This window comes from Olea europaea, chromosome 13 (assembly GCF_002742605.1).
Source record: "Olea europaea var. sylvestris chromosome 13, O_europaea_v1, whole genome shotgun sequence".
NCBI lineage: Eukaryota > Viridiplantae > Streptophyta > Magnoliopsida > Lamiales > Oleaceae > Olea > Olea europaea.
Window position 1 is genome coordinate 2,901,738 of NC_036249.1, and position 72,089 is coordinate 2,973,826.

Genomic DNA, 72,089 nt, shown 5'->3' on the forward strand with positions numbered 1-72,089 from the left:
GGTCAATTTGGAGGTGGTGGGGTGATTATTGCAGTAGGATGCGACGGTGATGTATGTGGTGGTGGAGCTGTTAGCAATGATGGTGGTGACAATGTGGATCAAGCAATGATTTTTGTGTAGCAGTGTAGGTGGAGGTGTTGATGGTAGTGGTGGCGATCGATAGTGGTGGAGACAGTTGATGATTGTGATGGCGGTGGTGTAGTGGTGGTGGTATTGTTGTGCTAGTGACGGAAGCAGGATGAGGTTGGTGGCAAGTGGCAATTGTTGTATTGGCAATGGTGGATAAACCGTGACATCAAAATTTGATAACTTGTAATTGAAATATAGGTCTTGTTTGATTCTCATTCTTTCCAAATTACATTTTTTTTCTCTTATTTTTAATTATACATTGTTCATTAAAAAAATATTACAGAATAAATCAAAAACTTTTCCTTATTTTTTAACCACACATTTTTTTATCAATCTACTATTCTAAAATACATTTTTCATAAAAATGGGGCTCAAACACCCTCATAATTTGTGACCAATAAATTTGAAAATTTGTGACCGATAGATAAAATGTGATTTGTAATTTTTTTGATTTATGACCAATAAAATAAACTGTAATCTATAAAATTTTTGATTTGTGACCTCAAAATAATTTGTGATAAATTAATTTGATAATATGTGATCAATAAAAAAGTTGTGACCTATAATTATATATATATATATATATATGTGACCATTGATTGTATAATTGTGACTTTATTAAATTTAATTAATAAATATTTTAAACTTTAGTTTTGAAACTTGCCAGCTAAAAATTAAATTTGTGATACTTAATCCCTGCCTTTTGAATTTTTCCCATATCATGAACCTTGAGCTTGTCCCAACTAAATAATTATATTGGTTCAATATTTCGGCCCATTAATTGGACCGGCCTTATAAAATGAATTAGGACTTGAATATTTCATGGTTGCGACCTTTAACATTCATTTTTGACGGTTTATTTTTGGCAAGGAGCTTGCTACAACAATAGAAGTCATGACAAATGCTTTGACAGAACACACACATGCTGAGAAGTTCGACATTTTTATTATTGACATGAGACCCATATCAATGTGAGAGGCGATCATCTCATAGGTCAGATTTTTTTGGCAGTTGAACGAAATTCTTTTGGCTATGTACAATCTTCCTGCAATCATCTGCCTGCAATGAAGTCCACGATGTTTAAATTAATTTGCCATTTCGAAAATAAAAAAATGTTAAGAACTAAGATGCGATTTTGAAAAATAAAGAAAGAAATTGTCCCCAAATTCAAGTGGGCGACGGTGCCCTCACTAGCCAGGGCCCTCCACCTTCGTTCACTGTGTACCCTAATTTTGTTTTTTTTATATGTTAATTTGTATTTAATTGTCTCTAGTGAAAGTCGTGAAAATACATTTATAAATTATAATTCTTTCTTTCTTTTTTCAGCTTTCTTTTATTTTATTTATTTAACTAGAGGGGCAAATATATCATTTAATGGTCAATATAAAGGAAAAATGATGATTTTTCACATAATTAAAAAGTTGGGATGAATTATCTGAAAAAAGTGTCAATGATAGACTATTTCATTTTGCAAAAGTTGAAGACGGAAAAACGCATCTTTTCTGGAAAATGTTTTAATTAACATCTTTACGTTGAGGTAAAAAAAAGCAATCCACAGGCAGAATTTGAGAAAAATCTATCTTGTACGCTTTCTTTTGATATTAACCTTAAATTTGTTTGTAGTCTAAAAACTTTGTTTTTTCCATTTTCTTCCCCAATTTTTGGGGGATTCATTTAATAGGCCCAGTCAAACAAAAAATTTATTTAAAAAGGCTATGGACTATCTTTTTTATTTAGATAGCTTTAGGATACAAAAAAAAGGAAAATACAAATTTTAAATTACTAAAATATCCTTATATGTAAAAGACATAAAGCCCCAATTCCCCTTTCAATTTTCATTTAACCCTAATTCAATTTTGGCTTCATTTCTTCCACAGTTGGATCAACCATTCTCTGCTATTCTTCTTCTTTTTTATCATCATCTTCTTCTTCATGAAACCCCAAAATATATTATTATCATTCTCTTAAATATTCACTTGGTTGAAGTAAGTAATCAAACCTTATAGTATTCTTCATGGGTATTTGAAGAAGAAGAGAAGGTAATATTAAATTTCAGTATTTTGGCTACTTTCTTGTTTAATTTTTCTGAATCACGTGTTGTGATTCGTGTTTATGGTGTTCATTTGTTAGTAATGATTTTTTTTTATTTTATCATCGAATTATAGATTTGATATGGATTGCTTTCCCATTTTCTCATCAACTCTATTTTTTAAGTAAATATGCTGGAAAACACATGTTTGGCTATTCTATTTGTTGTTTTACTATAAAACATATATTTCATTTTTTCCGTCCAAAACGACTTACATATCGTTTTCTAAAAACCATAACGACATACATCTCGTTATCAATAATGTACGAAGTTTGATATTTGATAAAAAAAATTTACAATTCTTATGTTAATTGTAATTATGGCAATCATGGATATGTTATGGATTCAATTTGTTTTCTAATTGAATATGAGCAGTCAGTTGAAAGCGCTTGAAAATGAAAAATGCAATAAATGGCAAAGGGAAAACATCGATCATTCTTGTTTGAAAAATAATTTCTTGTGTAAGCTTGTATAAAGTTAGAGAAATGTTGAAGGTCGATACAATGCTATACCAAATAGAGATGTCAACTTTTGTTCCTACAATGTCTAAGGCTCCAACTGTAAGAAAACTAGTCATGTTCACTCTACTTGTAAATGTCAAACAGCTAGTAGTGAAACTTAAAGTTGTATAATTGTCGTGACGTGTAATTTTATTATTTTGTATTTATTGGAAGCACAAAATGATTTATTAGATTTTGTAGTCATTGTGCTATTCTCGCTTTTATGCTATTAGAACAAAGTTAAAGTCTTTTTACGTTGTTATATTTTTTTCACATTACAGATAAACGACTTTTATATCATTGTAGTTGACGCGTATGTCGTTACAATATGAAAAATGCATAGATTCATATAACGACGTTGAAATTGTTCCTGAAACATAAAATGATATTGATGTCGTTTCAATACGAAAATTGCACTAATTTACATAAAAATATTGAAATCGTTCCTGAAACACAAAACGAAATTAATGATGTTCTAGTATAAAAATATGTCACTTTATTGATTTTTATAATAGCATTGAAGTCATTATAGACCAATAATATGACATGGATGTCGTTATATAAAAAACTTACATAGCACACACGACATAGGGAACTGTTGCGCTCGCTTCCAAGGGACCATTTGCTCTCGAGTGATAATGATATTGATATCATTATATATCTATATTGTTGTAGTTATTATTCAAATTTGAAAGATTTCAAACACGTCAAATTTGTACTAAAACAATATGGACATTGTTATGTTATTTCGTGGTTTGCTACATAACGATATAATTATCGTTTCAATATAATTTTGACAACATCAATATCGTTTCAGTTTAAATCATAAATAAAACAACATATATATCATTTAAGTTTATATAAAAAATATATAAATATATCGTTTTTGCTAAAAATAACGATTCAACGATCCACGACCACCCGACATGTATTCGACATAAATGGGACGATTGAAATAGGTCAACAAGTGGATTTGATCTCACTCAAAAGAAACTATGGGAACATTTCTGTCCCCACGATTGTATACAACATCCGAACTATTTCTATAAAAACAAGTATCTTCGATCGTTATTTCTAAGTCATTTGAATGTCATCAATCCACTTGATGACTTCTTTCGACTGTCTTAGGTATGTTGAAGACGTGTTGAGCGGTTGTGGACGGTCGAATCGTTATTTTTAGTCAAAACGTTATAATTAACATTTTATATGAAAAGAAACGATATCTATGTCGTTATAGTTATTATTTGAATTGGAACGATTTCAAACTCGTCAAATTTGTATTAAAACAATATGAATGTCTTTATTTTATTTGTAAGTCTGATACATAACGACGTCATTATCGTTTCAATACAAGTTTGACGACGTTGATATCGTTTTAGCTTAAATCATAACTAAAACTACATACATATCGTTGCTATTAAAATAAAACGACAATTATATCATTTTTGTTAAAAACAATGATTCGACCATCCACAACCATCATACATGAATCTGACATATGTAGGATACTCAAAATAGATAATCAAGTGGGTTTGATCTCACTCAAAAGAAACTATGGAAATATTTCCATTCTCACGATTGTATACAACATTCGAAATATTTCGACAGAAAGAAGTATCTTCGTTCGTTCTTTCTAAACCATTTGAATGTCATCAACCCATTTGATGACTTCTTTCGATTGTCCTAGGTATGTTAAAGACGTGTTGAGTGGTTGTGGACGGTCAAATCGTTATTTTCAGTCAAAATGATATAATTAACATTTTATATGAAAAGAAACGATATCTATATCGTTATAGTCATTATTTAAACTGGAATGATTTCAAACTTGTCAAATTTGTACTAAAACGATATGAATGTTGTTACTTTATTTGCGAGTTTGATACATAGCGACATCATTATCGTTTCAATATAAGTTTGACGACGTTTATATCGTTTTAGTTTAAATCATAACTAAAATTACATACATATCGTTGTACTTAAAATAAAACGATAATTATATCATTTATGCTAAAAACAACGATTTGACCGTCCACCACAACCAGACATGCATCTGACATACGTAGGATGCTCAAAATTGATAATCAAGTGAGTTTGATCTCACTCAGAAGAAACTATGGGAATATTTCTGTTTCCACAATTGTATACAACATTCGAATTATTTCGACAAAAAGAAGTATCTTCGTTCGCTCTTTTTAAGTCATTCGAGTGGTATCAACCCACTTGATGAATTCTTTCGATCGTACTTGGTATGTTAAAGACGTGTTGAGTGGTTGTGGACGATTGAATCATTATTTTCAGTCAAAACGATATAATTAACGTTTTATATGAAAAGAAACGATATCTATGTCGTTATAGTCATTATTTGAATTGGAATGATTTCAAACTCGTCAAATTTGTACTAAAACGATATGAATGTCGTTACTTTATTTGTGATTTTGATAATAACGAAATCATTATCGTTTCAATACAAATTTGACTACGTTGATATCGTTTTAACTTAAATCATAACTAAAACTACATACATATCGTTTCAATTAAAATAAAACGACAATTATATTGTTTATGTTAAAAATAACAATTCAACCGTTCACGACCACCAGACGTGTATTTGACATATTTAAAATGATCAAAATAGATAATTAAATGGGTTCGATCTCCCTCAAAAGAAACTATGAGAACATACTTGTTCTCATGATTATATACTACATTCGAACTGTTCCAATAGAAAGTATCTTCGTTTGCTTTTTCTAAGTCATTCAAACGGTATCAACCTACTCGATGACCTCTTTCGATCGTCTTACATATGTTGAAGGCATGACGGGTGGTTGTGGACGGTCGAATCGTTATTTTTAGATAGAACGATATAATTATCGTTTTATATGAAAAGAAACAATATCTACGTCGTTATACTTGTGATTTGAATTGGAACGATTTCAAACTCGTCAAATTTGTACTAAAACGATATGAATGTCGTTACTTTATTTGTGATTTTAATACATAACGATATCATTATCGTTCCAATACAAGTTTGACGACGTTGATATCGTTCTAGCTTAAATTATAACTAAAACTACACACATATCGTTACAGTTAAAATAAAACGACAATTATATCGTTTTTGCTAAAAATAGCGATTCGACCGTCCACGACCACAGACATGCATCTAACATATGTTGGATGATCAAAATAGGTAATCAAGTGGGTTCGATCTCACTCAAATGAAATTATGAGAATATTTTTGTTCTCATGATTGTATACCATTTTCAAACAATTCTAACAGAAAGCATCTTCGTTCACTCTTTTTAAATCATTTGAGTGGTATCAACCCACTTGATGACCTCTTTCGATCGTCTTATGTATGTTGAAGCATGACATGTGGTTGTGGACGGTCGAATCGTTATTTTTAGCTAGAACGACATAATTATCGTTTTATATGAAAAGAAACGATATCTACATCGTTATACTTGTGATTTGAATTGAAACGATTTCAAACTCATCAAATTTGTGCTTAAACGATATGAATGTCGTTACTTTATTTGTGATTTTGATATATAACGATATCATTATCATTTCAATACAAATTTGATGACGTTGATATCGTTTTAACTTAAATCATAACTAAAACTAAATACATATCGTTTCAGTTAAAATAAAACGATACTTATATCGTTTCTGCTAAAAATAATTATTCGAACGACTACCAAGCATGCATCTGACATATGTAGGATGATCAAAATAGGTAATTAAGTAGGTTCGATCTCCCTTGAAAGAAATTATGAGAACATTTTTGCTCTCATAATTGTATACCACTTTCGAACTATTTCGACAAAAAAGTATTTTCGTTCGCTCTTTTTAAGTCATTCGAGTGATATCAATCCACTTAATGACCTTTTTCGATCGGTCTACATATGCTGAAAGCATAACAGGTGGTTGTGAACGATCGAATCTTTATATTTAGCTAAAACGATATAAATATCGTTTTATATAAAAATAAACGGTATCTATGTCGTTATCATTGTGATTTGAATTGGAATGATTTCAAACTCATTAAATTTGTACTATAACGATTTGGAAGTCATTGTCTTATTTTGTGGGTTTGATACATAATGATACTATTATCGCTTTAGTACAATTCTGATAATTTTGATATCGCTTTAGTTTAAATCTTAACTAAAAGGATAATTTTAAAAATGACGATTTGATTGTCCACGGTCACCAGACATATATTTATCGTATGTAGGATGATAAAATAAGTCACTAAGTGAGTTCGATATCATTCAATAGAAAGAAAGACAGTATCTCCATTCGCTTTTTCTAAGCTATTCGAGTGCTATCAATCCACTTGATGCCTTCTTTCGGTCATCATATGTCGTTCTAATTATTATTTAAACTGTAATGATTTCAAACTCGTTAAATTTGAAAAGAAACGATGCATATGTCGTTCTAGTTATTATTTTGTGCCTAGGGGGAAGTTTCAAAATCGTTATTAGAATAAGAGCATTTTATACTAAAACGACATCAATTACTTTATATGTCATCGGAACGAAGTGTATATCGTTACATGAATATGCACAATGTTCACATTCTAAATATGTACAATACGTAAACTTGAAAATTATAAAAAGTCACGAAAATATGTAAATTATAATTACATTTAATATCGTAGTTATAACGTTCTAGTGTAACCACTCCTAAAACGATATGTATGACATTATAGTTACGATTGAATATGAACGATATCATTCTCGTTGAAAATTGAATTGAAACGACATAACGTTGTTTACTTATTTCATAGCGTGCACCTATGTGTGTTTGATATCGAAACGACATATACATTATTTTTTGTATTTCAGGAACGAGTTCAATGTCGTTATACAAATCAGTCAAGTAGATGCTTTTTATTAAAATCTAATTATCGGATTCTAAATAAGATAGAAATTTAAAAAATATTTTTTGTCCATTTTTTTTTTCAAAATATAACGATAAAATTTATTTTAAAAAATTTCACGTGTTATAATAGGTGTCTAATGAATAAATGACTCAATAATTGTTTTCAATTAGTTGCTAAGTTATGGACAATGTTAAAACTTTGGGTGCATCGGAGATCTATTACGAAGAAGAGATGACCTTAAACTTAAAAAGAAGAGTTCAAATTCTAACGAGAAGATAATTTTGAAGGGGAAGATTTTTTGAATTCGAAGGAAGAGAATGTTGTGTGTGTTAGAACATGAATGTATAGATATTAGAGCCAACCCGATAATCTACTCGAAAAAAATCACCGGGTCAATGGTTCAACCGGTGGGTTATTGTTAAAATTTAATTTTAATTAAATTTTATATTTGAAGTGAAAATGAAACAATTTTTTTAAATGTAATATATATACTTTGCTCACAAAAAATAAAGGACCATCACTTGCCATAATGGTTGTGAAGTTAAAATATTTTCTTTCCATCCAAGGTTCAAGTCACGAGTTCAGCAAATTTAGGAAAAAACTCTAATTTCTTCTTCATTTTTGTTTTACAAGTTAAGGGTAAAAAAGTCTTTTGACACTTTTAAATAATTAAATTTTTTTTTTTATTTTTATAATTTTGGTCAAAGGCCAATTGGACAAAATGTCTATTAGGTGTGGCCTTTCCAACTCATTTCCCCCCAATTTTTGCTCCTCCCTCGCACCCGCCAGCCCTATTCCGCCACCGCCATTCTTCAATTGAAATTCCTCTTTCTTTTTCTTGTTCCCTTGCCATTGACGATCAAAGGTTAAACATCAGACACCGTTAAACGAATACTTGGAACTGCAAGAGGTTTGATTTTTATTTATTTATTTAAATAACGTGTTAAATATTCTACTATTGCTACTTTACTTATAAGATATGTTCTTATGTAATGTTGTAATTAGAGGATTTCATCTATCTGATGTTCCCAGTTCTATTTTTTGTATTGGCATTTGTTTTTCTCAATCACTATTGCCAGCAAGAAATCTTTGTTAATATACAGGGTTCATGTTTTTGGTAATGTTATTTCTTTTGTGAAAAGTAATATGAAATTTATGCTCGAATTGAGTGTTTTTGTTAACTAACATACTTGTCTTTTATTTAGTCTGGAAATTGTTCATCTGAAGTATTGAGAATTCCAGTGATGACTCTAATCATAACTTGGCTCAGGTGCAACACTACCTTCACTCCACACCAACCGGCACCATGCCTTCCCCACCCCTCAATGCGTGTCCGTGAGTTGATTTGGTAAACAGAGGAAAACATGGTAGTCTATTTCAACTTGATCGAGTCTATTTTCACCATATTGGCGTGGGTTTTGACTTCTATATACCGTTCTGGTCTTTGGATTACCTTCTATATATTTTTGCTACAAAATTGATGAGCAATTGTTTCCTTCCTTAGGGTAAAAAGTTATCTCGTCAAATTGTTTATTGCTTTGTTCATCCCTCAAATTGTTTATTTCAGGTGTTAATTGCAGTTTTCAGAACATAACTGCCCAACTCAGTTTATCAATTTGTAATTTCAAATTTCAGATTCTGGAATTTGGTTTCTCTTGGGGGACAAGGAAAACTCTACAGGACATATTGAGATAAATGCTTCAACAGTTTCCAGCAGCAGCTTTTGCTCCATGGAGTCCTTCAATTAAGGGTAGGAACCATAAATGTCCTTCTATTAACTTTATGCTACCAACTACCTATGGTCATATGCTATAATGGAATGACTTTTTCCTGCCAATACATGCATCTATCGTATTCCTTGAATATCTTAACAGCAAATATAAAAGCACGTATATATTGGGAACAATACTTTGTTTGTTTGTGTTGAATACATTATGGTGCTTGAGAGATGATAGCAACACTATAACTCAGTATCAGCATGTGTGTCCATTTAATTTCTAGTGAAATTAAATATAAAGTGACATTCTACTCCAGGTTGCTTGATGCTTTTTTATCTTTCTTTTCAGGTGCTTTTCTTGGCACCACAGAGCGTAAGATGCACCAACTACCGGTTTCAATGTTGTATTTTTATGGGTCAAAGGTATCTTTCACTATTTTCCAGAGTTCTTTTGCCCACATCATCATATTTATGTTTCTTCATTTTTATATATCTTCTTTGGTGAAAACAAGCTACATAGCAGATATTGAGTGTAGTAGAATCATGTTATAATCCTCCCTCATATAGATTTCCAGATGGGGAGAAAGTTGTTGTCAAATAGAACGTTGAGTTCGTAGGAGGCTCTCAAAATTACTACTTCTAAATCAAAGGGTATCTATAGTTTTATTGCTTTCATATTTAAGTCCATGAAGCCATAGATTAGGATCTTTTTGATGCATTCTCTATTCATCATGTTTCTAGCACCAGCACCAGCACCAGCACCATGAACCTCTAGGTTTGATGGGCATGAATGAGTCTTTTGCAAGTGAACAAGGAAAATGACGATAGGTTCTTCCATCGACAAAATCCCTTATCATTTGTTTTGTAGGAGAATTTGTCCCTACTTGTTTGAGGGTGCCCTTTTATACCCTTTCTTGAATCTTAATTAGATACTTGCATGCAGTTTCTTGTATCTGAATTAAATACTTACATGCTGTTTGCATATATAATCAAATTTATTCTTTGTCTAACTTTGAACCGGGAGTTAAGTTTACACGCTCTGAAGTCTTGGCCATGATTTGACTTAAATGCCTAGAAATATACTTTTTGATGCCATCTTTATTTTTTAAGGGTATTTGATCTGGAGGTTGACAATTTGGATTTCAATTGCAGTTTGGCCATTTATATGAGGATGCCTGTGCCACAGGTAGACCTAGTATCTTCTTTTGCGCTGAAAGGAGACAGGCTAGAGTAGGTTACAACAAAAAGAAACATGATGCAGTACCTCAAAATATGGATCTTCCTCCAATACTGCCCAAGAAAAAGAAGAAACCCTATCCCATACCTCTAAAGAAGATTCAGGAGGCTGCCAGAGCTGATAAGAAGCTTGCCGAAAAGGGAATAGAGAAGCCTCTTGAGCCTCCTAAAAATGGACTTCTTGTACCTGATCTTATTCCGGTTGCTTATGAAGTACTTGATGCTTGGAAAATATTAATTAGAGGACTTGCACAGCTCTTGCACGTTATTCCCATCCACGCTTGTAGGTAACTTGTAAAGTAGAGGAGGAATTTTTTTTTACTTATACTGCTTTTTCTCATTTTGTGGTCATATATTGATCAATAATAGATGTATTGGGCAACGGGAAGTAATTATCCAGTGCTCCTTCCTTTATTTTTTTGGCAGTGAGTGCTCTGAAATCCACATTGCCGAAAGTGGACATGACATTCAAGATTGTTGTGGCCAAACCAGTGGAAGCCGCAGAAGTTTTCACTCATGGGTGAAGGGTTCTATTAATGATGTACTTATCCCCATTGAGTCATATCATATGTACGATCCATTTGGTCGGCGCATTAAACACGACACTCGATTTAACTACGAGAGAATTCCTGCAATTGTTGAACTCGGCATCCAAGCTGGTGTTGAGTTACCAGAATATCCATCAAGGAGGAGGACAGAACCCATTCGAATGATTGGGAAGAAAATAATCGATATTGGTGGAATTGTTGAGGAACCACCTGGACCTCACAGCTTTGGTTATTCAGGCTCATCAATTGTGGACCTCGACACTCATCGAGCTCTAGAGCGCGTTCCTCCTCCGGTAGAGTCAGAGGTTCCTACAATTGCACAAGAGACTATGAACGCATACGAGAAAGTAAAATGGGGCTTGCGGAAGTTAATGAAGAAGTACACAGTGAAGGCATGTGGATACTGCTCGGAGGTTCATGTGGGTCCCAGGGGCCACAATGCTAAACTTTGTGGTGAATTTAAGCACCAATGGAGAGATGGAAAGCATGGCTGGCAAGATGCCACAGTCGATGAAGTGTTCCCCCCAAATTACGTATGGCATGTTGAAGATCCGAAAGGGCCTCCACTGACAAGTGCACTCAAGAGGTTCTATGGAAAGGCTCCAGCCGTGGTTGAACTGTGTATGCAGGCGGGTGCTCGAATACCTTATAAGTACAGGCCAATGATGAGACTTGACATTGTGGTGCCGGAAAGTGAGGAGGCTCGCTTAATTGCGTAACAAGGTTTCTCAAGAACCCCCGTCCTTTAAGATTCTGAGTGAAGTGCGGGCGGATCGTTGGTTGCCAAGTTTTTCTGTCGAATTATCTTTTTAGCCTTTTTAGCTTGATCTCAGTCCCGGTGATGAATCTTGTCGAGCATTGCACAGGACTAGTTGGATTCTACATAATTATAAATTAGAGGTGGAGGAGTTTGTACATTTTGATTAGAAGTAGTGATTTTTCTCTTAATTGTTAGTGACTGTGTTTTTCTAGAGTTAATTGTAGTGATTGTAATTGAAGTTCATATAAAGTTTCAAGTTGATTACTTACATATTATAATCAACATAGCCTTTGTTTGATCCATATTATTTTCAAAATGCATTTTTCCCTCTTCATTTTAATTACACAATCTTTAGAAAAATAATATTATTTGCAAATCTAAAAAAAAATTTCTTCATTCTTAACAATATATTTCCATCAATTTATTATTTTAAAATGCATTCTTTGAGTTAAAAAATTAGGCTCAAACGGGTCCTAGTCGCTAAAGTTTATAATGATTTCACCCTTAGTCGTATGATTATTAACAACTGTCGCGTTCAATTTTTCAAACCTAGTGACCGCTAGTGAGATTATTATAAACGTCAGTGACCAACTTGAAATCATACCCAAACTTCAGTAACTATTGGTGAAAATAACTCTTTCGTATCATATGAATTTGATCGGTACATAAACATATATATATAAGAATGTCCATAATGTCACATGTCATTCCATCATTCGCATGTTTAAAACACAATTAACTTTTTCAATCAATTTTTTCTCACCATATCATATTATGTAATCCTTTACGTACATTTATTATGGACACTTAGCAAAATCCTATGAATTTCTGCATGACTTGTAGCAGATTAAAGCCCAAGAAAATTGCGTGGATTGGTGCAGAGAGCGTTATTCTTTTATTATTACCCAAAAGAAAAGCCCAAAACTTCACACAGTGACAGACTACCAGCAAAAACTCTCTAGGAAGTTAGGAGAAGAAAATGAAGGGAGTGAGCATGATACTGCGTCGTTTAACACGCAGCGGTAGAACCCCGTTGCTGGCTTCTGGGTCATCTTCGATTGGCGAAAACCTAATTCTATCCTCCGCGGCCACCGTTTCGTACCTCACTCTCGCCGATGTTCAGCCCACCCCGCTATTCACTTCCCAAATCGCCCTTACTCCCAATTCGAATTTACAATCGTTCCATGTTTATAGTCATTCCCGAAGCTTCTCCTCTTCAGCTTCCTCAGGTCTCTTCCTTTCTCTATGTGTGCGTGCGTGTGTGTGTGTAATTTGGGTTATTTAATACATTAAAGGATTGACAAATTAATAGTATTTATATGTATAAGTATGATGAATATTTGGGCAAATGATGCATTACTGAATTTGGTGAAACTCTGTAAAGAAAATCTGATTTGTTTTTAAAAGTTTTAGTTCTTCATTTGTGAGCATTAGTTTGTGAAACTAGAAAATAAATGTGATTTAAGTTCAATAAATCCGTGCTAAATGCCCTCCACAACCCAACAATAAAAGAAAGAAACAGAGAAACTGCTGCTGAAATGTCTGGAAAGGAATTACAAAACGAATTTATGTAATCATGCCAACTTATTGTATCTTGGTAAAATATGTAAATGAATTGACACGTCATTGATCTAAATCAGTACTAACAATCAGTTTTGTGGAAAAGTTTGAAATAAATCCATTGGTTCTACTCATTTAGCGAAAGGGAGGCCCTAATGATGAGTGAACTCTTTGTGGGTGAAGCTCAGTTAAAATGATAAGTTACAGTTGGGATGTTAACTATCTACATTTAGTGCAAAAGTAAGGTTCATAAATGTTCTTTTGTACGCTGTGTCATTCTAGGGCCAATTTTTTGGGAAGAGTAGTTGGTGACTGTTTCATATATTTATGTTGAAATGAAGAAAGTAATGTGCTGACTGGTGAGGACTTGGAAATAGATTGGTTGATGAGAAATGAGAAATTGGTGTTGGTTTGCGGAAGTTCATTTCTTAACTTATGCATTGCCAAGCATCATGAAAAGGTATATGAAATCGTCAATAAATAATGGGATGAAAATATCCGAATTCTCACATTTGATCATGATCTTAGTCGTTTTGAAGCGAAAATTAAATGATTGAGAATAGTGATTAAATTGCTTTGGTTAGTCACTCACAAGTGCAATAGATACACGATTTTAGATACGTCCTGGATGATATTGATTTTACTACTAAAACTAGATGAGTAATCATTTATTGTTGAGCACCAATCCTCTATTGGCATGTAACTTTGATATTCTGAAAGATTAGCACTTTTTGCACTTTCAACTACAGATCCGAGCAATATCGTGTTGATTGAGTCTGAAGAGCAGTTTACTAATTCACTTCAGAAAGTTCAAGGTATAAATGTATAATACATGTACTGTTTACTTTTATTAACTGGTATTAGCCTATACTTTACTCGTAGATTTTGCATAATTTCACTGCTGACTGTAATTGAAATTTTGGTGTCAGATGAATCACTGCCAGCAATATTTTACTTTACAGCAGTTTGGTGTGGACCCTGTAAGTTCAGTATCACGTCTTCTGGCGTGTATCCTAATCTCATTTGAGTCATGAAGAGGAGTTGATTAATAAACTATTTTTCCTTGAATTCACAATATGCTTGATCATTTTCAGGCAGGTTGTTATCACCTATCATTGGGCAATTGAGTGAGAAATACCCTCATGTCACCACATATAAAATTGATATAGATAAGGTAAGATAATCTTTCGGACTCGATTGGTTCCTTTCTAAGTCTTTGAGTAGTGTTTCTGAGAATTGGCCTACTTCCCTTGGTAACTATAAACTGCTGAAAATATGCAGGAAGAGCTTGGAAATACTTTAAGCAAGTTGAATATCCATTCGGTGGTAAAGCTACTTTCTAGTTATTATGTTTGAGTATTATTCATGCATGTTGACACTCACCTCCGTCACCTTGTGTAAGGCCAAAAACCCGTTTTCTTTTCTTCTCCCTGCCCACCTGTGGATATAAAACCATTATTGTAACTCTAACACGTCAATAATGAAGGTAGAACCGGATGAAGAATAAATTAAAAGAACGGTGATATAGGCTGTCGAGATGTGACCTAAGAAAACCTTTATTTACTTGGAAATGGGAGAGTTAGATCAAGGTTAATTTAGCTGCAACAGATTTGATTTCGTTGAATCTTTCTCTAGACTCTAGGTGTAGTGATGTATCAAATATTGAAGGATCTTTCTCTAGATTTAGCGATGTATCAGAAATAGTGGCAACATAATGGTTTAGATAGCCTGCCACAAGTTTATTACATATAAGAAACTTGGTTCATTTTTTAAAAATAAAACTTCTGTAGAACTAATTTGAAGTATAAATCATCATCAGATAAATTTCAAGAAGTGAAATCGAGGGGATTTCTTATGGTTTTGTTTTGTTTGGTGTGGGGGGCGGGGGGGAAGAGTCATCTGTAATTTGAATGCAAGAGTTAAGGCTGTAATTTACGAAATACTACGTGGCAAAATTAAGAGCAAGAGCAAGAGTTCTTGATGCATGTCTCCCATGATTAACGATGTTTCACTTTTATGTTCTCCTTGGAATCACTCCATTGCTAACGATATTTGCATGATGCAGCCTACCCTGCACTTCTTTCAGAATGGTAAAAAGGCATCGGAAGTTATTGGTGCCGATGTTGAACGTTTGAGGGATACCATGGAAGCACTCTACAAATGAATCTAGCTTTAGTACATGTTTTATGCCTTGGCTTCAAACAAAATGTGTTATTTTAATTCCTATAATTTCAGTGACTTGGTGTTCTAATTCAGTCATCAGATTAATTTTATTAACAGAAAAATCTTATTTTTTGTATTTGCTGCAGAATTAAATACATACCTATATGGCACGTGCCGGCTGCACCTATATCTTTTTGGTTTTTCCATTTAATTCAAATTTGTATTTACTGAAAAATAGCTGTATAAATATTTCACACTCAATATCAAGTTCATTCAATTTGCATAGTACTTACCTAACTAATCATCACCTAATCAAGTTACTCATGGTAGCACGCGATACTTTGTCCGTATTTGATTTAGTTAAAGATAGGATTTTTAGTAAATTTTGATAGAAAGTTGATCAATTGAGTGAAAAGTTGATTAAAGTTGCGGATTCATAAAATATATGATTAAAAATGAGTTTTTAAAAAGAATCATGCTTGTTGTACAATAATTTTTGGAATAAGTTTGACAACATGTTACGTGGTAGATTATCATTGGACAGTTTGAAAAATACTTTATCTTTTTCATCAATACTTTTTTGACACCTACATCATTGTCAAACATGTTGTACAAATCCATTGTACAAATAACTTATTTCTTTTGAAAATGGGACTAAACGTAAGTTTATTACACGAACATTGCATTGAGAAATTTAAGAACTTGATTATAGTTTATTTGATGAGTGCACATGGAAATAGTTAATATCATCTTAGCCTTTTCGGTTTAGGATCTTATGTAAAGGTTACGCCTTTTATATATTAACATGGGACAAATTGATAAGGTTTGGCAATTATAGGAAGGAAGGACGCATCAATAATTCTGTAATAATTCAACCACCATTTTTAAATATTTAAAGCAAGTAAAATAATCATAACCACATTATAAAAAGGCCCGATTAGGTGTGCGGCGATCGCCAAACACCAAAGTAATTATTTTTTAATTACTTCATCTACAATATTAATGATTGAAGAAGATAACATTTTAATTGCATGGCTATGCCAACAATTTATTATTTATTAGAAATTTCCGCGACATGCAAAATATCGAATATAATATTTAAATAAACATGTATATTATTTTTCCTTTATAGTTTCAATTTTTAAATAAGATGAATTCACATAATGTCAAACACAAATTAAAAACTTTAGTTTAAATCTTGACGCATTTATTTAACATAAAAAAATTATATATACCATGTATTTTTTTTTTTATTGAAACTCTATAGAAATTGAATTGTCTTAAGCACATTCTTGATTTGTAAATATTAGTGCTTCTATGACTTGACATCACTTAGAATGAAGTTGAAGAGTCAATTTCACAATTAGGAATCAACAATTAAAAATCATAATTTATTTGGAGAATTAGGTGCAGGGCATATTTCCTACCATATTAGTACCTTTTATAAATTTTAAACAAAATTACGAGATATTTCGTTTTTCATAAATCATCGTTCATGTACGGTGTATACAACTTCATAGCTTAAAATTAAAGATGCTTCGACTTCTCTCATTCAAAAATGATGTCCCTTCCCCTTAGAGGCTAGGAATATATAATAGAGGACTCATTTGTTGTTTTCTTACAAGAAATTTGGAGGTCGATAGAGGGTTGGTAAACATTGAATTGAAAATTTTGATAAAGAAATTCGTTTGCTCTTATTTAAAGGTTGAACCCCAACCTTAAGGGTCCCCCACCGCCCCTGTCATGGAGTATCGTAAGGGAGGTAAATTGCAGGTTATGCCTCCAAGGGTACAGGGTGGAAGGCTACTTGTACACTTGCACTTACCCAAGAGTCAAATCCATATTTCAGGATTCGAACCCTTGATGCGGCAGCCTCAAACAAAGTTGGATTTCTTCACCCTCCCCTTTTACCACTTGGAGATGTGCCCTGGGGGCAATTCGTTTGCTCTTATTTTCTAAGATATTTGGAGTTCGAAGAAGAGTTGGTAACTATTCTTTTGAGGAATTTTATGTTTGAAAGCTGTCGACGGAAATGGGAATATTAAGAAGTTTATCTACCAAAATAGAAATAAAAATGAAAATATTCAGAAGGCAGTACCTTGACTAGTTTTGGTCCAAAATGAAATTCCCTAAATTATCCCCGAATACGAAGCCGATGTCGGTGAATCATCACGGTTATATTCGTCATTTCCCTCAAACAGCGGCTCAATTTATTCTTGTCTTCTTTGCCACTGTTTCTCCGTATAGCCACCAACTGACCGCTCCCTCTCTCTCACACCAGAACTCACTATCTCGCTCTGTATATACAATAGATCTAGAGAAGATCTGGAGACGGAAGATTACAGAGTGATGGAGCCTGTGATGGATAACAATGCGACGTCGTCTCCACCACAGACGCTGCTCGAGAGGCTTAAAGATTATGGACAAGAAGACGCTTTTGCCCTCTGGGATGAGCTCTCTCCTGAAGAACGTGAACTTCTCGTCAAGGACATCGAGGTCAAAATGCTTTTAGATCTCCTATGGAAATAAATCGTTGCCGTTTTGATTGATTCATGTTTCTGCTAGTAGTCTGTTCTTTTTTTAACATTATGAACAAAGTCTAGATGATTGGGTAAGTTTGTTTTATTGTTGATTTTAGAAATAAAGAACTGCAACTTTGAAACAGTTTCGTGGTTGTGTGGATTGTGGAGGCGAATAATTCGTATGTGTTGGAGGAAGTATAATTCATTCACTGCGGAAGTAGCAGTTATTATTTGTTCTTTAAGATATGCTTTTCAGTTAATTTATTCAATTATAATTTTTGGTGTACAAATAATTTATTGCAGAGCATAGATCTTCCAAGGATGGATCGGATCACTCGATGTTCATTTCAGTCACAAGGTTTCGTCTTTCTATTTGTTTATGCATATGCAAATAAGATTCTTTTTGCTCATATGAAAATTTGTGATTTTAGGGCTTCCGGCAGCAGCGATAGAGCCAGTGCCAGAGAGCAGTGTATCAATGGTAGAGGAGCGTACAATGGAAGAAAGAGAGAGGTGGTGGAAAATGGGATTAAAGGCCATATCAGATGGGAAGTTGGGTGTGTTACTTTTATCTGGTGGACAGGTATGTTGTTAATCACCGTGTATTTTTAGTTAAATTAACAGTTTGAATGTTCTGGAGTGTTTACAAGCTATAACAAAAACTTTGAAGAACATAAAAAGGATATGCCATTTTTTAAAGATGGTGCATGAAATGGTGTTTACCTTTTGTGATAGAGTTCGGTGAGATGCTACTTTTTGAAAAGCATGCACTAATTACAATGTGACGATGAAAGTCTTGACTTATTAGTATAAACAAACAAAAAGCATGCTTTGTTAATATTTTGGAATAGTATTTAATTATCACTATCCGTTTCATGGGGAATACACTAACTTGTGTTCCGTTATGAATGATCTCATGCATAAAGTATGGAAAAGGGTTGTCCAGGAAAAACTACATAATAATGTCGTAAATTGTGCCTTATGGACCCTGCAATGTCATGTCCCTTGGTCCATTATTTAAAAGGAAGACTAAAACAACTGGATGGACTAAACCAAGTTTATGCTTGGGTGCAGAAAGTTGCAACTATATTTATTATAGTTTTACCTTCAGTAAACTATTGTCCCATATCATCTGTCATCCTGTATCTCAGTATTGTACTCTTCAATTTTGAGATGGATCGTGGCACTCAACTAATTATGAATTTAGTTGCTTCTCGAATGTATTTCCTCATGATTGAGTTTCAAATGCAGGGGACTCGCCTAGGGAGTTCAGATCCAAAAGGATGTTTTAGTAAGTAATCACTATATATATATATATAGACAATTCAGTGAAATCTATGGTCATTGAAGTAAATCCCGTTTGAATTTTTTTAACAATTTTGTTCTCTATCACCTTAGGCTTTATTATTTTTCTCCCCCCAGGGTTCACCTTCATCCCAAAATAAAAGAGAAAAATGTAAAGAAACAAGCAGATAAACACATACTCTTCTTTCCAAGCAGTGTGAAAAATTCTCATTTTCTTCTAAATTATTCCATGAGACTATTTTCTTCATTCGCTGTCTCATTGAATGATTTCACCTGTGATTTTTTAATGCGCGGGTTTATGAAGACAGTTTCTCATCTTGTGCCTCACCCGTTTTGGCCTCTTTAAAGGGATAGGCAAGTGATTATTAAGTTCTATGGATGCAAGAACTTATTTTTTCTTTTAGGCATTTGCTTTCCAATATCTGGAACTTTGAAGATTGTACCATGTATTGATTGTAATAATAGTACTGTAATTTTAATTCAGATATCAAACTTCCATCTGGTAAATCACTTTTCCAGCTGCAAGCTGAGCGAATATTGTGTGTCCAAAGATTAGCATCTCAATCAGTCAACGAAGGTAATTTGCATCTTCTATATCCTGCACAATCCTAATTGGCTAATTCATTTAAAGTGCAGCACTTATCATTCTTTAGTACACAGGTTCTACAAGTTTTAAGCCGATACATTGGTACATAATGACTAGCCCGTTCACTGATGAACTCACCCGCAAATTCTTTGAAAGCCATAAATATTTTGGCCTTGAACAAAATCAAGTAAGAATTTATACTTATTTTATTATTTGATTCCACTGTTATTTCTTTATTGGCTCATGGTAGACAATTTTCAATGTAGGTCACCTTCTTCCAGCAGGGAACAATACCTTGTGTCTCTAAGGACGGAAGATTTATCATGGAGACTCCATACAGAGTAGGGTTGGTTATGCAAATTTAATTGGCAACCATATGATTTACCTGGAGCTTGTTAAATTCGTAATTGATATTTAAATTAGCAAAGGTTATTGTACAGAACTGTTAGATATAGTTATGAAGCATAGAATCAAGTCTTCGACTAGTATACTATTGACATTAAAGCACACAGTTTTCTGTTTTTGTTTTTAAAATGTGTATCAAATATTATGCTAATGGGAAATTTAAAACATGCTTTGACTAAGCCTATGTTTGGCATATGTTTATACTATTTATAAATACTCAAAGCAACTTTTTATCCACACATTTTGAGTGACCCACAAGTACTACCCACACACACTTCCCAAACAAATGTTAAGACAGAAACACGACAGCCAGCATCTCTTCTATCTTATAGGAACATTTCTAATTCAACTTATATTTAAATCAGTAAGGCTGTCACAGAAGAATGGTATTAATGTCTTTCTTTATTCTGTTTTATACTTGTTTTGGACTATGAACACACTTTTTAATATGTGGTCATAATGAGAACCTAATTTTCCGAGGCCAGGTTGCTAAGTCTCCTGATGGAAATGGTGGAGTTTATTCAGGTAGGCTAAATCAAGATTTAGTGCATTGTATTGATGTATTGATTAATGTGAAACTGTTTCTTTTGTAATTATTACTTCTTAATTTCAATAGAAATTCTATTTTCAGCTTTGAAATCTTCAAGGTTGTTGGAAGATATGTCCATGAGAGGCATTAAATTCTTAGATTGCTATGGAGTTGACAATGCTCTGGTGAGCTTTCCTTATGTTTGCTAGCATTTTGCCATTTTTGTAGTTTATCTTTTCTCGAGTCATATTCTATTCAGAAATTCAAAGAAATGTTCTTGAAACAGGTACGTGTTGCTGATCCAACTTTTTTGGGTTATTTCATTGATAAAGGTGCCTCTGCTGCTGCAAAAGTGGTCCGAAAGGTGAATAAATTTGTTATTATCAGATTCAATCATGCAAACCTATTATGCCTGCTTTTCAACTGCACCAGGATTTAATGCTGCAATTGAATTAGGTTGCAGCCATGCAACATTTAACTACCATATTTTTCTGTTTAATTATTGTAAGGCTCTTGTTCACCGTCGTGGGCATGACATGAAAAAAATGAATGTACTTTCCATTTCTTTCAAATTTCGTGATTATTTTTCTTTATAAGCATATGTAAACTTAAACTTTTAGTAGATCAAATGCTTGAATTCTAATGTCATTCTTGATTTATATTGTAGGCATATCCACAAGAGAAGGTTGGTGTTTTTGTACGGCGAGGTAAAGATGGACCGCTTTCTGTGGTTGAATATAGTGAATTAGACCCCTCATTGGCCAGTGCTATAAATCAGCAAACTGGTCGTCTTCGCTTTTGTTGGAGCAATGTATTGTCCTTTCTCACTTTGTTACTCTTTTTGAGTTACTTTGCTTATTATCAGTTTAAAATCAGTCCATACGTTTGATACCGTATTTCTGTTTTTTTGGAAGGGGATTTCTTGAGTTTTATAAGCTGATTTGCGTGTTATAATGTTGCATGATCTCAAAAATCTTAACAGATACTTATCAACAAATTATGTTAAAATCTATGGGGATGCTTGAAAAATTATGAAGTCCTGAATAGTAACTTATTAGGAAGCTCTTGAGAAACACGGGGAAACAGACGAGACTTGTAGAAATGCTACATGAGTTAGTTCAAGTTTTATTGAGGCAGTGTACAGTAGAACTTAATCGATTTTTGCAAATGTCATTATCTTGTATTCAGACATACTGCTTACAATTCAAACTTTCCTCATTAGCTTAACCTCTTCGTTAATGCTAAAAATCACTTTTTGCCTATTTATTATCTTTAAAGTAAAAAATCAAAATGATGAAAAGGTTGAAATCCAAACAAGAACAAGAACTGAAAATTTAAATCTCATGCTTAGGTAATCTATATATTGACTTTCTTGACTCCTTCTTTATGCCCGGTTTAAACATGGAGGAGTCTATTTGCATTTTAGTTTCATATCAGTCAGCAGTTTAGAGATGGTTTAGTGCGAAAACTATAAAAGGACGATAATTCTATTTAATTTAATTTGGGCATTTTCTTCTGTTTGAATTAGCTTTCTATTGCTTGTCGTTGATTATCAAATAGGAATAGAGCTATTCTTCTGCAGTTGACATTTTTTGTGTATAGTCTAGAAATTGAATAAATAAATGCTTCAATTCATTTGATATATATTGCCTTCTGTGCTTCAGGTATGCCTACATATGTTCACGTTGGATTTTCTAAACCAAGTAGCAAATGGTCTCGAGAAAGACAGCATGTCAGTAATGCTCGCTCTCTCTCGCTCTCTCTACACACACACACATATACACACACTCACAATAATTATCTAATGAGCACCGATTATATGTTTATATTTTATGAATGCAGATTTTGAGTATTGTGACAATGTTTTTGACTTAAATCTTCGGCGATAATTTAGAACTCAGATATCCTTATGTTTAGAAAAATTTGTAACATCATTTTCTCTAATTGTTGTTGATCTTTAAATTATTAGTCTGCTTGAACTTCATCTAACTTTTCCTCTTGCGCATGCACATTTTTATGTTATTGGACAGTTATTTATTTATTTTTCCCCTTTTTCTTACTGCATCAGTAAATTTTGTCATATGTTACTTAATGATTTAGACTTACTATTGCTTGTATCACCGCCATTGGGATTTGATGTAGAAAGCTTTGCTTAATGATTGCAGCTATCATCTAGCAGAGAAGAAAATTCCTTCGGTTCATGGACATACAGTAGGATATAAACTTGAACAATTTATATTTGATGCGTTTCCTTACGCTCCTTCAACTGCCCTTTTTGAGGTAATAATTATTCCTTTCTGAGAAGCTGTCCTAAATACATTGCTATTGAAGGAATAGATTCATACATGGCACTGAAATAACTTTTGGATGGATTTTTTCCAATATAGGTACTGCGTGAAGAAGAATTTGCACCAGTGAAAAATGCCAATGGGTCAAATTTCGATACTCCAGACAGTGCTCGTCTGCTTGTCCTTCGTCTACATGCTCGTTGGGTGGTTGCTGCAGGTGGCTTCTTGACACATTCAGTGCCTTTATATGCTACTGGTAAAGTATTTGTGGGCACCCATAATTTAGAGAAATAATGCTTTGATTATTTGCCTGGCTATATATTAAATCTGGATGAAATATAGAAGAAACAAATCAAATTTTTTGTTAAACTAAAATAAGTGTTAGTTGATATTGAATCAGGTGTGGAAGTTTCACCACTTTGTTCATATGCTGGAGAAAACCTTGAAGCTATTTGCCGTGGAAGAACGTTTCACGCACCTTGTGAAATCTCATATTAGTTTAGATTATATTTAGGGATTTTGAAACTCAATTTGAGCACATTTTTCTCTTTTTGTTCATTAAATGAGGCTTGTACTTGTCACACATTATGTTTCGGCAATGGTGAAGGAAGTTTGTTTAATAAATAAGATCCAATGAATCTATTTACTTTGGTTTATGGTATTCAAAATGAAGACGAAGCAGGAAATTTATTTCCATTGGCTTCTTCAGTGTTCCTCGTAAGCCTGCAAAATTGGGATTACATAAATTATTTTCTAATAAACGATAAATATGATTGGTAGATAAATGAATAGACTTGCTGGATCCATTAGACTTACGGTAAATATGATTGGTACATAAATTGTTTTCTAATAAACGGTAAATATGATTGGTAAATAAATGAATAGGCTTGTACTTCACTAGTGAAAACCACCTGACTTCTCCGGAACTACCATTTCGCTCCTAAGTAGTGAGGAGTAGGGTTTGGTGATTTTAAATTTCGGGTAAAATTCCAGTTTTAAGTCATCCACTTCAGTCTGTATGCCTATCTGTAAACGGGGTGTATATATAGCAAAATTCATTTTTAATAGTGGTTGGACTTTATCTTTTGAATGGTTACTGTACTTTCAAAGTTGTTTCCTAACTTTTAACTTTTAATATTAATTTTCACCCACCATTTTGAATTGTTTGAAAAAGAAAAAAAGATAGTGATTTCATTTATAATGTCATAGGAATCGCTAGTTGTAAGTATAAGAAAACGGGAAATTTTTCTAGCATTTTCAGTGTATGTAAACTTGGTACTCCATGGACAACGTATATAATAATATATAGAATTGTTTCCATTGATGTTATATATCTTGAAAAAATTTGTAAATTAATTTTTGATCCCACAATTAAGAACATCTAGCTTTACCATTGGTTGAACTTATTTTCTTTTTGAGTTTTAGCATTTGTCGCTTCCAAAAATAAAAATATACGAGACTAAATGCAACACTTATGGGAACACTAATATTGTGAATATCTTTCCGTGTATGCTTGTTTTCTAGAAAAATTAAAAATAATACATTAAATCCAAACTTAGAGAAAATAATTAGCATTGTGATTGCAGTTCTCTAGAAGTTTAAAAATATAGTAATGTTTTGTTTGCTGGAGCCAATTTATAATGTTGGTAGGAGTTAGAGATATTTCAATCCAAATATTATCTTATTAGATTTTTGAGGTTATGATATTTTAGAGTTATCGAAAAATAAAAGGCTAACTAGAGCATTGACACTCTTTATTATTTGGTCACGTCCCACTTTCCTTCGACTCTTCTCACCCCATTTTTTCTCTTGAACACAGGAGATGTCGAAGCAACAGAGTTTCAATTATTCTTTGTGTGAGGAAGTAGAGGAGATGGTGAAGGTGGAGGAGGAGACGAAATAAGTACTCACGTTGCTTCCACATCAAAATATATATGCTAGAATCTTGCAAACTTATATATACTAACTCGTCATGAAAATCAAACAAAAAGAAAACTCGATCCTTTTTTCTCAGGCCATAAGCAAGATGATAAATTACGAGACTCGTATAATGAGCAAAAAGAGAAGAATGTGCTCTCAAAATGAGTTTTAAAATCTCTAATGAAAAATCTCAAGGCTCTTTATGCTAATGCGAGTTTTAGTTTGGGTCTCATACTCCCTTAATTGCTGTAATATTGGCTCATCTTCTCTTGAAAACAATTGTATTCCAATTTTTAGAAATTTCTATTACATACTTTTGGAATGCATATGGAAAGGAATTATGTTTTTGGAACATTTGTCTACTTATTCATCTCAGTAGCTTTGAGTTCTTTTAATTTGGTTTCTTACCATGTTTTAAATGAGGTTGCAAAGAGACTCCATCAGCCTATTTATTTATCCATTTCCTTTGAATCAACGATATATATCAACTAAATCTCACGGTGTAGAGAAATCTTTAACTATTGAAGAACTTTTTTGAAATAATGTCTACAATATTCTATCGGTGGAATTACTTTCTTTGTTTTATTAAAATTATTAATGTTTCTCAAACAACATTTCAGTGCACAACGATAAAATAGTATTTTTGAAATTATTTGAGATTATAATTTTTGAAATAGTATTTTTTCGAAAAATATATGGTTAAAAAAGAAAAAAAGTTTGGGTTTACATGTAATATTTTATTTTATTGAAGAATGTGATTGATAAAAAGAGAGAGAAAAATATATTATAATTTTAATGAGGGCTACAGAATCCCAATACCCAAAAATAATAATTGAAGGATCAAATACAATATTATTATTAAGTTGGAGGTATCTGTTGCAATTTTCCTATACTTTTATATTCTTTTCCAATAAGAAGGTAGATAAGGTCATCGTACATGGAACTAAATCAATAAGTTCATCACATGGAACCAAATTAGTATATATATACACACTGTTTTGCTCCAATCATCAATCGATATTGGGTACATAATGAATTCTCATCAAGCCTAGTATCCACTACACAAAATCGTGAAAAAGGGAGAATCAGACTCCAGAGTCCCCAACGTTTACACGAGTGCAGGGGCGGACCCAACCGTTTTTGGTTGTGGGATCAAAAATTAGAGTCGTGTTACAGTGTCCACATGAATAATCGCGAGATTGACACAATACACACACACATGAGGTCGGGATTATTTTATTTATGGGGACCCCGCTGGGCATGTGAAGGCCCGATCACTTGTGAGGTCATCCTCGCGAGTTGTGCTTAACTCCAAAAATTAATGTGTAATTTTTTAAAACAATATAATCTTTATAAAAATAAGTTAATACGTATTTTGGCATCTTGAAAGTGTTTTATAATTTTATCATTATCAATATTGTTAAATGAATTTTGCTACATGTATAGTATTGTTTACCATATCATTTATGGATGTTGAGCTGACGACGAGTAAATCAAATTGGATGTAAGAAGTAGATGAAATTTAAGTTTAACGAAAAAATAATTAGAAAGTAATTCAAATTACATTTAATTCGTAATGATTTTAGAATTTTTGACATCATATTTAATGTAAAATTTCATAATAAAATAATGTAAATTATATTGGAAAAGTAATTGTGAAAAAATAATAAATGTTAATGAAATAATTGATTTTTTTTAAAAGACGAATTAAACGCTTCTTTTAATACGTACGTTTGACGCATATTTAACTATTTTCGATATCTATTTGGACCATTGGATATAACTACGATGAAATTTTCGTAACAAATTTCTAGATGATGCAAGCGATTTGTAGATTTGGATAGTATATGATCATTGACAAATTTTAAAAGTTACCATATTAACAAAATTTTCGAAATACTAATTTGGAACGGCCTACTTTGATACATCGTAACTTTTGCTATGGCTGACCATTTCGCTCACCATTAAGAAGCAAAAAATTAAGCCATGAGCGCTTAAAAATTATATTAAAAATCTAATATTTCGATTTTATTTGGTATGTATTAAAGTGGGTTGAAAACGGGTTACAACAACCCTTTTCTATAATAAAAATAAAATAAAATAAAATAAATTTGTGGGGTCATTTGATCCTACATGACCCCATGTGAGTCCGCCCCTGCACGAGTGAGAATTCGGATCTCCTACCTTCCAAAACGAGCACTTGAGTCCCCAACCTGTATATCGTTGTGACTTTAGATCTATAACATAAATGGTTAGTCTAACATTTGGCATGCCATATATAGAAAGATAATAGTTAATATCAACTATATTGCATGCTCTGCTGGTAGCAAAGATTAGTCTATTAACAATTATGCTACAGCCTACAGTGCCAAATCCTTTGACATAAAATTTGACATAATGTCATGAGGCATTATGTCATTGGATTGTTTTAAACTCATCTTCTGCCACCTCAAATTATGTCAAAGCATCTATTAAATTTTTTGGCAAGGTTACAAAACTCATTTACGAAAGAACATATAAAACTATCATGTCTATAAACCTCTAGAGGGGGGAGGGAGGACGTTCATATGAAATCATCCTAATCCTCTCAGATTATCAAGCCCCTGTACGATGGCCATTATTTAAGAAAAACAAAGTTTTAAATAGTGAATTTTTGAATAATGTGTTGTTTAAAAGTAGGAAAAAATTTAGAATTTACGTGCAAATTATTTTATTGTGTGAATATGTGGTTGAAAATAAATATGTAGAAAAAGAATTTTGAAAAAAAAGATATTAAACAGGGACCAAAGCAGATTATCTAGTCATTGGCTATGGGGAGCACGGTATCTCTGTGGCACCAAAGGGAGTAAGAATTTATTGGCCAACTTTGCATCACGATGTGGAAAGACCTGTCAAAGAGTTAAAAACTATCAAATAGAGTAGTACTGATATATTTCCTTGCATGAATCCATAAGTCATTTATGAATACAGCCAACATCCATAATATCATTTTGTAATATGAAGATAAGCGTTAGAGTCCATAAAATAAATGGAGTACCATTTGAATTGAAGGGTGAGACCTTTTAGTATAGAAAGTGAATCAGTACTAGAGCTTAACCTTGCAGACAGCATTTAAGTTATACCTCCATAAGCAAAAAAATCTGATATAATCGATTGGAGTTCGTATTCGTCGAATACATTATTGCATTGACAACAGATATTGGTAAAGCAAGTATTAGAAATCTATCATTTGTTGACACCACATTAGGAAGCTTTATCAAAAGCCAATTTGCAATTTGTGAAAGTCAAGATGATTGATGAAAACAAAAAGATACCAAAATCCCAGATAAATATCCAGTTAGCTCCACTCGTCCCTTTTGGAGACACCTCTTCTCCATCTTCCCTTATGAAGCACGTAGGATCGGACAGCATTTTGCTCAACTCACCACCTTTTGTCTCCTGTTCTTTTCCTTCTGCGAAGGACGACCCTGAAAGACAGCTGACCCTGCAGTTGGACCAGAATTCAGTGTGGTGACCAGTTCAAAAGCTGTTGGCAAATCGTTGAGAGAACTTACCTGCTGCTTGTAATCTACTTTTCTTCCTCTTCAAACTTGCATCGAGGATCCTTACTGATATGATCTGGGATAGGCGCTGAACTACCAAAGATTTATTGAATGTTGGTGAGCGGTCGGGACCAAGGTTGGAGCGTATTTGGTGGCTAAAAAAGGTTGATAAAAAAATCTCATGATCAAGCTTTGAAATTCATGATGTGGGAATTAATGTGCAATTTAACAAGTTCCATGATTGGCAGGAAGAGACAAAGTGCAAAGTCGGGTTTGATAACAGCCAATAAAATCATGCAATCAAGCGTCAAGGTTACGGGGCTGCAAATAATGATGTTTGCAAGCTTAAGGCCGAGTTACATGTTGGTCATAAAGGCAAAATCATGTTCGATGCATTGGATTTAAAGTTTTAGACGATATATAAAAAAGGGCAGCGTGGATTAAAATGGGCACAATTTTTAGCTCGAGTGTCGAGTTTTGCCCATGAGTATAATTCGAAATCATCACGAAATTCTGCACAAATAAAAAAGGTCTAAAGTTTTGAACTATGCGACCACATAGCTTAAAAGGTGTGCGACCACATAGGATATTCCCAAGATAAAATTGAAGGTTGAAGAATGAACTATGCGACGCATGGATATATACTATGTGACCGCATAGTATATTTTTCGAGACAAAATTTTCCTTTTTTGCGAGAAAGTTTATTTTAATTAAAACTCTTGTTTTTTGGTAACTGTAGGAACCAGGATACGCAAACAACACAGAACATTCACACAGCTAAAGACCAAAAGTGCAGATCTGAAGAAAATAAAACGCAACAGATTTTTCGGCCGAAGCCCCGAGGTTCAGCGATCAACAAGACCGCCTAATCCCCGTTGAGCATCCATGGAGGAATAAGCTCGAATCCACTAAATCAGCCAGCCAAAACAACAAAGTATCGATTACAACGGAACACACAGTTCCACCGTTTTCGCACAGCACAACACAACAACTTCTCTACACAACAAGAACTCACGCAAGAGTTCACAGAGCTAAGTTTTCTCTACAAAGATCACTCAAGATCAATAACCCAAAGAATCACAAGAAAAATACAGAGAGAAAACTCAAAACGAGGAGAAGCTGCGCGAATATGAATCACATTCACCAACCCTAGAGTCTTTTGACTCAATTAAAAAGGGCAGCTCAATCATCTCAATCCAACGGCTCACCCTTCTCCACGTGTTGACGATCTATAAGAGTTGTTATTTAAAACTGAAAAACGTGTTTTAGTTAAAAAACAAATTGGTTCCAGATTCTTCCATTAAATGGGCCGTCAGTCAGGTCATGAGCTGGGTCTTTACTTGGGCCACTTTAAGTAGCTGGGCTGGACTCCACAAAAGCAGCAACATACTTCACAGTAACTTTATTATTCTTAGGATTCTTGTGCACGTTTTTTTACCATATCTTTAGGAGTCTTTTCCAATTTTAATTAGGTTTTATAGTTTTAGTATAAATATGTTTTATTTCTTCAATTGTAAAAGAAGACTTTTTATGATGAATGAATGGAGAATTCTCTCAAGAAGCTTTTGCTTCAAATTATCTTGCTATTCTTGAATATCGAACTTATCAAGAATTAATTATTCTTGTGGCGTTCAAAACAACATGTGTGATTTCAATTAATTATTTGTAATCAAAAGGTCGGCATGTCCATATGACTGTGTTGGTTGTTTGGTTCGTGATTATTGAGTCAAATCCACAATTCCGGGTAAAATTCATCGTATTGCGTAATCAAGAGGTCCTTCATAGTGTCGTTCTTGTTGGGTTGCTTGGTTCCAATATTGTGGGTTGAGTCCAAAACCTTGTTCTTGGTTTTCTTGGGATCCGGTGTCAATATCTTGTGGGTTCGATAGTGACCGTGCTAACCAGGTTCGCATCACTTAGGCTGGGATGGAGGGAGTGCTGGAACTATAAATGGAGGAATTATGCAAGTGTCTTCCCCATATAATACGTGAACAGATTGCGCACTTGTGGATACAGTTGAAGGCACGACAGGTTCTGGGGCTTTACCAGGTCTATCTACTGCTTCTCAAAGCCAATGGGAGAACATGTCTTTTGGAGGACTACATCTAGTAACCTTTTCCTTTCCCTTTGATTGATAAAATCTTTGATCCTTCTTAAAATTGGCAGGCTCATTTCCCATATGAAATAATGTTGATGATTTGTCAAGGCTTTGCAATATCCCCAGTTTAGTAGCATTTTCCTGGTTCTCCTTTTTCTGTAATTTAGAGCTCTCTGAACAAGTTAAACCCAGAGAACCCACCCAAGCTACTAGATCCCAATGAGTTCAGCTGAAATGATGATTCTGTATGCATGCCTGCTGAAGTGAATGATCTGTCTGAAGCACCTGATGAGAAGGCTCGGAAAAAGATTGTGTGGAACTTGTTGACATCCCAGGTTGGAAGAGGTGGAACCAGCTCACCGCATAGACCGAGTCAATCAGAATATGCCAAGTGTGGCTCGCTGTATGGTAGACCACCAAGACCCAATTCATGTCCATCAAGTGTGTTGGAAATTTCAATACCTCTGTGCAATGTCCGTGCCATCATTCCATCAGAGATCCCAGCATATAAGACTGAATTTGCTGAGTTTGGTGGCCTAATAGACTTTGGTACTGTAACTTCAGGCCCATCGAAGATTTTAAGTTGTTCTTCCTCCCATTTTGTTGACAAATCTTCGGCAGTTTTTACCTGGGAAAACTTTAACCTTGGATTTCGTAGCATTGCCTCCCAGTTACCCTTTCCATGCCTCCAAATGCCAATCCACAAGTTATCAAGCTAATCTTCAGACCAAATATCTGCCTTTGATTTCTTTTTGTTTAGAGTGCTTAATCCATATCCAGATCTCAACATAATGTTAGAAGAATCTCCCAGTGGTTTTCATGAAGTGTAAGCAGATGGATTAGGCATCTTACCTTAGCCCAATGCTGAATGAATCTTCTGTTCTTGCTGATTATATTTGGGTGCATCTGGTGGATATTAAGCTTTGGTAATGAAGGCAATGCAGGAAGCTTACCATTCAGACTTGAAACTCTTGATCCCAGTGACAGGCTTGGCAACAAATCAATTGTTGAATGCGAAAAATTTGCACTAGGAAATGGATATTTGCAGCAATTTGTCATCGAATGGTAATTTCCTCATCAGTGTATTTTCTTGATGATTAAAGTAAGTACCACCAGAATTTCTCAAATGTTCTGTAGGGCCTTTTCCTTTCAGGATTTCCAGAAGATGCTGCAAATAAAACATAATTAGTCAAATGATTAGACTGGGCAAGAGAGGGGAGAGAGATAGAACATAGAGAACATAATTAGGGATTGACTCATTTCCTTTAATCGTCATCTCATTTGAGGAGCCATTACTAGTAGGGAAGGAGAACTCAAGTCCTGGCCCTTTTTTGTACTGGCTTTGATAAGAACTTGAGAATTTCCTGTTCACCGGCATCATTTGGTTAACATTAGGAGCACATAGTCCTAAAACTGGAATCAGATTGTAACTTAATGAGTTCATAGTGCTTGTGCCCTCTAAATGCTCATTTGACAGAGGAACTTCCACAATGTGTTGTTCAACAGATATAACAGGAAGTTTCATAAAAGTATTGGATTTCTGCTGTGATGTCTTCCCCAACTTCAAGGAAGATCCAATCTTGTTATCTGGTTCTGCTGTTGGAACATGATCTTTGAAGTCAATAGTTGAACAATTCTCTTCGACCGAAATTAATGCAGTCAATTGCCTCTCTGCTTGAGCACTGGGTGGTGGCAGTTGAGAAAGCGACTCTGGTCCAAATCGATGTTCAATGTAAGCAAATGATTTAGCAGTATTTCTCTTAGCTAAACGTTCTTTCTGTCTAGCACGAAGTTTAGAACTGTTGAAAGATGAACGTGTCAGCAACCTCAAAATATAAGTTTATACATTGGGGAGTGCGCGCGCGCATATTGGGGTGCATTTTTTGTGCATAGCGTGCGCATATAGAGGTGCATTGTGTGTGCATGCATCTGTCATGCGTGAACTAAATCAAACTATTAGATCTTTCAAATTTCAAAGTAACAAGAACATAAGGAGGGTTGATTTTTCTGAAATGAAACTCACTATTTTGATTTAAAAGCTTGTCCAGCCAAAGTGTACTCCCGTACAGGCTCTCATTCTCGTTCTGGCTCTGGTTCCTCTCCTGCACCACTGTTATAACAAATATCAAGAATGATCACCTAGAATCAGCTAGATATAGTCTCAATGCTACACAATTCAGTTTGTAGAACATCAAACAAATAATGTACCGAGGATGAAGCTAATGGACAATGTCAATAGAGAAGTGGCAGTTACATAATAGGTACCTACCGACTAAAATAGAGATTTTTTATGTGCCCACCACTAGTTGGTTACAATAATTGTTGTACAAATTGTTGTCAAACGATCTCCCGGGCGATGATGTAAACCCGATTATAATTATCAGTCGACATTGACAATATAACTGAGCAATATCTCAATACCAAAATTAGAACGGCCCGACCCAAGAAGTAATTGGACCATTTGAAGCAACCAATTAGGTTATATTGCTAATGGGCCGATTATCCACCTGCTTGGATGACTAGTACTACTAGAGGCCTACTCTATAACCCATTTAATTTCTATTGGTCTCTTGACCCATTAATTAAATCTAATAACCTTACCTTATTGGGCATTGAACCATCTATATACTCTTGTGTTATACACGGCCTCACGAGATTTGTCTCCTTCTTGAGTTCACTTCATGTTTCTCTTCTGTCAATTCTCTCTGCCTCTTTCCACCGTCCCTTTGTGGCGACTTTCTTGGTGGTTTTGTCTCTCCTTTGTGGTCGTCTAAGTGAGATAACATCTAGCAATCGTAGGTGGAAACTTAGTGGAGTTCTTGGGTTGTTTGATTATTGGTATTGATTTGGATTTTGGTAAACTGAGTCTATAAAGCTTTGGTAATAAATGATTGAAGACTCTACAATAACGAATCTTTATAAAGGACAACCACTCCGCTAGAGCAGAGAGCAAGAGAAGCAACAGCTTAGCTTCATATACAAATGAAGCTCAAGTTTAAAGTCACTAGACCACAAATCCAATTTTTTAAATTTTTTTAAATTATTATTATTATTATTTTATTTTATTTTTTAAGCATGGCCAGAGAGAAATTTTTGATATATGAGATCAGGACTACGTGGATGTCTAAGAAAAATAAAATTTGGTTCCCCCCTAAACTCAATCCTATTTTTTGTCACCAATAAACAGTAAAAAAAAAGTCAAAAAATACTTCAAAGACCAATTTTTTAATTTTCTTGAACTCTAGTGACCATTTGTGAAATTAACTCATAAAAAAACAGCTGGTAAAAGTCATCAATTTTTGAAAATTTTACTATCTTTAAAATGAAAACTTCTCTCGATTTTCAAAAATTACGTGTGTAAAATGTTAAACACTAGGCCACGAATAAATTTATTAATTTCCTTCAGCCCAATTTGATTTACTACATTATCAAACACATTGAGCGAAACCATATTCAGAATTTGATTTTTTAGATCTTTCTAAATCTAAAATTTCATAAATGACACTTTTCGACATATGGGTACTGAGAAAATACAACAAAATGTGATATGAAGTATAATTGTTAGATTTTGGGTTCTTTAAAATGTGGAGATTAATAAGAGGACGTAAAATGCACGAAACATATTTACCCCCCATCCATCCGATGAGTTTTATTTTAAAATTCATTTTTTCTACGTACTCTTTTTCAACTACTTATTCATACAATAAAATATTCTGCATATAAATACAAAACTTTTTACTACTTTTTAATCATACAATAAAAAAAATCACTATTCAAATTATTGTTTTTGCCATATAATTACAATCAAACATGAGCAAGAAAGACAAACGTAGCATTAGAAGTCTAATTCAAAATGCATTTTTCTTGATTAAAAGTCTGCAGTAGATGACATCATAATAAGTTACAAAAATCCAAATCAAATGTCATTAAAATCAATCATTTCCATTAAAAAGACATATCTATGAATGTGTACGGAGGCCGTCGATGTACTCTCTGTTGGGAATCTACTTAACATGTGCAGCGAAAATTAAAATAATTTTCGATTCCTTCCAGAATTTATCTTTGTGTTTAGATAGAAATTGTGATAAAAGTCATACATTTTTTTAGATCTGCAAACCCTTTTTTTTTTTTTTTTTTTTGTTCCAGCAACCTTGATTCGCCACCCGCAACTGTCCAATTGTGCAGCCTCCAACGGTGATCTACACAGAAAACAAGATTGTAGGGTTAGGGTTTTCTTCTTGTACTAGCAAGCAATATTAAATTCTCTACTGAATTTGAAAACCCTAATCATATTTATATAAGTTCAAACGGACTTGACTTGTTTCGGTCCAATATTTTATTAACCCCTTTAATTAAATTCGGTCCGTGAACTAATTAATCCAATTAATCAATTAGGGCCTATAAATATGTAACCCAATTAATTAATTTATCAAACACTTGTTAAATTAATTAATTGACAAATCACAATCTTCCAGTTCTTCTTTTGTGTGTGACCCATCAGGTTCCCAATCACGATGCCTAACGACGTGAAATATTATTTTGATCTAATCAAAATCGATAAATTAAAACACTCTTTTAATTTATCACCAATTCACACTCGTCGTTCCATATTGACATATAGCAATGTGTCAGGGCAATACATGTGAGGGGAAATGTCACGTGGTATGACAAAACCAAACTCGTTCGTTTACCGTGAAAGTATAATCATTCGTCAATATGATCCGATCAATTACGGTTATTCATGTGGAATCTCTCAGCGGGTCTCCAATATTTTGTTCTATAACAAAACATCCACGTGTTCATTTAAGTGTCACCACACTTCATCTTGTGAGATCATCTACTTACTTCACAAGTAAGAAATGTCACATGTGATGTAAGAAATGTTACATGTGATGGTCTATCCGTAATAACGATATCCGTATCTCGTTATTACTTACGACTACGGACAATTTAAGATTCAATCATATGTAATTGTATCTCACAATCACAACTCCTTGTGATTAACAAATTACGAAAACTTGAATCTATGGACTCTATTATTTAATTTAATTGTCTATTAATTAAATAATAGGTCTGCTATTAAATTATATTAATTATATATTGAAAGTATTTATATCCAAGGTTGATTGGATTTAGGGCATAACACTTATAAACTCCCACTTGCACTGATCCAATCACTTATGTATCCAATATCATAAGAGTCTACATGACGATTATGTTTATGCTACGACAACTCTTTGTCAGTGGATCTGCAATACTGTTAAATGTGGGAATTTGTTCTTCTCTTCACGTCATCTCTATGTATTATCTCTCCGATGAGATTATACCGCTTTAATACATGTTTCGATCATTGATGAGACCTTAATTCCTTCGATTGCGCGAAGACTCTATTGTTATCACAATACAATGACATGTGATCAACAATATTAGGAACTAATACAAATTCATTTATGAACATCATGATCCACATTGCAACTCTTTGCTACTTCTGAAGTAATCATGTATTAGGTTTCTACTATTGAATCAATGGTTGCTTCACGTTTGGAACCTTTCCAACATACCGCTTAAGAGTAAACCTGTTTCTCCATATAAAATCTTCTCAAGATTTCATCTATGTAAATTGGGATAAGTTAAGCAATCTTCTAGATCTACATTTATAGATCAAGTTGCTTTTCCCATATCGTTCATGAATAAATCTTTCAACATCCATTATCTCAACGATTGAAACATAGGGATGTCGTTTTCTATAATATTAGGAATACGACAATGCTCCCATTATCTTCTTGTAAACACACAATTCGTCTTCAAATTTGATAAAATCAAACACTTTGACTTTTCATCAAATCGAAGATTTCAGCCCCAAGAGACTTTTCTTAACCTATAGTCACGGTATGCAACTATTGCGAGCAAAACCCGAATGGATTTCAGCAAGGCTACAGGAAAAAGATTTTACCAAGGCCAACACTTAACATTTGCTATTAGCCTTGCTTTCTATATATGGATATTCCCATCCATATCGACCTTTTCTCTGTAAATTATTTACAAAAACTTATGGGTTTTATTCTATCAGGAGGCTCGACCAAGGTCCAAACCTTGTTTACGTATGCTGAGTTCATCTCGAGTTTCATGGCCTCTTGCTATCTCTTTTAAGTCAACACTTGACTTTATTTTGGTACAACTAGTAGGTTCATTATCCTGGATCAGTAATACCTAATTAATTATCGTGGATTCGCACCTTCTTCAAGCTCGAATGATCCTACTAGATTTAAATAGAGCTATCATGTCCTTAGGAGTCTCTACTTCCTAATCAAAAGTATGTCCCATATCAGATATGGAATCAAATTTGGATTCATCTACTTGGCTAACTATATTTGTGGACTCTTGAACTCTTTCATGTTTTATTTTGCTCCCACTCTCCTCCCCTGAACTACACATTTTCTCTAAGAAGACGATATGTTGTGAGATGTAGACTTTTTTAACAATAATATAATTTATATTCAGATATCTGCTTTGAATATCCCACAAATATGTATTTATCGGATTTAGTCTCAAACTTATTTGAGTTAAGGCACTTCAAATAAGCGTTATGGCCCAAAACTTTCATATGAGATAAATTGGGACTATTGTCTTTCCATAACTCGTATGGAGTTCTGTTAACCAACTTAGATGTGACATGTTTTAGTATGTTGCACACTGCAATCAGTGCATAACCCCAAAACGATTTTTGGAGATTTGTATGGCTTATTATTTATCGTACTATATCTAATAGTTAATGATTCCTCCTTTTAGATGCACTACTATACTGTAGTGTATGTGAAGGAGTCCACTGCAAGAGAATCTCATTCTCTCTTAGATAATCTAAATTTTATCTCTAAGATACTCTCACTTGATCGAATCTTAATGTGAGGGTATCTTTACCTATTTGTTTCTCTACTCCTAGTTTGAATCCCTTGAACTTTTCACGAGTTTCATGTTTGAGTTTCATCAAGTATACATGATCATTGATGAAATAAGAGAAACATTATCTGACATCAATTGACATGAGTCCATATGCATCACTATGCATTAGACCAGTAATTATGCTGACCTTTCTTCTTTTCAAGTAAAGGAAGATTTGGTCATTGTGCCAGACATGTATAATTTGTACTTGTCAAAATCAATTAATCCCGATTATACATCTTTATGTAACTTTGGAATTGCATTTAATCTATATGACAAAGTCTGTCATGCCAGATTTCTGTAATAATTAGATTATCGCATTTATGCCCTATAATTCTATACTCATTAAAGAATCCTTAGTATTAAAGAATATAAACGTCGTTTTGTAATTTACTATAGCCATTAGGATCTTTATCAAGATAAACAAGAACAATAATTGTCCTTAATATTAAAATAGTTCATGTCCAAACATGAAATTCATTTTAATGTTCCAGCTATAGTGGGTACAAAGCGACATTTCTCTAATTCCAATACTAAACCAAAAGACAATGGTAAGAAGTATGCTCCTACAGATAATGCAGCAACCGTTGCTCATTTTCAACTAGTAGATTAACTTCTCTCACTTGCAGTGGTCTAGTTCTATTTAGTTTCTCCGTATTTGTATAAATATGAGATCTACATCTCGTATCAAATACCTAAGAAACTCGTGAAGTAGACGTAAGCCACGCAATATTCCTTCCAATGGCCTTTCATTCTATAATGAAACAAAGGGTCATTAGATTTGCTATTGTCCTTCGCTTAGACTGTCTTAACCATATTGGGTGCTTTTCCAAAGTCCTTTTAGACTTCCTCTTAATACCCTTAGAGAAATCAATGACTTGCCCACTTCTAACTTTGTTATTGGGCATAACAGTTCTAAACATGTTAAGCAACTTAATGAGTATGTATTCGAGCTTATTCAGAACATAATTCATAATTAGTTGCGAATAGCTCTTTTCGACAAAGATTGCAGAACAAAGTTAATACTTAGCTCATGGTTCATGATCGAACTTAATTGAGACACTTCTCAACATCAATCACCTTCAGTACCTTAGCACTGACTGAAGATCGCTCTGTCATTTTGCATCGGTATAGTTGCTTGGAAGTCTCGCATCCTTCCACACATGATTATTATCATACAACTCTTTGAAATGAAAAATCATGCGTCAACATCTATATTCTTAAGTTGCTTTTGTAATTCAGGTGACGTAATACAAACATCACACATGTTGCAGTACTATCGTCATCACAGTGTTTATTGCAGTAGCCACATCTTCTTTAATCAAGTCATCAGCAGGTGTCTCTGGAAAGGGCTACTCAAGGACGTGACCAATTTTCTTATGCATGAGAACAATTCTCAAATTGTAGTGTCAATTAAGAAAATCTGGTTTAATTGTTGGCATCTATTATGCCATTCAAAACATATGGTTACTTAAAATTCAATGTAAATGACGAAAAGAAAATGAATAATATATAAAATGCATCAATTAATTTAATATGGACTTTTATTAAATTAATTATGACCTCACTGTTTAACTAAAATTTATGACCCTTTCACATAAATTTATAGAGTCCATACTTGACTCTCAGTTGGCTAGGATCCCATCTATTATATTAAGACATTGAGTGTACTTAACAAGCCTTAATATAACATTTGGGTAGATACTATTATCAATTGTATCTCCATACAACACCCAGATCATTAAGTTGACAACTCTTTGTTTTCACACATCTTATATGTTAGCTTAACATGCCTTTAAAATTCATCTCCTTGAGTGTACTCAACAAAAGATAAATTTTAGTTAAGTCGAACCCGTCATTCAGAAATATCAAATATTTCATAGTGTCAAACATATCTCTAATAGACCAGCTTTGAGTGTACTCAACAAGTTAAGACGATTTGGGACTCTGATTTTTCACTATAATAATGGAAGGCAATTATAAATGTGACTTAATATTTTATGGATGGATTTTGCATTCAAAGGTCTCATCATAACAATAATATATATTTTATTATACATCTACCATGCAAATAAATATATATAACATAATATAATAGTGTGGACGATTATGGACTTTTACTATCTAGTCTTCTCGAGCCATAAGGAAAACTAGTTGGTTAATTCCTAGGGTGTATAACATTGAACAGTATCAATGCATCATCTCCATGGTCTCTTCCTCTTCTTGTTTCTTCAATTAGCCCAACTGCAACATGTATCCTATATTATTTAGCACGCAGGCCTAAATGAGATTAGACTCGCAGGCCCATAGTAATAATAATAATAATGGACTCGCAGGTCCAAAATAATTAAGAACTCGTAGGCACGCAATAATAACAATAGTAACGAGCTCGTCGGCCCAAAACATGACAAGAATAAAATTAACCATTAACACATCCACATGGTCGAATCCATAATCATCCTCTAGTAATACATTCATAACATAAATGTATGCCTATATAATATCTAATATTATATCCAAACACGTTTCAAGTTTCTAGCAATTAAAGTCGTCTAAATTCTTTTAGACAAATGGATCGGAACAATTGAATAATTAATTAATCATATTAATCAATTCATTAATTAGCGGGTATATTTAATTAAAATCAAATTTTAATTAAATACCGAATTAGAGTCCAACTCTAATTCAACAATTATGGGGCGGGATAATTTAATTAAAATCAAATTTTAATTAAATATCAAATTAGAGTCAAACTCTAATTTCAAAATTTAAGACGGTTGAATTTAATTAAAATCAAATTTCAATTAAATATCAAAATTAGAGTCTAACTCTAGTTCCAATATTTAGGGCGAATTAATTTAATTAAAATCAAAATTTTAATTAAATACCAAATTAGAGTCCAACTCCGATTGGAACAAATTTTAGGGTGAATTGATTTAGCAAATTAGAGTCATACTCTAATTCCATGAAGAAATTTAGGGTAAGACAATTTAATTAAAATCAAATTTTAATTAAATGTCAAATTAAAATCCAATTCTAACTTCAATAACATAATTGGGTGAATAATTAATTAAAATCAAATTTTAATTAAGTATTAAATTAGAGTCAAACTCTAATTTTAATAGAATTAATATTTTAATATAGAATGACACTCCTAAATAAAATAAAATTCTATTTGGGGTTAAATTTAATATTTTTAAGTTAAAATCATATTTTAACGAAAATATAAAAACTCGTCAATTTTAAATAAGATTTTAATTTGGGTCAAAATTAAAATTATAGGTCAAACCCATTTATAATACAATTTTAAAATCCTTTTAAAATCCAAATTCAAAAATCTTTTGAAAATTGCATCTTGACCCAAATTTAAATTTTAAATAAGATTTTAATTTGGGTCAAAATTAAAATTATAGATCAAACCCATTTATAATACAATTTTAAAATCCTTTTAAAATCCAAATTCAAACATCTTTTGAAAATTGCATCTTGACCCAAATTTAAATTTATAATGAGGACCTCCCAATTTCGAAAATTACAAGCAGACCCTCCATTAAAATAATTGTAAACTTGACCCCTTAAAGCAAATTGCAGGCAGGCCCCTTAAATTAAATTGCATCAGGTTCTCGATCACGATGTCTAATGATATGAAATATTATTTTGATCTAATCAAAATCGATAAATTAAAACACCCTTTTAATTTATCACCAATTCACACTCGTCGTCCCAAATTGACATCTAACAATGTGTCGGGGCAATACATGTGACGGGAAATGTCACGCGATATGAGAAAACCAAACTCGTTCGTTTACCGTGAAAGTATAATCCCTTCGTTAATATGATCCGATCATATTACGAGATATGGAAGCATGTCAATCTCGATCATCGATAATATCTTTCACTCCACTATTAAGTCAATATAAGTCGAAAACTCTTTTTCGACTTATGAGTACACCTTGCCAAAAATTTCGTTATCGACTTAATTGAATGAAACGCAGATCATAATCTCTTACTATTTAAAAGTGACGAATCATCTATTGATCATTCACAACTTTCATATGATTCTTGACATGCCCGAACGATGCCGTATTAGCGGCCCTTGGTAGAGCAACATCCAACACCGCCAAAGTATGACTGTCCTCATATAAGGTATCATGACGACCTCAAGTCAAAGGACCAATTCCACTACCGAACGTTAGAGATTAACCACTGACACTTAGATAGTTATCCATGTGAAATCTCTCGACGGGTCTCCAATGTTTTGTTCTATAACAAAACATCCATGTGTTCATTTAAGTGTTACCACACTTTAGCTTGTGAGATCAGTTGCTTACTTCACAAGTAAGAAATGCCACACATGATGGTCTATCCGTAATAACGATATTCGTATTTCGTTATTACTTACGACCACGGACGATTTAAGATTCAATCATATGTAATTGTATCTCACAATCACAACTCCTTGTGATTAACAAATTACGAAAATTTGAATCTACGGACTCTATTATTTAATTTAATTGTCTATTAATTAAATAATAGGTCTGCCATTAAATTGCATTAATTATATATTGAAAGTATTTATATCTAAGGTTGATTAGACCTAGGGCATAACACTTACACTCTCATTGTACATTCAAGCTTGACAGTTAATGATTGCAATTCATTCGCACATTCTTTAATATTAATAACTTTTACAATTTTTTAATCACACGTTTTCAGAAATCACTAATTATAGATGCTTATAAATTCATATGTGTGTATATACATTTGCACAAGATGATAATCATAAACTTTTCATCGGCACATCACATTTGAGGAATTGAGAACACGACTATTTTCTTTTGCTATCTCCTTTTGAGTTAAGAAACAAAAGTTCCGTCATATTGCCCTTGTTTGAGCCACATTTTTTCGTCAAAATACATTTTTCAACAGTGATTTGACACAATTTTAATCACACATTCTTCAATAAAATAATATTATACGCAAATCAAAATTTTTTTCTTAATTTTTAACCACACATTTCCCATCAATACACTATTTAAAAATTCATTTTCTCTTGTAAAATGGGGCTCAAACAAGGGCATTATGACATTGGAGATCTAATTTCACTGTATCTTGCCAAATAGCATACCTTAGCTCCGCCAACTTATTTTTAATTATATATTTTAATAGACCCATAATTACGATCAAAACAACCTTAGATAAATTTACATGAATTGTATTATTCATTGCAATCGTAATAAGGAGATCTTTTAATTTATAAATTAAGAAGCACACTCCATTATTTATTCTTTTGATATATAATAAATAAGTAACTCCATTCTTTAACAATTTAAGTTTTCTGATGATATGATCATAGTATCTAAATAAGTAAATCCTTTGAGTTCAACAATTTTGCTAAAATTTTCATACGCCCAACTTTTTATTTACAAATTAAATTCGATAAACTTTAATTACAAAAAATTGGCTTACTCGAGAATTTTGTGCCTCTTTTAGATAAATAGTGTATATAAAAAATTTAGACAACTTTTCATTTTATTTTTTCAAAAGACTTTTTTAAATTAAAAACTATGTGGCGACGTTTACGATCACATGCAATGCACGTATTTCACATTAGTAATATTAAAGGGCACATCACATGTTTAAAATTTGGTTTTTAAAATATGTAAAAATAATTAAATTACATAAAATGACATATATCATTTGTGTTCATTTGAGTATCAACGAAGACTTTAAAAATTGACCCCAAAAAAAAAAATGTTACAAAAATAATCTCTATGTCACTATTCGTATAATTTATTATTTTACTCTCGCTAAGGACGTGATGCTGCAATGTCATTCGGAGATTAATTAATGAAAAGTATTAAAAAAAGGAAACAATTGCAATAAAATAGTAATTGCCATAGTCGAAATCATCTTGAAGTCTTTAACAGTAATAATTTTTGAGGTGTGGAGAAAGGACTCGAGAACTGATAATTTCACACCTTGAGTGAATGACAATTGTATCCTTGTTAGTGCCGTCATCTTCAATCTACTGTTCGACTCCCTAAAGGCTAAGCAAGTAAAAAACTAAAAACTGGAGTGTCTATATCAAAATTGACGGGTTACATATAACGAACCAAAGACAGCAGGAGAGAGATTTGTCTTTACGGTTAACTGAAAGTTAATCAGTTCATCGTCTTGAAAAGGTGAATTATTTAGCTCAATTACAATCGAGTGTTTAGTCTACTCTTTATCTGAATTTCTGATTGTTCTACGTAGATCTCTTTACAGTATGATTTCTAGTAGATGGGTTGTATCTGAATTCTACAATTATGATCTATTTTCTCGCTTAATATTGATTCACAATTTGATGCGTACTTGTGTGGTAGTTTGATTTTGATCTTCCGAACATGCTCTGTACTCTTTCTTTTTAAACAATATTCAATTAATTTCCAAGCGCCCACGATGATGATAATAGTTTACAAAATTGTGCGCTTAATCTTTTTAGGAATTTATGTGTTAATTATTAATGAATGTTTACAATTTACAAACAAGTGTTAACCAGATATGTACTGAACTGCTGTTGGAGGTAGGAATCTTTTCGTTTTCGCACGAAGCAATAGATGTCACTAAATTAGTAGCTCTTGTTTGATTTTGGTTCTTTGAGAAGTGATTTTGTAAAATGTGATTTTTTTTGGAATCCTTAACTTAGATTAATGTTTAAATTCTTGCTAAACTTTTGATTGCATTCTGTAAGCTAGATTAGCACTACATCCTCATCAAAGAAGAGTTTGAATATGGTGGTGGTCTGACACCCACTTTCATAGCAGGTCCTAACAGAAATGCCAGGCCGCTGTCGTGTGTTTTTGTAAAAAGTGAATGATGGGTATCTAGAGGATAGTGGGATGATTTGCTTCCATTCCCCCGATATCTGTTCATCCTTTTATTAAGAATTTGAACTTGCCCATATCTCTAGCTATGATATTTCTATATTCTGCGAAAGCATATCTTGCCTTCAAAGTTTAGTTTTCCACCCCATCCTGTCTTCTTTAATAATTACTCCAGATGATCGTCCCGTACATTTTGTGTACTCCCAGATGTGTTTCCTCTAAGTATGTTTCTCCAATATTGCTACTGGTAATCTAACAAATTGAATCAAATCAAATCAGGATGTCATTTTGTTTGCTTTCTCAAAAGAGGTACTCCTGCAAGAAGAAAGAATTATGAAAAATTGATCATTTCTTTGTAACCTGATAATATTAATAATTTGATTCGATAAAGGACAAAATCCACAATATTTAGCCACAGGGGTGGGTGGCTACAGTCCATAACTAATTTTCTGGGATCCAGAAAGGAGCGTTGAAGGGGAAAAAGAATGTGAGGGAAGTTTAATTTATTTATTTATTTATTTTTTTTTGTGGTTTTTAATCAAATGAGAGGGAAATGGAGGTCTATAAGACAAAGTCGGTGTACGACATTAAGTGTAGTCGCCTTCCATTTTTCAAAATTTTAAACTACTAATGAAGTTTTTAGGCCTTAGACTTTATTTTATTTTCTGTAAAATGCGAACGCATTAACTTCCTGTTCTATCTCATTCGACTAACCCTCCAAGGACAGCTAATATAGAGTCACTTCCTAATCAATATATTGGCCTCTGGAATATTATTACCTTTCTGGGAATGCTGGTTTACCATAAAAATCTATTTGGAAGTCGGGAATGAGAAGAAAAGAAGAGAATGCAAAGAAATGAAAAGGACAATGGTACTATATTAGAGCTTTATCTGTAAGAGGAAGAGAGTCGAAATTGAAAACAAAGGAGGAGTTTCAAAAATACTTGTACTTCATCTTATGTTTGTCGAATTTTAAGTTTGAATTTCAATATTATTGGAGGAGATTAAGGCATATGATGAGCAAAGTTATGTCTCTAAGTTTCATTTTGTCCTATCCTCTTTTCCTTCCCTTCTCATAGCCTAAAGCTTTTCATAAATTTGATTTTGTAGCGCAAGGTGTTCTGATCACTGGCTGTATACAGTGCTTGCTCGCTCTACTCTGTGGAAAGATAGTTATCTGCTGTATTGCTGATTATTCTAGCTGAGGGAGTTCTTTGGTCAAGTTTTATAAATTAAGAAATGAGTAAAAGCTTATTTCTTATTTTGGAGCCTGATTGAGAACTAACTGTTTTCTGGTTGCTGTCTGGAAAGTCAATAGCTTTCTCATTTCATTTATTTTCCTAGGTGCTTATCCCATTAGCTTGAATATTAGTATATGGAAAAAAATATGGAAAAAGCAAAATTGGGGAACTTTGAACAAGGTTGTTATAGTTCTGCAGAGACTAGAAATCAGGGGCTTGGTTCTGTGAATCAGTGGACTTTTCAGGATCCTTGCAATTCAATTAACACTAATATTAGACCACCCGAACTCAATTTACCAGTTGGAGCTAGACCTGATCCCAATTTACCAGTTGGGCCTAGACCTGTTCTCAACTATTCTATTCAGACTGGTGAGGAGTTTGCTCTTGAATTTATGTGGGAAAGGGTGAATCCAAGGCAGCATATTCTTCCAAATTCCTCTAATGAGTCTAATAGTGCAACTGTGTATATGGATGTAAAGGGCACGCTTGGAAAATTTCATACAGGTTCTGACAGTGGGCTTGATACTTCGACTATCCCCACTGCAGAAAAGAGGAGAGATCCCGAGAGCAATGCCTCTACTCTAAATGAAGAAAAAGTTTATGGTCAGCCATTTCACTCTGTAAATCAAACCTCATCAGAATCTAAGAGTAGTCAAAGATTTCATAGTCGTACTTCTTCAAAGGCTTCTGGTAGCTCATCAACAACGCTGAAGTTACTCTGCAGTTTTGGTGGTAAAATTTTGCCTCGTCCAAAAGATGGAAAGCTTCGGTATGTTGGAGGTGATACACGTATTGTCCGGATAAGCAAAGATATTTCTTGGGAGGAGCTTGTACAGAAAACATGGATAATATATAATCAACCTCATACTATCAAATATCAGCTTCCCGACGAGGATCTTGGTGCATTGGTGTCAGTCTCTGGTGATGAGGACCTGCAGAATATGATGGAGGAATGTAATGTATTTGAAGATGGTGGAGCTCAGAAACTCAGGATATTTCTTATTTCAAATGATGACTTAAATGATTCTCAGCTTGGTCTCGAGAATGCAGAAAGTGAATCCGAGCTTCAATATGTTGTTGCCATAAATGGCATGGACTTTGGATCCAGAAGAAATTCCATTGCTATGGAGAACACTTCAGGAAACAATTTGGAGGAGTTGCTGAGTTTAAGTGTTGAGCAGGAGACTGGTCACATTGCAGTTGGCTTAGCGGTGGCTGGCTCTGCGCATCCAGAAGTTGTTATTCCCCCTTTAAATAAATCTTCTCAGATGATGCTACCAACTTCATCACCTGCTTTTGAGTACAATCCACGTGATTATCAGGTGCAAACAATGAATCATGGGCAGCCTGAATTGCATCAATTGCACACTTTCCACCGGAAAGACAGCTTCCCAGATGTGGATTTCAAAAATAATGTCCCATCATCTGTTCCAGTGCAATACAATTATGGTTCTCATCCATCAAATCATGTGCCAGTTGCTGAAAACTTGATTCCACATTCTATTTACGGGCACATGACTTCAGATGATAGCTTGAAAGCAAAGGTTCCAAAAGTGTCAACATTGAAAACGAAGGTTAAAAATGAAACTATTATCCCAAAGAAGGTGGAGTTTTTTAAGGACCAATCTCTCGAAAAGGGTTTGCTTCTGAAGGATGCAAAGATGACAGAAGAGAACTCAGTCCAGAAAATCAGTGAGTCTAATAAGATGCCGTCAGTGAAAAATGAGAAGATTTTCTCTTCTCATCCACATGACAGTTCATCTTTAAATGATATAACAAAAGAGGATGCATCCAGAATTAGTGCTGCAGCAGACGCAAGCACTCTTGTTCAAACAACAGGTAGTGAGATGATTCAGGATTCTGCAAGGAGTCCAGTTCCTCTGGATAATGTCAAGGAAGCAAATATGCAAAAGATTGATATGGATGACCAATTTTATACATATGGTAAAGCATTTATGCCTGTCCACGGTGAGTCTGAGGCATATGCAAATGATTTGAACTGTGAAGCAGCGGTGCTTCCTCAGAGCCTTTTTCATTCAGAAAGAATTCCCAGAGAACAGGCAGGGCTTAATCGTTTGTCCAAGTCTGATGATCGTTCTGGTTCCCAGTTTCTAATGACTCCTGCCCAATCAGATGTTTCACAACAGATGACAGAATCAATTGACAAGTTGAATGATTGGAATGTGGCATCTCAGGCAGAAGAATTTCTTGCTTCTGTAAAATCTGTGCCTACAAAGCCAGCTGCTATTGAAGAGAAATCGAGTGAATTTCAGAATTCAATTGCAGTTACTGATCACATTGGTGCAAAGAATTCAAGTGTCCATGAGGACAATCTCGAGTCAAATCTTCACAAGACTGACTTAAATGCTGTGGTACTTCCTGATAGGGATTCTTCTGTGTCCAATTTCCCTATGACTAGCCGAAGTTCTGAATATCCCCAAGATGAATCTGCTTCTAACCTTATGAAGCTTCACTGGGGAAAGATAAGAGGAAAAACCTCTGAGGAGCAAATACAGCCTCTGGCTGTAGAAAATTCAGCTGTAACCTCTTCCCAAAGTAAACCCTCTGTTGGTGTTGGCACTTCAGAACAGGGGGACATCCTTATTGATATTAATGATCGTTTTCCTCGAGATTTCTTGCCTGATATATTTTCTGAGGCTAGAGTGGTAGATAGCTCCACTGGTTTTGCTCCACTGCAGAGAGATGGAACTGTTTTGAGCTTAAATATGGAACATGAACCTAAGCAATGTTCTTTATTTCAGAATTTAGCAAAAGATGATTTTGTAAGAAACGACATGTCCCTCATGGATCAGGATCATCTTAGTTTGTCATATACTCGTGCCAATACTGGAGAAGCAGATTCCATTGAAAATAGTTATCCACTTCCTAGAGCTACTGGAGGTGCAATGGATCACATTGATTCCCGTAGTAATTCTGGGGATGATACTCAGCAGCAACCAGCTATCACCATCAGAACAGAGACCATGAAATTGCCTTCTGGTTATGATCCTTCCCAGACCTCTTGCGTTCCAAGTCTGCAATTTGATGGTCAAATGGACTCGAGGACACCGGAATCTGAATATCAGGTATTTTTACCTTATGCAAACTTGAGGAATGTGCTTCGTTTTATCTGTATTTGCTGAATCTTTTTTTTATCGATTTTAAGGATGAGAAGAAAGAAGCACAGAATACCAGAGCTCCTCTTGTTGACCTCTCTCTAGTAGATTTTGATCTCCATATGCTGCAGGTATGAAGCCGCCTAATCAGGAAAAATAAATTAATATTTTCCACACATGTAAATCAAAGATGGGCATTTATGTATTGCTTACCTTAAAAAATGCCCATATAACTTAGCAAGGGTTATTAAGAAAGATCCGAAATGATGAGAAAAAGTATATCTCTGTAGAGAAAAGGTCTTCTCTATTGTATACAATAAAGACATAATGTTTCCTTCCTGAAAAACTTTACTAGCTAAGAGCAGAAAAGTTTTTGAGTTATGTAGTTGGGGCTCAACTTTTTCTCACTCCGAATAGTCATTACAATTGCCATAATGATGGAAATCCACTAGCCATCATAGTAATTAAACTCGCCTCCCATCGCAAGAAGATAAAAATCTCTTTAAGAACATCAAACCACCAAAAGAGACAACTTTAAAATGTGCTCTGGCACAAATAATTTGATGTTCGCCTCACCTTAATGCACCCTTGTAGTTTCATGCATATGAATGTTATTGTCTACCTTGATTCATATAAAATACCCCTGATCATTGTTCTTGCATATTATTCTGTGCCACCTATCACTTTTATTGTATTATCTATTTCACTGCCACAAACCTACCAATGAAATGCTGCTAGATAGTTCATCGTATGCCCCTTTTCTTTATCTGGATGATTAACAGAACTTCTCTAGTTAGGCACAATTTGAGAAAAGGTGATTTTGACTTCCGGTGTCCATGGTAGTTCTCCTCATTCCTTCAACTCTAATGGAGACTTCCTAGATGCTGTAGACATTTTTATGTGCACGTAGTTTTATATTATTAGTTGGTTGAAAGATTAGATACTTAGACAATCTACAGAATAATTGGTTGTTGAGTAACATTGTACATTTGATGAAAAGCGATTCAGATTGATTTTGTACCCTTTGTTATGTAAATATACCATTTTGACACTTTGACTAGTAATTGTTCTCTTCAAAAAGAAGAGGGTGGTTTTCTCATGGTGGAAGATTATTTCTGGTTCTCCTTGTTGAAATTGGTGTTTTTATCAGACTGAGGGAAAACCGAAAAAGAATAAAGAAGGAAAATGGTTTATTTTTCATAATGAAAAGAGAAATCTATTTCCTTTTCCCTCCAAAAGTTGACAGCTATCTTGTTTAATTCATTCTTTAGTTTTAAACTTCAAGTTTTAGCAGTATGAAATAATTGTGGTGCTTCAGTGGGTGATCCGTAAGTGCTGTTCCTGAAGTCTGCTCTTGCACGGTGCAAAGAATTCGTAAACCTTCGCAGGGTAGAGCTCTTGCTTTTGTGCATCAGTCACTTTTTCTTATTCGCATGTTTTTCATGTGATAGGGTCTGGAAGATTTGTTTTATCTACCCCCTGTTTCCCTATATGCACTGATGACCTTATCATCAAAATAAAAAATCATTAAATACAAGTCTGCTTGAAATTGATGAAAATATTATAAGATTATGTTGGACCATTTACCCGTTTACTGTGAATCGGTTTTTACCATTACAGATTATAAAGAATAAGGATCTAGAAGAGTTGAGGGAATTAGGTTCTGGAACCTACGGGACTGTTTATCGTGGGAAGTGGAGGGGTTCAGATGTTGCTATCAAGAGAATAAAGAAGAGCTTTTTCACGGGTCGCTCATCAGAGCAGGAGAGACTGGTCAGTTTATTTGTAGTATATATTAAATATTCTCTCTCTCTCTCTCTCTCTCAATTCGTGATAGTCAACCTGTATTAATTTTCTGTAGGCTGTGGACTTTTGGCGTGAAGCTGAAATTCTTTCAAAGCTTCACCATCCCAACATATTAGCATTTTATGGTGTAGTGCAAGATGGCCCTGGAGGAACACTTGCAACTGTAACAGAATATATGGTGAATGGTTCCCTTAGGCATGTTTTAATTTCCAAGGACAGGTACTATAATGTTAAGAGATATATCTTTTAAATCTGATAGTTTACTAACTTGTGACACTATACAAGTGCTTCCTTTTCTGTATTTCCCATTTTCGCTTGTATTCAGGCATCTGGATCGTCGCAAGCGGCTCATAATCGCAATGGATGCGGCTTTTGGAATGGAATATCTGCATTCAAGGAATATTGTGCACTTTGATTTGAAATGTGACAACTTGCTTGTCAACTTGAAGGATCCTTCCCGACCCATATGCAAGGTGACTAAGAGTATAAGCCCTTCCTTTATAATCAAGGGGGACATCAAAAAGTGCGATCTAATAAATATTTCGACTAGCGTAATGTATTAATGGTGCATATATTGCACAGATCCATAATGCTTTACCTTCCTGCGGGAGAAAGGATTTAATAATACCTAGATATAAAATTAAGACGAGGGAAGTGGAAAAAAGGTCATGGTTAGTGTTGAATTCAACCTATATTTAGCATTTTATTCTGCTCATTGTTCAGGTGGGTGATTTTGGATTGTCTAAAATCAAAAGAAATACAATGGTTACTGGTGGTGTTAGGGGAACCCTTCCATGGATGGCTCCTGAGTTGTTAAATGGTGGCAGTAGTAAGGTTTCTGAGAAGGTAAGATTTTACACTTTATCATTCTTTTTTTTAAAAAAAAAAATATATAACATGGAATTAGAGAAGAGGATGTGAAGTTCAGTGGTTGATGCTAGTAGACAATATTCCTATGTGATATGTGCACTTCATCAACAGCCAGATGGCCACTTTCTGGATTACTTTACTGAGTATTTTAAGTCGTGCGTGAATTGCCCTTTTTGTTATTTATGCGTATTTAGCAGCATAAAACTTGCCAGCCATATAGTTCTCTTTTTTTGTCTTTTCTAACCAAATTTCTACACGTGTTTCTCTAACCAAATTCCTAGAGAAAATGGAAACCGTATTGTGAAATATTTGAGGCCCTTCATATAAAGACAAAAAGAAAATCTACTCCTGAAGTATTTGGTGACAGCTTTTTTATTTTGCAGGTTGATGTCTTCTCCTTTGGGATTGTACTTTGGGAAATTCTTACTGGTGAGGAACCTTATGCCAATATGCATTATGGAGCTATCATAGGTTTGTTTGCTCATCAAATCTCTGTCGTGTCCTTTCTGATTCTTAATTGCATATTGATCTCCAGTTTCTAAGTAGGAATAGCCAGTGGCTTCTACCTTGTGCATTAATTTAATTCTTCAGAAACTATGAACAAAGGTTACATACTAAAAATTACTGACCAGAACGACTAAATAAGACTATTAACCAGATTGATTACATAATGGTTTTCCCGTGAGATTTATGAAAATTCTGAATGTGAATTTATCTACTGCAAACTATTCTTTTCAACGGTAGAATGTAAAAAATGGAAACCGCAATGAATATTGATAACAAGAAGTCTAAAATGTTTCCCTTCTGGGTATGCAGGCGGTATAGTAAATAACACATTGAGGCCACACGTGCCAAGCTTCTGTGATCCTGAATGGAGATTACTTATGGAGCAATGTTGGGCTCCAGATCCAATGGTCCGTCCATCCTTCACTGAAATTGCTAGACGCTTGCGTACAATGTCTGCTGCAAGCGTGACCAGAACTCAGGGTCTTGCAACACAGACACCATTATCCAGATGATGACAGTGATATACACACTCGCATCTATATATAAATTGCTTTTGTTTCTTGAGAAGACTGGTATAGTTTGTACAGTATCTTGTTTGTATTAGACACACGAGAGATTTGAGATCTCATCATGATTATGCAGTGATTGATTTGTGTACAAGAAAATGATTATGGACATAAGTTTTGATGCAATAAATGAAAATAATTATCTTGTAAGCCTATATTTATTTCAAGGTCGTGGTGAATTGAAATGATTATTAATTTAAAAGATAGGATACGTTTGCCCACATAATATGGATGTAAGAGCAGAATGGCGAAGCGGTACATGAGACAGCATGAGCGATACTATTCAATACTCTCACCAAACATGTCACACGTCTTTTATTTTTAGTTCACTATATAAAAACTGTATCGTAGTCTGATAAAATTGGTTACAACATTAAAATGTGTTAATATCTGCTGTATGCATCTATGCTTTCTTTTCTTCATCAAGTACAATCAATCTAACAACGAATGCACCAGCAAAAGCTGTCCATAAGCACCAAGAGAGGCTTTTATTTTCTTCATAAGCACCAAAAGAGGCTCGACTTTAGGTCTGTAAAACTTAATTCTTTCTTGTTAAATAATCTCTTTATAGTTGCTCTCGAACAATTAAGAGATTATCTAGAAAAATACATTATTATTCTTTCAGCGGCAACATGCTTGGCCCCGAGTTCCTTCTCTCAACTAGAAGACATACCACGCAAATGTTCCTAAATCCACAAAATTACAAGATAACATCAAACTTCAAGATCTTGACCAAAAAAAAAAAAAAAAAAAAAAAAAAAAATTTTTAAAAAAATTGATTAACCAATATAGAGACAAGTACGAGGTGATATCTAACACCTAAATCTTGATATCAACATTCGCATTTAGAGTTCAAAGCATTGCCATTTTTGTTCTGTATGAATATTGGAAATGTAAATGAGGAGACAGAGAAAGAAACTACGTGCCAACCAGCAAAATCGTGTAATGTTAAACTAGTTATGCATTTGAGATGCACTTCTTAAAAATACCAAATCAAGATTTCTGCTTTTTGTTGAAAAGCTTTATAAGAAAGCTAGCTCTAAAACTTCTTCTAGTTAGAAAAAAAAAAAAAAAATCAATTCTTATAAATCCTTTGTCAAGAAATTCACACAGAGAGAATCTGGCCCACGTTTAAAAGGCTTTCATGTGGCACATTAAAGATTACACTGTTCTCCCTGCATATCTTTCTAAGAAATGCATATATATAATCAATGGCAATTTTCTTATGAATCCCAGAATCTCTGCTTGCTCTAACTACCGTGTTTCCAAGTATATGCACCACCCCAGCATCTCTGCAGCTGCTCAAAAACTCCAATTCATCGACTTCCGTTTGGCTGCTTTCTCGCCCTGATGATGTGATTGTGTTGTTAGCATGCAGAGGAGATTTTGCAGGCACAATTGAGTCCACCGATGAGATCGTGAGGTCAATATCTGATGTAGAGGTGTAAGCATTATCTTTCAGCAGGAAGTCTCTTGACCGCTGAGTTTGCCGTCCATATATGCTGTACTCATCTGAATCAGAACACCCTTCCATCATAGCCTCCAGCCGAACAAACGTGAAGAGATTTTCAAAAATCTTTTTCTCAAACTCATCGTCTTTTTTGTGAAGGTCTTTATAACCATACCTTACAACGCAACGGAACATGTGAAAGTTCTTTGGGCCTATTCGTTTCACAAGAAACCTCTCTTCTTCAGAAACGGTGTAGACAGGAAGGTACTTCACGCACACAAAGACTACCACCGAATGTATAGCTGGTAGGTTTGTGATGAAGTGTGAAAAAATATGCGGTACCCCACTCGCTAGCTCAGTGTACACGAGTCCTATCCCTGGCACTCGAACCAGCCCTAAGCTGGGACCGAGCCCTAGAATCCAAGCCATGGAGACCTTACTGTGCATCTCAAATTCGTATCTCTTGACTGTACCATAGTGCCAGACATACATGACGACAAGAAAAGCCGCAGCAATCACAAGAGGAACCCAACCACCTTGATCGATCTTGAAAAGCACTGCTGAGAAGTATGTACACTCCACAGCGAGCGAGAAGCCAGTGAAAATCAGGACAATAATCCAATGACAATGCCAAACTAACAGCATTATTAATGTCATGAGAAGAGTGGTCACGAGCATGACTATCACAACTGCTGTACCTGTTGTCACATGAGACGTCATGTTATATAAATCAATAGTGTTTCTTCTCAAAGATATGTGGTATCATAATAGTTCTCAAGAAATTGACATAATAAAGACAACATAGTTAAGATAATGTGAGAAGGCATTCTGATAAAGCAACTAGCTATGCAACGTGCTAGATATAATACAGGACAATCTTATTGCAAGATATTATAAGAGATTTCGAAACAATACAGAGCTAGATAACCTCAGTTTTCGAAATAAAAGAATTCGCAGATAAAGACAAATTGTGTAAGTAATTTCAAGAAACTCTCATTACAAACAGCAGGATTATTGGAAAAAGCTCATTAACACAAAATGCGAATCAGGAACTGAAGGCTTAACACAGAGAACTTACCATAAGCATTCCCAATTTGGCTTTGATTTCTGAACCCAGCAGTTACAGCAATACAAAGAATCATAAGGATCCAATTCATATCGGGAATATATATCTGTCCAAGGAACTTCTTAGATGTATGCACAACTTTGACTCTGGGAAAACAGCCCAGTGCAAGGGCCTGCTTGATTATTGAAAAAGTAGCTGATACGGTGGCCTGGCTAGCCACAATAGCAGCCAGTGTTGCAATAATGAACATTGGCCAGTATATGCCATCTGCATTATTAAAAGATTATTTCTATCAGATTTGCAACAATGTGGTCTTGACATCAAACTACACAAGTGTTTGCTAGTCAACAATATATGGTTAAAGATGCTTCCAATTTAAGAAAGGACTTTGTAAAATTAAGATTTAGCACTGGAAAAATTTAGTTTTAGTGATTTCACATATTTTGATTATTTCCAGAGTGGAAAAAGGTTCGAGCAAACATAAAAAGGCATAAAAGATTCTCTAACCCAAACCAAACAAATTACTTCCCAATTAACCTCAGTCTTGAAAACAATTCATATTAGAACTCAAAACTGCGCCATAGAGCAATTTATAGGCTTGGTAGTAATAAAAAACTGGGTGCTCAGGCAAACCTGGAATAGAATGATAAAATGCGTCGATGACATGGTCCTTATTTTGCATGAGGTAGGCTGCTTGCCCAGAATAGGCCAAAAGAAGGCAAGGAAACACAACTACTGTGAAAGCAAGCTGTATAGCCGAAAGAGGAAAATGGGCAAGATCAGCAAAAAGTGCTTCTGTCCCTGTAACAATTAGGGAGGAGTAATTACAATCTGATAATACTTGTTTCTGGGTGATTTTTAAAAATTACTGAAGAGTTACCAGAATCTCTTCAGAAGACACAAGTCGAGGAGGGGGATTGGATGGGGGGTGGGCGAGAGAGAGAGAGAGAGAGAGAGAGAGAGAGAGAAGGGACATGCATAAAAGATAAAAACCTGTAATACTGAGCATGATTCCCCCGAGAGAGGTCCAACCAGCTTTTCCTCCTCTTTTGAAGTATCGAAATATATACACAGGTGAAAAGGCTTTCAGAACAGAACTATCATATTTGCACATGTTGAAGATTCCAATACCTCCAATTAAGAGAAACCAAAGCAGCACAATTGGAGCAAACAGCCAACTGACTTTATCCGTACCATAGTGTTGCATACTAAACAAACCTACTAATATGACTACAGCAACAACTACAACAACATCTGCAGCATATGATACAAACTTAGTCTTGCAATGAAAGATCAAAAACAATTAGAATGGTGTCTATTCCAGAAAGAAATATAGACACTATTAGTTATAGGAGTAGATAAGTACCATTACTCATCTTCGGATGGTCCACCTTTATCCCACCAGAAGCTGAAAGAACTGAGGAAAATTTTGGGAAAAATTTCATGACAATGAATAAGGATGATTGAAGCATCAGAATAATACAAAATTACATTCAAACAAAACAAATAAGCCCAAAAATGTTACTCCCATTCCTTTTCACTTGATTTTCAAAGTATAAGATTGTAATCGACCTGAATACACGGACTACTTAAGCCAGTAGCAACACGAATTCTGAGAGAGAAATTTGTAAATTATGCATTATTATATTCCCAGTAATACTACTTTTTGATCCCTACTGTGGGTTCTAAGATCAGGCATTTATGCATTTATTACACGAAGTATTTACTAAGCTCCAACGAAATATTCTTGTGGCATAGCTCAACCTCTCTCTTAGGAAATTTTGTTTATGTAAATAAGCAAGTTAGCAAAAGTCAGAATCCCAATTGATGTGGTGCATGGGGGGGGGGGGGGGGGGCTCGGGCATAGCTCAACCTCTCTCTTAGGAAATTTTGTTTATGTAAATAAGCAAGTTAGCAAAAGTCAGAATCCCAATTGATGTGGTGCATGGGGGGGGGGGGGTGGCGCTCTGGGCTGCAGCAAATTACCATATGAACATCCCCTTGAAACATGTTAAAGCCTTTTTTCACTCCTATCAAAACATATACAAATATGCTCTTTATAAACTGGTCCGTACATCAAAAGTAAATGCGCAAGAACGACTTAATTGATGTTGGTTGATAACCAACAGTCAAAATCCCTATGGCCGAAAAAGACTATCATCTTGTGCTAAAGCACCAATAAGGTTTCAGACATGTTGGCAACATGTGTTGTTTTTGATTTCAAAAGAACACTTGCTGTCCAAATTAAAACTGAAAGTATGGTGAATTTAATTTAAGCTGCTGGGGCTGCAAACCATGAATCCCATATATAGATCTTTGAGAGAATAGAGGAGAAAAACATGACTTTCTTTGATTGTGTCTTGATATTTGTTCAAAATCAGAAAATGGAGGTAATTTTGTGCAAATAATTCAGATATCGGCATCTGCTGCCATTGTTGAAGAAAATGGACAAAATTTATCACTTCTCTTTGGTTCACTTTTTGGAGGGAAGACCCATAAACAAATGTCATCTAATCTTATAGTGCTACATGCACACACGAGTAAAGGAAATGTGGCATTGTGTACATATTACCTAATGTACCTTAAATTTGAAGTTAGAAGCATCTAGTAAACTACAATCTACAACTACATAACAGAACTGCTTCCAAGGAAGGCATAAATGTTAGCGTGCAATAAAAGTTGGTTGGAAAATTAACATGAAAATGTCAAGCATGAATAAGGGAAACAATAGTTGAAAAACATAAATTACCTGATATAGCAGGAGTGAGAATTCCATCCCCAACTACCATACAAGTGCCAACAAGTACTAGTATAAGAAGGGCATTCTTTCTAAATTTATTTGCCTCCAGCCATAACTTGGTTTTACCTGCAAATGAAAGCTCATGGAATGTGCTACGGCTGTAAGTTGTCAGGTCCTCATCTGTGCGGTGTTGGTTGGGGATTGTTTTGACTTTAGCATGTCGACAAAGTAATGAATAAAGAGCAAAGGTCCCCCCTGAATAAAGTCCAATGTTAATTTTGTTCTCATCTTTCTATATATGCACACCAACAAGCAAAAAGGAAAGAAATTTGGAAAAATAATTAGAACTCTCGGTGAAATTAATCCAATCTCAGTTGCTTTCACTTTCCAATTATGCTCTAAATCTATCTCAACAGACACTATTTATGTTTTCAGGTGTACTCTTTCTGAAGAATATTAAACCCGTGACTCCTTTTTTAAGTCATACAGCAAGGCTAACTCAACTTAACAACTTCTCATGATCTCATACCAATCAATCATATGACCGCAAGCACAATTTCCAGTACGAAACTATAATGCCTAGAACATACTGGCGTTTCCCTTTTAAGAATCATATCTTCCACCTTTAAGGATAATAAACGTGACATTATGTTAATGAAATGATACAGCCCCAATTTCCATTAATTTAATAGCCTCCTGGCATTCCTTTTTAATGCCACATCTGCTGAAGCCCCCATATCAACATGTACGGATAGTTCATGAAAAACATTCCATCATAGGATAAACTAGCAGACTACAAGACCTATGTTCTAATTTAATTCTTTAAGAAAAAAATCTGACAAGAATCTTTCAATAATTCATCGAACATAAATGATCCACATTAGTAACTATGAGGTTGACAAAAAATTGAAGAGACACCAGTCATTGAAGTAAATATAAGACGTTGGATTCTTGGGCGCAAATTCTGCGGCATTTCCTACAATCCTATTAGTCCATTTTTGAACTGTTCCTTGAATTGTACAAATAAGAAATAAAACACGCTTTCTCAGCCAATTAAAGAATGTCATTCCACTAGTACTAACATCACCAGATTTACCACTCACAGTCGCAGGCAAACAGACAAAAGTATTCATTACAAGGAACAACTGAGGCTACCAATGACGATGTGTTAGAAGTAACAATCCCATAACCTAGTTAAATTGAAATATGCATATGCTATCACAAAATTTTGTAGCGTGACATCAGCTTACCTTGACCGCTGTCATTTGCTCTACATACTATGAAAACATACTTGAGGAGAGGTATTAGTGTAAGCGAATAGATAATCAATGAAAGGGCACCAATAATATCCTCTGTATCATCTATCCCATTGGGAAAAGTATTGTAGAACACATACAATGGAGACGTTCCCAAGTCTCCGTAAACTACTCCCAGACTCTGAAAGGCAAGCTGTAATAGCAATATAGATGACAATTTCTGCATCAACAAAATCAGACAATGGAATGTTACAACATTATACTGAATAAGATTGTCTCATTATCTTCTAACTCACACTAAGACTAAAGCACTTACGATACCAAACGATTATCCTATTATGCATTGAAAATGTCAGAAACACTATGATAAGCAGTCGCTATACTGCTCGAAATTTTTTCAAGCTGAAGAAGGGAAAAAAAACTAAATAAATAAATTTGACTTTCATTAGTGAATATATTATCTACTCCTACATCATGCAGTCATAAGGCAACAAATTCAATCAAGCAAAGTTTTCCCTTTCACCGTATAAACTCCGCAGCACAAAACCATTAAATAGTCAGTATGTCATCACACTTGAAGGTGAACTATAGAAATTAGCTAAAGTTTATGTAAATCCAGTAGGGATATGGAATAATCATCATCAATTATCAACATTCCATAAAATCCGCTGTAGCACTTAATTATTTAAAACAAAAAATCCATAAAAGAAAAGCCATCATCAAAAAGAGTAAAAAGCTACTAGCTCCTAAAAGTACTTATAATAAACGAGTATGCAGTTAAGTCTTTATAAGGGAATGGATTTTATTGTACCTTTTCTCTATACATGTTTCTAAGCCTTCCAGCCTCCTCCTCCATAGGTTGATCAAGCTTCTGCTCCAAAACCCACATGGCTCCCTTAGTTTCATTGCCACCATCGATTTCCAACCCAGATTCCATTTTCTCCATTTGATCCAGAATAGCTTATTCAACCGATGCAATTATGCAAATCCAAATCGTGATATAGAATCCAGCTCACAAACTTCCAAATATCAACAACTCAGTTTTCCAATCTCAAAACCCAATTCAATCCCACAATCTAATTTACACAACCCAACAAAAAAAAAATGTAAAAACTTGTAAAAAACAAAATCAAGAACAGGAATTGGAAATACAAAAGTTCAAGAATTCAGTGTATGTACCAAAAAATTCGACTTTTAAAACCCCCTGTGCAACTAAAACCCCTATTTCTTTCTCCCTTGCTCACTGTACGCAAAATTTTTAACTGCTCTTTGAGTTGGTGTAAAGTTTGACAGGGTAAAAAACACGCGTAGAGAGAAATTATGCATCTTTTATCCGTCACAATTGCATGCTAGTTCCAGGGTAGATATAAAAATACTACAAATTCACATTAACGGTGCAATATTTTGTGTATTATGCAATTTATAGAGTGTTTTTACAATTTATTAGTGATATTATCTGGGGAAGGTTTGTAAAGTCTATTCATTATTGATAATAATAATAATGATAATAGAATAATTTTGTCTGTCAGTTTAGAAAATGAGGGAGCATTGATTGATTGGTCTGTCCCACATGGTTGAGTCACCTATTTTGCCTTGGAAAATGCTGAATAACCCAGGATTAAATCTCGGGTTCTATTCCAATTTTGATGGCGGGCCCTCTAAGTGCAGAAGATCAACGGCCGAGGTGTTTCCACCTCGACTTGAATTGAAGCCCAGATTTAAACCCGGGCTCTGTAGCACTGCTATTTTGCCTTTGTTGCTGCATAAACTTATTTATTTATTTGATTACTTAGTTGTATTCAATTTAATGTTAAAGGTAATATCGCTTCAACAATGTGATCCGATCAACTACTTAAACTGTACCACTGTGGCATGAATAGTCTTCTTAATGAGAAAGACACTATCTATATTTATAAATCCCCCAAACATAAAGTGAGAATAAACGTACAATTCAATGGATGACACATTATTTCCACAAACACGGGGTATGCTATTTTATGGATGCGGGAGTTCTACTTACTGAAAGCAGAAGGAGGTCAATTTCAAGGCGGAAGGATTCTCCTTTGAAATAATTGACTACATGGACCCTAAGTTCAGAAGTAGAAAAGGGGCAAGGCCAAGGAACTGCCATCTCTTTTCATTTTGTGGTGCGATAAGTTCTTATAAAAGTTTGGAAAGAATGCTTGTTCGTGAAAATATTTTATTATTTAAGCATTATTGAATGATGAGTTTTTTAGTTTTTGCTTCAGACATTTATTATCCAACTCGAGAACGAACCGGTAATGCATTTTACTTATTGAACAAGATTTTACTAATGGTCTGTAATTCCTCGATGTCGAAGGCACTCTGAGGTGATCTTGTAGTTCTTTCAGGTGGAGAAGATGGAGTTAGTTGACATATATAAAAATTCATATAATAAAATTTTATGAATTTATCATCACTTTCTTTTATTAAATTTTGAGATCCACAGTAAAATATATCGGATGAATTATACGGGGAAAAAAATGAATATCTGGACAAAAATTTAGGTATTTTCAGTTCGAATAAAGCTAAATAGCTCCCAATATTTATATGTTTCATATTAAGCATAAGATTTTGAGGATATGAAAAACAATTGAGAAGGACTAATAATAATAATAATAATAATAATAATAATAATATATTATTATTATTATTTTCTTCTCTTCAATGTTAAGAATCAGTCTAAAGTCGGAAGTTTGATATTTGACTGACTAAAGACACTTAGCAAAAATAATTAATGATGGAACTTCTTACCTACTAGTGTAAGAAAGAAAGAAAACTTTATCATAAGAATTAATAAATATAGACAAAGACTTCTTTTATTAAATTTGTCATAAATTATCGTTGTCGAACTGTGAGCACGTTGGGGGTTTCCCAAAAAAGCTTGCCTAGATAGCGCCAGCATGGTAATATGAAGGGGACGATCCTAATATTGTGTTGTCAAAGCCAATTTCTTGAATTTCATGCATATAAAAGCATAAGTGGGACTCAGGTTGGGGCGCAGTGCATTTCATCTAGGACGAGACAAGATTGATTAACAAAGAAAATCGGGTGTCCAAACCGATTAATCAGATGATGACTGCTTTTTAGATTAATGTTAGCCACCAACAAATTTACATTTCATATATCTGTTCATATGATATGCACTAATCTACGCAAGCAAATATTATGGAACTAAATGCACCAAGTATTAATTCGCTTTTATATATAAAAGTACTATTTAAATTATGTAGTTGACTAACCAGTAAATTATTTTTGTGTGATTGGAAATCCATTAAAAATAATCCGATGAGGACACAAAATAATTTATTTTATTCATAAATCGAATATAACTATTTTAATAAGAAATTAGCACGCCAATTAGGCAGTTGAAATATTATTATTGTCCTAATCTCAATGGACTTCCATTTACTTTTATGGAAATTGTAATCAGATTCTCTTGGGTGCACCAGCATATTCTCGTGGCCGTACAAAATTTGATCAAGAGCCCATGTGTATTTTTGGCCCACTATTAATGAAGAATGAAATGAGAGGTCCATATTACACGTTGACATTGTTAGTGAAAATTTAAACATGTGCAAGCAAAAATAAAAAATAGATCTCTCATTTTCGTCTAATCAAAAATGAAAAAATTCAATGATTAAAGAGTTTTTAGATTGAGGGATGGATCTTAAATGGGGTGAATCCAACTGCTCAATTTGCCTATCATTTGGCGCGGCTCGTTCTTGGTGGGACGAGTTGCTCGTGACTCACGCAATTTTTATTTTTTTTACGAAAGTGAAACATTTTATTCATTATAGTGAGCCAGTTTGCGATGAGAAAATTGCTGCTCGGCTCTTTAGCGACTCACCCCGCTTAATGCTCCTAGATTGCGGTCATATGGTAATAAAGAATCATTAAATAAATACAAAAATTAGGAGTGAATCAGTTGGTTTTAACCAACGCTTGTATATTTTAATTCACAATGAGCTGTTAGCAAAAATTTAAAAAATAAAAAAAAGGAGCAAAATTCCTTATACTAAGTTTATGTTTGGTCTCTATTTTCTAAAACTCATTTTTCTTCAAATTTATTTTCAACTACACATTTCATGGGATTTACAATTTTTATTAACTTTTTAATCACACATTTCATCAATTTTTATTAAAATTTATAAGGAAAAAAAATGTTATCTAGCTAAACGAAACATGGGCTAAATAATTAACTTATTGGTTTCAATTATAAAAAGAATGATTACCTTAATAATATTTTTAAGGAATGAAGACATAAAAGTATGGATAGAATTTTGTCCTTTTTATTAGTTACACTCTCGTCTTGTATAATTACATTGAAAACAAACCCGATTGTCCCGGAATACAAAATTTTGAAAAAGGTTAATAAAATTAATGCAATTATTTACTCATTTATTGAAAACTACTTCGCAGAGGTGAATAGTAGGTCAACACGTATTGGTACAATTCAATGGGGTCCAATTATTTATTTATTTATTTATTTTTGTCATCATATAAAAATTTACAAAAGTAGCACCTAATGGGAACACGAAACCTTTTAGCACTGTCTTGTACGATTTCATTTAAGTCCCATCTCTAGTGTGAAATCCAAGAAGATAGGAATCAAAATTCAAAACTAATGGTACCCAATAAAGAAAAAAAAAATGTGATCGAAAATGCTGAACTCAATCAATGTTGTGAGTAACGTGCAAATATCCAAAATAAAAAAAATTAGTAACTTTTAAACATAAAAATGTAAAATATATTCATTTTGCACCGGCAAATCAATAAATATCATATGCATAGGTAAGGGCACAAAAATAGTTATTAGACAACTTGTTAAGACATTGTATCATTGGATTACTTGAATATCTCACTTGCTCAACCAATGTTTCTCTTGTTGAACCTCAGCAAATATAAAACAACTTTTAAATAGAAAGATCATGCATACACACACAACTTTTGACAAATGCAAGATAAAGTTGAGATGTGCTATCTTAGTAAAAAATAAGCTCGTAAAATTTTTTAATGATCACCTCTACCATGTAGCCACGGCCGTAAGGTGACATGTTCGTCTTGAGACTTTTACTGTACAAGGGTTTACGGATGACTATAAATTCGAAAAGGGTTTTTCTAGAAACATAGGGAGGCTGACATGACTGAACCTTGAGGGGGAGAGGGGCATTGGCGGATTTAGCACCTAGCGAGCCCCCGTAGTCGCGAGTGCTGGATTCGTCGGGAGCCCTTTTTTTTGGGCTAAAAATAGACAAGCATTTAGGATATATTACTGGTATTTCATTTTTCTTTCAATCATTCATTCTATCCAAGTTGGTTAGCGCTTGCAAATGTTTCTTGGATATCCTGGGTTCGAAACTTGGTATTTCATTTTTCTTTCAATCATTCCTTATATCCAAGTTGTTTAGCACTTGCAAATGTTTCCTGGAAGTCCTGGGTTCGAAACTTTTGTCCACCAATTTATTGTATAACAATTTTTACCAAAAAACATTGAAATAAGGAAAGGGCCAGTTGGTAATTGAACCTGTAAGCTATTTAAAAATTCATTGAAAGTTTGACCATTATATGACACTTGTTGAGTTTTGATAAAAAGTTTAATAAAATAATATATGTAAGATTTTAGTGGTTTTAATGCAACTGTAAAAATTCTAACACCATGCTCTTCCTTTGAATTATACAAAACAACAATGTTATTTGGTGAGTGCAATTTATTCTTATAACAAAATTATATATGTTCAACTTCAACAAAATAATTAATTCATTTAAATTTTAAGCCTTGTTTGATTCCCATTTAGTTCAAAATACATTTTTCTTTCTCTTATTTTCGTTCAAACATTCTTCAATAAATAATACACGCAAATTAAATTATTATTATTATTTTTAACTATACACTTCATCAAATTACTATTCCAAAATACACTTTTTTTTTTTTTTTTGCAAAAAATGACGTCAAATGATCTCTTAATATTTTATTACGGCCGACGGTAAGCGGTCGTCCGTGCTGACTACACATCCTAGATTCGCCCCTGGAGAGGGGGCTCCGAAAATATTTCTATTAATGTACTAGTTACTAGGCGTGCACGGGGACAATGGAGCTGAACTTAAGGACGGTTTCTCATTGCTTAATTCACGTTCTGGTTTATTATATTAGACTCTGTTTTAAATAATTGTCGAAGTTCAGTACTGGAATTTCACAAATAACATTTTGCAAGCATACGCAAGGCTGGCCGGAGTAAGAACAATCAGCCTTGTGGAGCCAAGATTCTGAAACAAACATTTCTTTCCTTCATTTACAACCATAAAATGACCTCCATCTCATATAGATCCACGGAAACAAAAGCAATATAGAGATGGTCATATCATTTATGGTGAAAAATGGAATTAGAAGGATATATATGGCACAAACTCGCCCCTCTTTATAATTTCACAACAGCCATATTTGACGTGTATGCATAGGGTATAAGAATGTAGTACCTTATTTGAATAGGAAATTCTGCAACCCAGAAACGTAGCCGCAGTAAATGCCAGTGAATGCTGATAGTGCAACTTCTGTTTGTATCTTAAGTCTCTCTCCTATTTCAATCATTTTTGAGTGAAGTCTCCATTAAATGATTCAACGTCCTACCAAGTACATATAAAGAATCTTCACTGAACATCATTGCTCTAAAGAAAGGTAAAGATGGCCACATCTCAGTGGCTCGGTCTTTTTGGTAAGTCATAAATCCCTGAAATAAGAATAATTGCATGCTGAATATTGTTAAACAATCCAAAGAAGGAAAAGGAGGAGGTTAGGGCTTCATTGATACTACATTAATTAATTGAATGCTAAAAGATTGTTTAACCTAAATACAAAGAGAATATATAAAGGCTAAACAAAGGAAACTAAAAAGAACTATTATATCCTTAATAAATAATAAATAATCATATATTTCTTAACATCTCTCCTCAAACTCACGATGCGGCAGCTACAAGCATCGAGAGTTTGCAAACTAGAAAACGAAAACGAAAACGAAAAATAGAATGCGACTTGGTAAAAAAATCTGCAAGTTGCAAAGAAGAAGAAACAAAGGGCAAAGTAATTGTGTCATGCTTGAGATGATGACGAGTAAGATAACAATCGATCTCAATATACTTAGTTCGTTCATGAAAAATCGAGTTGTGAGCAATCTGAATAGAACTTTGGTTGTCGCAATACATAGGAGTGGGATGAGAAAGAAAACTCCCATATCTGCAAGTAACTAACGTAACCAAACAATCTCTTTAGTAGTACATACCATAGCACGATATTCTGCTTCGGTGGAAGATTGAGAAACAATAGATTATTTCTTGCTTTTTCAAGAAATAAGAGAATCACCCAAAAAGATACAGAAACCAGTAACAAACTTGCGATTTGTGGGATCACTGCCATGATCAGCATCAGAGTATGCACGCAGCTCCAAGGAAGAGGTGGATGGAAGTAATAGACTCTGAAAGACTGTACCTCGAAGATATCGCAAAATGCGAAGAACAGCTGCCCAATGAACTGTAGTGGGAGAAGCAACAAACTGACTAACAATATGAACAACATATGCAATATCTGGACGAGTAATAGTGAGATATACCAAGCTCCCAATAATAGTATGGTATAAAGTAGGACCTGACAAAGGTAAACCGTCAGAAGAAGAATACTTCTCGTTAACCTCAATTGGAGTAACAACAATCTTATTATCAGTAAGTCTTGCCCGCTCAAGAATATCTGCAACATATTTCGACTGAAAAAGAAGATAACCTCTGGGTGAGAAAGCTACCTCAATACCTAAGAAATATCATAGAGAACCCAAATCTTTCATTTCAAACTGTCTAGCTAATTCTGTCTTCAAAACTGAAATACCATCAATATCATCACCAGTAATAATCATGTCATCAACATATAAAGATAGAATGATATGACCTGCATCAGTGCTCTTAACAAAAAGAGCAGAATCATGACTACTAGAAGCAAATCCAAGGGAAGAGATCACAACAGAAAATTTCTCAAACCAAGCATGAGGTGCTTGTTTGAGACCATACAACGATTTCTTGAACTTGCAAACATACCCAGAATAATGTGAAACACCAAGAGGGGGTGCCATATAAACCTCTTCTTGAAGATCTCCATTCAGGAAGGTATTTTTAACATCAAGTTGAAAGATACGCCACTGACGAACCGAAGCTACTGCAATAAGAGTACGAATAGTAGTTATTTTTGCAACAGGAGCAAATGTCTCCTCATAATCCATACCATATTGTTGAGAGTATCCCTTTGCAACCAACCTAGCTTTGTATCGCTCAATTGATCCATCAGAATTAGTCTTGATCTTATACACCCAACGACAACCAACCACACTCTTACCAGAAGGTAAAGGAACCAAATCCCAAGTACCAGTCTTATGCAAAGCAGAAAGTTCCTTATCCATAGCTTACTGCCAAAGAGGATCAAGAATTGCCTCTTTATAGGAAGAGGGCTCAGAGAGACAATGAATAGAAGCTAAAAAGGTAGAAAAGGATGAAGAATAACAAGAATAAGCAAAATTTGGTAACTTTGTAGACTTACGAATGTGTATGGATTGACGTAGAGGCGGATCCACAATCTCAGACGGAGCTTGAGGGACCGTAGGAGAAGAGGACGCTTCAGGTGTGCCGGAGAGTAAAGTGTCAGTACCTACGGAATGATTAGTACGAGTTGGTTGTAAAGACAAGGGGTAGGAACATGAGAATGGACATTTGAAGTAGTAGGCTCCTGAGAAGACAAACTATCAGGATTGTCAGAAAAAGGATCTATACGAATAAGATCAGATCTAGTCAGATTATGAGTAGTGGATGGAATAGAAAAGAAAGGTATATGCTCGAGAAAAACAACATGACGAGACACATAAAGTTTCTGAGTTATTGGATCAAAACAACGATACCCCTTTTTACTTTCACCATAACCAAGAAAGACACAAATTGCAGATCGAGATGACAACTTGTTGCATTCTACATGAGGACGAAGAACGAAACAAGTACAACCAAAAACTCTAAAGAGAGAATAATCAGGGGTATACCCATACAACTTTTCGAAAGGAGAAAACCCTGAAATATGAGAAGATGAAATTGTATTAATCAAACCTACAGCAGTAAGAATAGCTTCACCCCAAAACACACTAGGGATAGATGCAGACAACAAGAGAGAACGTACAGTTTCAACAATGTGCCTATATTTTCTTTCGGCAACACCATTTTGCTCAGGAGTATCTGTACACGAAGTTTGGTGAATAGTTTCATCTAAAGCAAGCAGCTCACAAAATTTATTAAAAGTGTATTCCCCACCCAAATCACACCTAAAACATTTGATAACAGCAGAATATTGAGTTTAAAGGCTAAGTATATCTCAAAAAATTCAGAACGATGTTTCATTAAATAAACCCAATAATAACGAGTGTGATCATCAATAAAAGAAACATAATATTGAGACCCTCCTTTTATGAAAACAGGAGAAGGCCCCCATATATCAGAATGAATCAAATCAAATGGATAAAAAGAAACAGAAATACTTCGATTAAAAGGTAAAGCTGAAAATTTTGCCAGTTTGCATCCAGTACAATCAAAAATATCACAAGGGTGTAAATTTTGCCAGCAACTGGCACTTTTAGCTCATCCAAAATATATAGTCCACCCTTCCTACGGCCTGTCTCAATCAGCTTCTGAGACTGCAGATCCTACATATAACAAGAAGAAGAGGAAAATGTGACTAAATTACCAGAATCACATAACTGACCAACAGAAGCAAGATTTAATGTGAGTTTCGGAATATGATAAACATTAGGAAGGGACACGTGAGGTGTGACAACAGAACCAACACCTGCTAATGGCATAGGAGTGCCATCAGCAGTCATGACAGCAATAGAGGACGAAGGGGATACAAAAGCAAAAGACGAAGAATCTGGAGACATATGATGTGAAGCACCAGAATCCAAGACCCATACAGAATGTGACATACCTGAGGAACTATGAAGCAACTGACCTATGGAAGAAGCAAACATAGCTTGAGGTTGTAAGGAAAGAAACTTCTGAAATTGCTCAGCCAAAGTACAAGGATCGGTGATAGGACCTGATGAAGCTACTATTGCAGTATTAGATTGTGGTAGTCTATGAGCATTAGATCGTGATTGGTTGCCAGGCTTCCAAGCTCGAGATTGCTGCTGTAATTGATTTGACTGTCTCAACTTACGACACTGAGCCTTCTAATGACCTTTATGCTTATAGAAACTGCACTCGTCAAAGGCAACCCTTGTGTAAGGCTTATTTTGATTATTAGAGGATGGTTTAGAAGACACTGCTAATACAGAAGGCTTAGAAGCAGAAAGAATTCCATTTTCAGCATAAGACTTAAGACGTATTTCTTCAGCCAATAACTCGCTGACAACTTAGTCAACAGAAGGAAATGGAGAACGATGCAAAATTGAACCTCTAAGTCTTTCAAAATCACTGCGAAGTGCCGTTAAAAATTGTACCAACCGTTGCCACTCTCTATGAGCAATATAGGCAGCACATGCCTTTAATTCTGTCGATTCTGTAAGGGTCAATTGATCCCAAAGATCTGTCATAGCAGAATAAAACTCCTGAATACTCATATTATTCTGATGAAGAGCTCATATATCATTCTCCAATTGATACTGCTTTGCAAAATTTGAGTGAGTGAATAATCTTTGCAGATGATCCCAAACCTCCTTTGCTGTCTCATACTTCGCCAACTCTCTACCTATGGAATGCTCGACAAAGTTGTTAATCTAAGTAATAATTTTTGAATTGTTTGATTCCCAGGCATCTATCAAAGCAGCATAACCCTCATAGGTATTCTCAGGTTTCACAGAAGTTCCACTAATGAATCCCCACATCTTTTTACCCTTAAGAAAATTTCTCATCATGTAAATCCAATACGAATAATTCTTTCCATCCAACCTCACACTCACAGACTGAAGGGAATCGTCTCTTTCAGTAGCCATGATAAAAAAAACAGATTGCAGAAATACCAGATTTAACAGATTGCAGGATACTAGATTGCAGAAATACCAGATTTAACAGATTGCAGAAAGCTGTGTTTAAGATTAAGTTTTGTCCTATAACATGTGGCTCTGATATCATGTTAAACAATCCAAAGAAAATAAAGAAGAAAAAGGAGGAGGTTAGGGTTTCATTGATACTACATTAATTAATTAAATGCTAAAAGATTGTTTAACCTAAATACAAAGAGAATATATATATGCTAAACAAAGGAAACTAAAAAGGACTATTCTACCCTTAATAAATAATTAATAATCCTATATTTCTTAACAAATATATTGCCTGGTTTTTCGTAATTATATAATGGTCGGCATCTTACTTTTTCTTCTACTATGTATTCGTATTGTATTAGTAAGTTTCCCTAATTACATGAAGCATGTGATACACACAGAACACCGAAAATGAAATCTCCATTAAGTACCCAATCTGCTAATATCTTTATCTTTATCTCCCCACTGCTTTGAAAACCTATATACCAGATCTGCTTCCTTTTGCTTTGTCCGTCCATACTTCGCCGTCTTCTTTGATTCCAGTATCCGTGGCAATACATTTATTATCTTCATGCAATAATACATACTGCATATTTAACACGAGAAAATGATCTATTAGATCATATTAAGAAGAGGAAAAGGTACAGTATTACATCAATGTACGAGCCATCTTTATTCTATTAGGTATAATGGATAGTTGAATTCATAATATATTAATGGGCAAGAATCGCTATCATATTGTTTTAACCTTTTCTGTATATTTGGTTAATTATAAGAGCCCACAGCTTTATAAGTGCCAAGTTTGTGTCTTTGCGGTTCTTGAGATAATTTAATGGATGGTCACTGAAATTTATTATAGGTTACTACTTGTTCACCGATCTTTAAAAAGTTACGTGTTGCTCATTCAACTTTGTTATAGGTTACTACTTACTTATCGAAATTTAAAAGGTTACTCATTGCTCACTTAAATTTGAATAAAGTTACTCGTTGTTCACTAAACTTTGCAATATGTAACACTCATAGAAATGATATGGACGATTGATGGGTAACTTTGTACAAATTTGGATGAATAATAAGTAACCTTTTAAATTTCGGTGAGCGAGTAGTTATTTATAGTAAAGTTCAGTGAGCAAATAGTAACATTTTATAATTCGGTGAGCAAATAGTAACTTATAGTGAAGTTCAGTGACCATTGACTATATTAACTCGCAGTTCTTCCAAGAACTTTGACTTCACTTGAATTAGCAACCTCAGTTCCAGGTCTTCCGGTTTCTGTCAATAATAATTTAGGCACAATATGCATTAAAGTATATTATTGTCATCTCTTAGCCCTGCTGCAGGCTGAATCGGTAGGATTACTTCTTGGAGTGGGTTCTGCATTTTATACCTTTTGAAGAAAGGACAAGGCAGGGAAAAATGTAATCAGCATTGATTAGCTGAAGATCTAAAAGTACCAGAATTTTATGGTAACTGGTTATTCATTTGAATACAATATATTACAGAAGAGCTGAGCAGTTTAATAATCCTATTTGGAAGTTATTTACTTTTATATAAAAACATTTTGAGAATTCAACCCTTAATGGGATAAGCATTAGCTTCTTGTCATTCATGTTGAATAACTTTCATCTCACCATGCCTCTTTAGATCATTTAACAAACCTTTTGAAATACAGTGGGTACCAACAAAATTCAGTAGATTTCCCAGAGTTCCATATATTTTTTGGACAATCAGTTAATTCACTGTTTACATTTTTGCAATAAAATGAATATACAAGAAAGAAATGATCAAGACTTGTTGCTG

The 72,089-nt window shown here is 34.2% G+C and overlaps 5 protein-coding genes across 16 annotated transcripts; 4 read left to right on the forward strand and 1 right to left on the reverse strand.

Moving 5' to 3' along the window:
• The first annotated feature begins 8,372 nt into the window (after positions 1-8,372).
• Positions 8,373-12,152, forward strand: LOC111407285 (APO protein 1, chloroplastic). 9 transcript variants are annotated; one of them, XM_023036672.1, is made up of 6 exons: positions 8,373-8,519; positions 8,815-9,114; positions 9,245-9,359; positions 9,676-9,749; positions 10,479-10,849; positions 10,989-12,152. In XM_023036672.1, exons 3-6 carry the CDS (start codon positions 9,305-9,307, stop codon positions 11,827-11,829), a joined length of 1,341 nt encoding a protein of 446 aa, XP_022892440.1. In that variant the 5' UTR covers positions 8,373-8,519; positions 8,815-9,114; positions 9,245-9,304; the 3' UTR covers positions 11,830-12,152. The 9 variants fall into 9 exon arrangements, with proteins under 9 accessions (XP_022892440.1, XP_022892441.1, XP_022892445.1 ...); XM_023036673.1 differs by having other exon boundaries at positions 8,815-8,976; XM_023036677.1 differs by having other exon boundaries at positions 8,815-8,957.
• Positions 12,153-12,773: 621 nt separating this feature from the next.
• LOC111407286 (thioredoxin O2, mitochondrial) lies at positions 12,774-15,785 on the forward strand. Its single transcript, XM_023036681.1, has 6 exons — positions 12,774-13,099; positions 14,180-14,245; positions 14,360-14,410; positions 14,525-14,604; positions 14,712-14,756; positions 15,496-15,785. Exons 1-6 carry the CDS (start codon positions 12,850-12,852, stop codon positions 15,592-15,594), a joined length of 591 nt encoding a protein of 196 aa, XP_022892449.1. The 5' UTR covers positions 12,774-12,849; the 3' UTR covers positions 15,595-15,785.
• A 2,033-nt stretch (positions 15,786-17,818) lies between these two features.
• LOC111407287 (UDP-N-acetylglucosamine diphosphorylase 2-like) lies at positions 17,819-23,884 on the forward strand. Its single transcript, XM_023036682.1, has 15 exons — positions 17,819-18,089; positions 18,419-18,473; positions 18,547-18,698; positions 19,367-19,406; positions 19,905-19,997; positions 20,081-20,193; positions 20,273-20,347; positions 20,897-20,936; positions 21,043-21,125; positions 21,227-21,304; positions 21,608-21,751; positions 22,605-22,672; positions 23,106-23,220; positions 23,328-23,484; positions 23,629-23,884. Exons 1-15 carry the CDS (start codon positions 17,943-17,945, stop codon positions 23,724-23,726), a joined length of 1,458 nt encoding a protein of 485 aa, XP_022892450.1. The 5' UTR covers positions 17,819-17,942; the 3' UTR covers positions 23,727-23,884.
• Positions 23,885-43,790: 19,906 nt separating this feature from the next.
• Positions 43,791-52,857, forward strand: LOC111407288. Of its 3 annotated transcripts, XM_023036684.1 has the most exons (10): positions 43,792-43,912; positions 45,707-47,781; positions 47,824-48,923; positions 49,004-49,084; positions 50,574-50,726; positions 50,815-50,978; positions 51,085-51,232; positions 51,483-51,605; positions 52,013-52,100; positions 52,446-52,857. In XM_023036684.1, exons 2-10 carry the CDS (start codon positions 45,972-45,974, stop codon positions 52,646-52,648), a joined length of 3,870 nt encoding a protein of 1,289 aa, XP_022892452.1. In that variant the 5' UTR covers positions 43,792-43,912; positions 45,707-45,971; the 3' UTR covers positions 52,649-52,857. The 3 variants fall into 3 exon arrangements, with proteins under 3 accessions (XP_022892453.1, XP_022892452.1, XP_022892451.1); XM_023036685.1 differs by having other exon boundaries at positions 43,791-43,912; positions 45,707-48,923; positions 52,013-52,058; XM_023036683.1 differs by having other exon boundaries at positions 45,707-48,923.
• A 905-nt stretch (positions 52,858-53,762) lies between these two features.
• On the reverse strand, positions 53,763-60,686 carry LOC111407289 (potassium transporter 10-like). Of its 2 annotated transcripts, XM_023036687.1 has the most exons (9): positions 60,394-60,685; positions 60,026-60,290; positions 59,209-59,434; positions 57,968-58,213; positions 56,585-56,635; positions 56,212-56,472; positions 55,852-56,019; positions 55,231-55,485; positions 53,763-54,850 (listed from the first exon to the last, which is right to left on the reverse strand). In XM_023036687.1, the coding sequence occupies exons 2-9, from the start codon at positions 60,158-60,160 to the stop codon at positions 53,808-53,810; spliced, it is 2,385 nt and encodes a 794-aa protein (XP_022892455.1). In that variant the 5' UTR covers positions 60,161-60,290; positions 60,394-60,685; the 3' UTR covers positions 53,763-53,807. The 2 variants fall into 2 exon arrangements, with proteins under 2 accessions (XP_022892455.1, XP_022892456.1); XM_023036688.1 differs by lacking the exon at positions 55,852-56,019 and having other exon boundaries at positions 60,026-60,686.
• Between the last annotated feature and the right edge of the window lie 11,403 nt (positions 60,687-72,089).

Coding starts and splice junctions, on each gene's coding strand:
- LOC111407286 (XM_023036681.1), top strand. CDS start 12,850: ATGAAGGGAGTGAGCATGATACTGCGTCGTTTAACACGCAGCGGTAGA. Junction 14,246..14,359: donor TTCACTTCAGAAAGTTCAAG/GTATAAATGTAT, acceptor TTTTGGTGTCAG/ATGAATCACTGCCAGCAATA. Junction 14,605..14,711: donor ATAAAATTGATATAGATAAG/GTAAGATAATCT, acceptor GAAAATATGCAG/GAAGAGCTTGGAAATACTTT.
- LOC111407287 (XM_023036682.1), top strand. CDS start 17,943: ATGGAGCCTGTGATGGATAACAATGCGACGTCGTCTCCACCACAGACG. Junction 18,474..18,546: donor ATGTTCATTTCAGTCACAAG/GTTTCGTCTTTC, acceptor TTGTGATTTTAG/GGCTTCCGGCAGCAGCGATA. Junction 18,699..19,366: donor TACTTTTATCTGGTGGACAG/GTATGTTGTTAA, acceptor TTTCAAATGCAG/GGGACTCGCCTAGGGAGTTC.
- LOC111407285 (XM_023036672.1), top strand. CDS start 9,305: ATGCTTCAACAGTTTCCAGCAGCAGCTTTTGCTCCATGGAGTCCTTCA. Junction 9,360..9,675: donor ATGGAGTCCTTCAATTAAGG/GTAGGAACCATA, acceptor CTTTCTTTTCAG/GTGCTTTTCTTGGCACCACA. Junction 9,750..10,478: donor TGTATTTTTATGGGTCAAAG/GTATCTTTCACT, acceptor TTTCAATTGCAG/TTTGGCCATTTATATGAGGA.
- LOC111407288 (XM_023036683.1), top strand. CDS start 45,972: ATGGAAAAAAATATGGAAAAAGCAAAATTGGGGAACTTTGAACAAGGT. Junction 51,233..51,482: donor CTTCCCGACCCATATGCAAG/GTGACTAAGAGT, acceptor CTCATTGTTCAG/GTGGGTGATTTTGGATTGTC. Junction 52,101..52,445: donor GCATTATGGAGCTATCATAG/GTTTGTTTGCTC, acceptor CTGGGTATGCAG/GCGGTATAGTAAATAACACA.
- LOC111407289 (XM_023036687.1), bottom strand. CDS start 60,160: ATGGAGAAAATGGAATCTGGGTTGGAAATCGATGGTGGCAATGAAACT. Junction 56,473..56,584: donor CCATCCGAAGATGAGTAATG/GTACTTATCTAC, acceptor CATATGCTGCAG/ATGTTGTTGTAGTTGTTGCT. Junction 56,020..56,211: donor AATCATGCTCAGTATTACAG/GTTTTTATCTTT, acceptor TAATTGTTACAG/GGACAGAAGCACTTTTTGCT.